Genomic DNA, 71029 nt, shown 5'->3' with positions numbered 1-71029 from the left:
CGGTTGACGTCGTCCACCAATGTTTTTTCAGCATCTACTGCCAGTTTGACATACTCCTGTTTTACATCCGTCATTGCTCGATACAATTCGGATGTTACGTCAGACATATTCAGTCTAGCTTTGTTGATCTCATTGATGATGAATTCCCGGTAATGTCTATGGTACGGTTCAACATCTCGCAGAACATGAACCACTCTTGATGTTTCCGGACGTTGAGCGGAAGATATCTATCAATATGTCAAATGTGTTATTACTAAAAGCAACATAATATTAATAAAACGTCATTACTCACTGTTAGTGTGGCAACCAATGTAAACAGTAGTGTCAGGTTTATCATCTTCGTAGGTCACAATGAATCAAACCTTCCTCGGTAGACTTTCTTGATGAAATGATAATACATTTTACGGGTTCGGATTTATATTTGGCTCGATAGATATAGATAACATGAAAGCAAAACTTGAACGTTCAGTTTTGGAAAAAGCATGTATTACTCACTTGACAAGGGGAACCTACATTTCAGTATTTATGGAATCTTACGCATTGGATAATTATAAATTTGTGCAGTAATGGAATTAAAACACTGCATTTCGTAACAACATTCCAATGTTCTTTCCTAGGAAGTTTGCGTTTCATTTTGTCGGATTTTTAATTTGATTTAATGATTGATTATTCATTTGATAAATTTGAAAAGTTTACTTTATGCTCAATACAACATATGATATCAGAACAATAGGAACAATCGCAGTTCTACGTCAAGTTCCCGTGCGTGCCCAGACGTGCATCTAATTATACATTTTTGTAATGTATGTTAGAAATAATGTTTACATAGAATAAAATGCAATATTCTAGCAATAAGCAAGGTTACAATCCTAGTTAAATGTTTACACTTCACATTCTTCTACAGTGCATAAGTTTAATTAGAATAGTGTGATATTTATTAAGCTTCAGCTATTAAAAATAGTTTAGTTGCATGAAAGTGTATTTGAATATTGATTTATTGAGCCTGAATAAGTCTTCCCCGGCAAACACGAACCAATTGGGTATGGATGTTATCAAAGGATGCTTTTAGAATGTTATCATTTTGAACTAGGCACGCGCGGTAGGCGTTACCGATAATGCCCAGATTTGCGCCAAAATCCTGAATGGTAACGGTAAGTTCAGATGTTATCTCGTTCGGGAGTCTCTTCAAAGCATTCAGCTGGCTCTGTATATTTTCGATAACTTGGTCGGGGTTAGCGATTATGTTTGTCTGGTTCAACGAGCCTAAAGCATTCATCATGGCCACTTCGCTGTCATGTCTCATCTCGCCAAGAACACGAGTCAATTCGGCTTTAATCTGCTCGTCAACATCCAGAATACAATGAGTGAACTGGACACCTGCCACGTTCATATTGTCCTCAACAAGAACGCGGGTAAAGTCAAGGCACGTGTAATCAAGATTGGTGGACGGATATAGCGTTTGGCTCTGGATCTGGTACAGTGTCTCTTCCTCTTTCCAAATAGCGTGCTGAAGATAAAGTTCTTTGAATTGCAGGACAGTTGAGTAGAATCTAACCAAAGTCTCCGTCGAGTTGTGTTTAGCATTCGTTACTTCGAAGTTCACGTATTCACGGAAATCGTTGAATTCATTCTGAGCCTCTTTAAGTTTCTCGAGCGCATCGTAAGTCCGCTGACGATGGGCTGAAATAATCTTATCAGGAGCTGTAAATCGACAGGCTTTTGGGTAGATTAATAATCGTACTTACATGCAGTATTATCACAATAATGAATACTCCGAAAACCGATTGCATCGCTCTGCAGGGAAGCACCGGAGAATCCGAAATTTCAACCTCAAATGATAATCGATGCTTAGCAATGAAACGGGTTTTATAGTCTTTTTCATCGGATTGTTGGAAATTTATGTTCGATTGAGGTCCAATATCGAGTTTCGCCGAATGGAGTTATGAATGATTTTTCATAGACTTTTGTTTGTGCCAGATAAGCAGAAATTTCAACAAGGTGTTATCTGGGGTTTGATTAATTTTTATTAATTCGCAAAATCATTTATCTACATCCTGTTGTGTTAAGTATGAAGGTTCGACTGAGGAATTAATGGATTTGGGATTAGATGAGAACTGGGTCTATGACTGAAACAAGCGTTTCGAGAAGGCGCTTGATTAATTTAGCTTATTAATTTACCTGGTATTTTCGATTATATCTTGTGGGTACAGGCTGGTAAGAAATGATTTAACAAATGAAGATGATATATTTAAATATTTTCGTCGATCAATGGTAAGTTGTTACAAAGCTACATTTTCCTTTATAATTACTTACAAATATAATATTTAGCTGTACGGAGTTTGTGCTGCTTCTGATGATGGCAAAATCGAGACGCTATCCAGATTCACTCACAATATCTAAAACTACCGTTCATGAGAACTGGTAAAGCTTCGTTATGTAAATCGACACGATATGTTGGTTTCATAAATTGTATCGAAAAGTATTTAATTAATCGCATTTCCATCTGCGAGTCGCTTTATTAATGCAGCGAAAACACGCCGTTTTTCGAGAAAATTGAACCATAGAATCATAAGTGAAAAGCCTTTGATGTATCTGATTATTGTATTCCTAAGGAATGCCTGGAGTCTATAGGCGAAAACTAAATTGTTTCACCTGTATCTCAAAAAATGTTATACTTTTCGTTCAGTTTTAAATTCAATAAAAAAACATTGGAAACACTTTTTTTGAAAAATTTGACCGATTAATTCAAACAAAAAAAAACAGTATATTGGACTGCAAGAAACAGCGTTTATGTTATGGGAAACATCAGTTTTCAAAAGTACATTCGAAAGGTTTCTTTCCTACTAACTCTGTCTGTAGTCAACGAAATGTGCCAACGTTCCTATGTGGCACGGCATCGAGTGCTAATATAAAACGTAGGGCCTGATTCTGGAATACACTTCGAATACACTTCACGGTGGAAACGAAAAGAAACGTATCCGCGATGACAACGGTACGGTGTCGACATCTGGATACGAGATTAGTTTCCCACTAAACTTATAATTATAATATCAAATTATCTTCAGATGATATTTTTATATGAGATTATTATATCACACGAAGAAAACATAGTTTTCCACTCACATTGAATACCAGTTTGATACGAAGAAGTTAATTTTCATTAATGATTTTTTGTTTGAAAAGTGCTCATTCTGCCTGAAAACTCATTATTATCTTCGACACTTCACTAGCTCGTAAAACGTAGTTCAATGGCGTGCCGTTTATTTCGTTTCCACCGTGAAGTGTATTCGAGAATCAGGCCCGTAGTCAGCCGTTGTCAGTGATGCGAAACACAGAAGGCTCGACCATCCGTTCCTGGTATGGTACACCTTCTTGCGGCAACACTGTTCCCATTTATTCTAATGGCCAGCTATGTTGGCCTCAAGGAAAGTGAAGTGGAAGGTAAAACGTAATGTCAGAATTGCCGTTCGGACGTATCCCGTAAGTTTGAATTTATTTACATAGATGGTATCCAAACAACACTAAACATTGACTGATTGCCGTTATGAACCAAAACAAAGCTGCAAATTGTGCGCCAGTGGCGGTACCACGATCAAAGCATTCCCTGAATAAATCATATCACATTAGCCGAGCCAGTGGGGGAAGCATATGCATAAAGGTTACTAGGTTACTATTTTCAACGACAACTGTTTATTTATTATACTGCTTCAAATACCTTCGACGAAATCAAATGTAACCATACCAACGTAAGTAATAACATAAACAAATCCAAACCTTTCGTCTTGCCATTCCTCATACGTTTTATTATAAATAGTGTAAATTACGAGCCACCTGTTAACTCCACCATCTTGGTTGGCCTTAACTACTTTGGTCCGATTACCGTGAAATTAGGTCATGTGAACGCTAAGAGATGGATCGCATTTTGCACTTGCCTCACAATGCTGGCCCCACACGTTGAGGTAGCCTTCGACTTATCTACAAGAAGATGTATTTGTTGCATCTGACACTTCATAGGACGGCGAAGTACCTCGATCGAAATCTACTCTGATTATGGGGAAATTCTACCGGAGCTGAGTGCAACTTAGAGGGTCAAGGATCAGTCGTCTTCACCATCGCCGACACGAAGTGGATATCCATACCATCTTTCACTTCCCACATGGGCGACTCCTGGGAGCGTTTAATGCCATCCGTCAAAATCGCATTGAAAAGTCTTCCACAACAGCGCAAGTTGGACGATGAAGCTCTGTACACAGTAGCAGTGAAAGTCGAAGCTATTGTGAACTCGCGCCCATTGACTTATCGAGCAAGCAGACCTCACTTTCTACTCGGGTTTTCAAATTGCGTCCGTGAAGTCGATCGCGGAAATGACTGACTTTGTTACGGCAGTAGGCAGGATATGGTAAATGGTAGAGAACTGTATGCAAGGGAAACTGCGGATTGCTCATAAAAAAACCGAAGTGCTGTTGGTGAGTAACTGCAAAGCCGTACATGGAGCGGAAATCACATTTGGGGAACAGGTGATAACTTTGGACCGTATGTTGGTGTACTTGGGAGTTATGATCGACGACCGGCTGAATTTCAACACCACCTCGACTTCGCCTACGAGAAAGCAGAGAAGTCCATCAGCCTACCGAGTACCTTACCCATGAAGTGCACCCTTCACCAGGCATCTCCAACCAAGCTTACTTCCAATATTTTTGCAATTCCTCTGTCATTTTTGATCTGTTCATGCGACAAAAAATCCATGGAACCCCAGATTATCTACGCTCCAATGTTATTCCGTCGATATTTTCCGAAAAATATGGGAAAGTTAGCGCCTTTTTCAAATTCAAAGATCCTTGTTCCGTGTATGTCGCTGAACTAGGTGCGATATACTACGCACTAGGGATCATTGAAACATTGCCCATCGACCATTATTTTATTTTTTCAGACAGTTTCAGCTCAATAGAGGCAATCCGCTCAATGAAAGTTGATAAACGCTCATCTTATTTCCTAACAAGAATAAGACATCTATTGAGTGTTTTGGTCGAAAAATTATTCAAGATTACCTTAGCACGGGTTCCCTATCATTGCTCGATTCCGGTAAATGAGAAAGCCGACTCGCTAGCTAAGGTGGGCGCTTCAGAAGGTACGCTTTTTGAAAGGCAAGTTGCTTATAACGATTTTTTTTCACATTCCTCGTCAGCACACACTCGTTAGTTGGCAGCGCATGTGGAGTGAAGATGAGTTCGGTCGCTGGTTACACACGATTATTCCTGAGATCTCGACGAGTGCTTGGTTCAAGGGATTGAATGTAGGTCGTGATTTCATTCGCGTGGTATCTCGGCTTTTGTCCAATCACTACAACTGAAACGCGCATCTCTATCGCATTGGGCTCGCAGCAAAGAATCTTTGTGATTGTGGCGATGGCTACCACGATATCGAGCATATTGTCTGGTCGTGTATCCGGTACCATGCCGCTCGCTCTCAGCTCTCTAGAGCACTGAGAGCAAAAGGCAGACAATAGGTTATCCCCGTCCGGGATATCTTAGGTAGCCGTGTTCCTGATCTTCTGCTTCATCTATACCTGTTCCTCAGAAACGCCGATGTCAACGTTCAATGATGTTTCCTTTGTTGTGTCCCTGTTTCATATCCCTCCTATCCGATCTATAAACTTTACTTAGTCGCGGCAATACATACACACACTCTTTACCGATACACGGGCCAAAGGTTGTGCAGTCCACTGATCATTCAAAAAGAGCCAAAGGTTGTACCGCTCATGACAACTCTACACGAGCTGATGTTTGTGCCGGCTAGTAACCATTCTACCCTGGATTCCTCGAGTCAAGAAGACGCACCACGCTAGATATGGGGTGCAGACTAGGGGGCGTTGCTGATTAATGGTCAGCTGCATCCCAATAGGAAGTATCCCGTGTCGGGCACACGTACAGAGCATTGGAGACAGCAACATCACAATTACGAAAACACTTGTAATACAAACCTCGAGCCAACCGCGAGTAATCGGTTACATATTACTGACATAGTTGTAAGACAAACATTGTCGAAATATTGAACTCCCGGCCCCGTCAGGCTGATGCCATATGAGCTTTAATAAAAATATATATTTTGGATAAAAAAAAAAGACGGGTGGGTAATGTCAGGGACATAACCGGAGTGACGTAGGACTATACAAAGGGGACAGCTTTTGTTAAATATATATTTTAAATATATTGTTTTATTTTCTTCTCCTACGTGATTACCTACCTATCTACCTGAAAAATGGATTAGTTTACTGTTTACTCTTTATGAACATGTTGATGGTTCCGAAAAGAACCTTTGGTGTTGTGTTTTTGTTATCACTCGATATTCCTATCTTGTTCGGTTAAACCTTCCTGTTTAGCTATTGCGTTTGCCACTCGCCACAGCTTTCACAGTTGGAAAATTTCTTCCGGAGAAACACTTTGCCACTCACTGAAACTAATTGTTGCCTTGATGAGCGCCGATCCGAAGTTGCTCTGTTCTTGATGCGGGTTTTCTGATTGTCGTGAGCAGCTTTGCAAGCCAACTCGAGCACTCCGACGGCCGAAACTCTATAATCGCTGTTAGGTATACTGGTGCTCCGGCACCAATCCGTTCGGCCTAATTACCCTTGCGGAGCAATCAGTGAATGCGACCAACAGGGAACTGGAGACCTGCACGGTTCGAGTGAGACTTTGCCTTTCCCTTAACTTGTCCTCCTTTGTTACGTCCACGATGCCGATGCCGTACAACCACACGGGTTTACGGTTTGAAAGAAAATAAGATATTTTTTTTTTGGGTCCGCGTGTTTTATACTCTAGTGCACCCGTGGCCGAGTGGTTAGCGTCTCACATTATCATGCCGGGTGTTCGGGTTCGATTCCCGTTCTGGCCGAAGGATTTTTCATCATATAAATTTCCTTCGACTTGTACTGTGGTCACGCGTATTCAAGAGCTTGCCCCTCGGAATACATTCAAGGCGTGTTATTTGGCTTAAGAAATCTCAACTAAGTATTAATAAATGACGCTAGTTAATGCATACGTTGAGACGGCAAAAGTTCCACAGGGAACGTTAACGCCTTTCAAGAAGTGTTTTATACTCTAGCGGTGTACACACTCACAGGATAGAACCAAAACGGCAGACTCAGCCAGAGGGGCGATTCCAACGAGACGAACGAATGAGCGTTAAAAGGGTGCGATGGCAAAAAAATACATTCATTACGATTTGTTCGCTCGTTGGATTCACATGCAGGCTAAAAAGGGTCCTTTTCAGGATCACAAAATTATCTTCAATCTAAAGAGTTTATTGTTTTGTTATCACTCGATATTCCCATTTTGTTCGGCTAAACCTTGCTGTTTAGCGATTGCATTTGCCACTCGCCACAGCTTTCACAGTTGGAAAATTTCTTCCCATCCAGCTTGTGACATATTTTAGAGTAAATTACATTCAATGGCACGTCGCATTACCACCACTCAGTATCGGATTGGAGGTAATTTTAACCTGTAATTGAACATTTGCGATGACAGTGGTACAGTGTCGACTTTCAATGTGGGGTCATAATTTGGACCCCGAACTCTATGTTTACAAAAATGTCCAACTAAATATGTCGCATTACAGGTCCGTCCAATTAGCTAAATGTCGAGATAAATGTAAATTACTGTACTTTCAATCTAGAAGCAATTTAAGAATTGGTGAAAATCAATAAGCTCAGAACAACTGCCAAATTCACATACTCATCATATCCTGGCAAACAAATTATGAAAAAAATCAATTTGTGTTTTATTATTATTTTGGATATTGTTTTAGAAAGCATTGAACTGTATTTCCTAAACTCTTTTTTGGAAGGTTTAATGGCCCTGAAAAGCGCCTTGTTTCATGGAATGGTTCCAATTTAGAAAACTTAGTACTCGTGGTTTTGAAAAAAACCATTTCGAACGCCCTCGATGCCGCCTTGTTCTGGATTTGCCACCAAAGCAGTGTGTATAAAGAACAAACTTTTTTCTTCTGCTACCTGATGCCGTTTTGCGATTGCGTTTGCCACTCGCCACTCGCTGCAACTGCCTGTTGTCTTGATGTCCACCGAACCGAATGTGTTCTGTTCCGAATGCGGGTTTTCTTATCGTCGCGAGCAGCTTTGCCAGCTAACTCGATCACTTCGGCGGCCGAAACTATATAACGCCGGATAGGTGGACTGGTGCACTGGTACTAACGCGCTCGGCCTAGCTACCCTTGCGGGGAACTCCAGATCAACACGGTTCGAGCGGGATTTTGCCTTTCCCTTCACTTTTCCTCCTTTACCATGTCCAGACATGGCTGCTTGGGTTGGTTTGTTGATGTGTTGTGATGCGAACCGATGTGGTGTACGGTTTGGATGAGAATGATCGTTACGGCAGCGGAGCGGGGAATTTTAAGCTGACTGGCTGGCTCGAGAATTACGTATGTGTGAGACTGCGACCAATGTTTCGTTCATTTTTTTTCTTTTTCCTTTCCAATCGTGCTTCATTCTATTTCGCTGCTGCTCTGGTTGCCCGTTTTGGTCGGTACGATTTGAGGAGCACAAAATGGACCAATCAAAAATGAGTACATAGTGCATTTTGACAATGCTTGATATTTCACAATTATTCAATTATTTATCTCAAGAAAAATGAAATGTTATTCGTTATGATAGATGCGTAAATATATTTCCTATCAATTGATGCAAAAACCTTTGCGATCTATTGAGAAATGCTCGAGTTATAAGCGTTCCAAATCTTGCATTTTTTCCTACTTGTTCAGTGCCTAGATTTCCATTTCACCCCCTATATCTTCCGGTTAGACGTAGTCCTACGTCAAAAAAGTCCAACAGTGCGATAAAAAGGATAATGCCGAAAAACGCTGGACCCTGCAGTAGCTCTAGCTACTCTATCCTCGTCAATATTGCGTATATCTTAGAAAACTGGACCATATGTTCATAGCGATGTGACTTGCGAGCGCGTATAGAACGATTTCATTGGAGCCAGTATGCGTTATCGCCGGTATGATCCCGATTGGTATCACCCTGGTGGAAGATGGTGAGTGCTATAGACGGAAGGAAACTAGTGGTATCCGGAAAACAGCGAGAGCAGAATTGAACTGAACAGGAAGCACGGAGAGGTAAATTTTCATTTGACGCATTTCCTGTCTGGACATGGCTGCTTCAGGCAATATTCACATTGGTTCGGGTACGCAAGGTCACCACTCAGTTCGCACACGTCGTATTCGTGTGTCCCAGATTCATCGAAAGACGGGACGAGGGGCTGCCCGGCTGCCCGCATTACGTTGGAGAGATCCAGGTGAGATGGAATGAAATCTGCGTGGAAACCAACCAAAATACTGCCTGGTATCGTCTGATCGTGGAATAACACTGCGAGGGTGGTTTCGACGGAGTGAGCGTCAAGGAGGACGCCAACAAACCGGAGCATACCACACGAAAGTAGCTGTGAGGAGTGTGTGTCATGATGGAAGGCACTACCTAATCGGCGCTTCGATGGGAAGAGAAATTCCGCGAGGGTAGCTTTGACGGATTGCGCGTCAAGAAGAAGGGCAATGCCTAATCGGTACACGTCTTGACGGGTAAACGGATGCTTGTGCAATGGATATAAGCGTTGCTTAGAACATCGGAACGTGAATACAAATTATAGAGAAAAAATGGTATAAACAACATTCAGCAGTCTTCCGAAAAACACTTACACATGTCCACGATATGTAAAAATGTCATGTTTATGTTTGAACACGAACATCCTTTTCGCTAGTGTTCAATATTTACCCCAAACACGAACAATGATACATGCGTTTCTCACATCATAAACAAACACGATATTTATAACTCAAGCACATCATGTCCAAACTACATCGAACAATCTAACAGACAATTGCCCATCAACTGGGAGTACGAAGAAGTACCGGAATACAACAAGACGAACTTTAAAGCAATCAAATGTAGCCTACAAGCCATAGAATGGCATATTTTATTAAACAGCGAACGAGATGTCAACTTACCCGTACATATTCTTCACGAAATTCTGAATAACATAATATCAGAATTTGTGCCGAAGAAAAGAAGACGAAGAAATTCAACCAGCTATTTGCTGGTTTAATTTGGTGTAACGCTCAAATGAGAAATTTAAAGAATTAAAATAGACAAAAGTAATCAAATCAAATTTAAAGAATAGAATACAAAATAGACAGAAGTAATCAAAATTTGCTGGAATATCAGAATAATTCCAAAGAACTAAACTTTGCCATTAAAAGTGCACACGAAGAGTATAATAGGAAGGTCGAAACAGAAGTCAAACTATTCGAAGCAACAGTGAATGAAAAAGTCTTCCAACAAGTAAAGAATAGAATAACGTGTATGCAACATGGCTTCTTCAAAGGCCGCTCAACTGCAACTAATCTGTTGGCATTTGTGACTTTTATTTTGAATGCAATGAAAAATGGCAAACACGTACAAGCTCTTTACACTGACTTCAGTAAAGCATTTGACCGCATCGACATTCCATTACTACTCTTCAAATTGCAGAAAATTGGAGTGGAACAAGGACTCTTAAACTGGCTGAATTCTTATCTAACAAATCGTGAACAAATTGTTCATTTTCAAAATTCTCTATCAAATCCAGTAAAAGTCACTTCGGGAGTCCCACAAGGCTCTCATCTTGGTTCTCTTCTTTTCAATATGTATCATTCGATTTTGATCGAAATCCAAACACTGTGTACGTTAATGACATCTCCTTTGTTTTCAAGCGTATAAATGTACTTGTGTATGCAGACGACATGAAGCTTTTCGCGGAAATTGGTAATGAAAAAGACATCGAAGCATTCCAAAACGAAATACATGTATCCCATACTTGGTGTAATAAAAATCTACTAAAACTGAGTGTAAAAAATGCAACTCCATTACAATTAGCAGAAAAAATCATGTACCAAATATTGTAATACGTCTTGGAAATCAAAGTGTAGAGGAATGTGAAATAGTTAGAGATCTAGGCGTCGTTCTGGACTGTAAACTCACATTCATAGAACACTACAACTCTGTAATCAATAAGGCAAATAGCGTGTTAAGCTTTGTCAAACGCTTCTCACTTAACTTCCAGGACCCATACACAATCAAGCTTTTGTATATCACATACGTAAGGCCCATTCTAGAATACTGTAACATCGTTTGGAACCCGTATATGGTCGTACATGAAGAACGCATTGAGTCAGTGCAGAAACAGTTTCTCTTATTTGCACTCCATAAGTTGAACTGGACCTCATTTCCACTTCCTTCATATGAAGCACGCTGCTTGCTCATAAACATCCAAGCACTAAAGGAACGCCGTAAATTTGCAATGCTTCCTTTTGTTAATGATCTAATTTCGCAACGAGTGCAATCAGCTGAATTACTAGAAAAAATAAATTTCTATGTACCTGGTCGTCAACTAAGAACACGTAATTTGTTTCTAACCAAAACATCCAGAACAAATTATGCAAACAACGTCCCTATCAATCGCGTATATACAATCAGCACTGCGAATTAATTGACACAACAATGAATAAAAAACAGTTAAAAAAAACATGTACCGTAGGAATAATATTTAACTTAAGAAAACATCGTAACATTAATATATAAGTATCTAGTCTACATTTGTTTGACGAAAATGAATAAATAAATAAATAAACATACCACCCGTTGTCGCAGTATTCTTTGCTTTTGTTTCGTTTCTTTTCATGCATGGAAAAAATTATTCCTCCTAAAATATTTATTTGTAGAGTACTTTTACACAGAAACTAACTGGAAATTTAGTTCGTTTTCGAAAAATTACGTTAGCTCAGAGGCTATGAATTCATGCACATTTTACAAGTCGGTTTAAATAATCCATAGCTATTACCCGTGAAAAGAAAACATTCTCTGAATAGAAAGAAGCTTTCTATGCTATTCTATTTTTTCTACATAAATTCAATTCATAAATTGATACGTGGACTAAATAATGATATCAATTGACGCTTATTCTGTACAGAACAGATAAAGAGGAGTATTTCTTTTGCCCAAAATGTTAGACGAAGCACCCATTGTCATGATAGATTATTTCATTCCCTTTTCCATGTCAACACACCAACACACCGTGGTGGAGCCGATCTGACGTGGAGGTAACATCCATACTTCTCACGCTCAAGATCACGAGTTCAATTCTCACTCCCGACATTCTTCCAAAATGGAAGGTAAAAGTGACGAACCAGCCAGAAGCGTTGAAAGTCACTATAATACAGAAAAAAAAAAAAAAAAAAAAAACCAACACACCGTGTGTTGAGTAGTGGTTGTGTGGTGTCTAATTCGCTTCTTTTACTCTACACATTGCCGTTGCTTGGGTGAAAATACAAGAGAAACTGTACATGCTGTTTGAACATCATGGGAAACAAACATGTCACATTTTCCAACATAAGATCCGAAAAAATCATGTTTGTCTACAAACGCAAAACTGCGAGAGCAGCGTGAACATTGCTCGTCTCGTACGCAGTGTTTCATGTGAAACACGGAAGACTGCTATTCAGCGTTGCAGGCAGATAAGTACAAAAATGATTGTACAATAGCAGTGAATTCAGTATTGTACAATCTCAGTTTTTTTAGTATTGCAAAAGCATTTTGCTTAACCCTCCTGTACTTGCTCGCGAAATCGTAACTCGTATACTCACAGACTGTGCAAGCCTCTGTAATATTGCTATTGGGTATTTTCAGGCTTTATTGGTGTTTACTTTGTAGCGCTGCACCGATTTTACTATTGTTGCCCCTCGTTTCTTTGAGTATAAACTTCAGATTCACGCACAACTCTGAGTTTCGTTTCTCTGTATTGGCGATCTAACGCAAAACGTAAACGATCGGTGAGACATCTGGATTTTGATTTTGAACTAAGAAAATGATGATAAGGTAACCCAAAACTCAAAAACAAATCACGTATAGTTTACTTCCGGTATTTCGAAGGTAGTTCTCACATGTAGGAAACAGGCATTTTTCAACTTGTTTTTGATTGTGCTCTCGAATTTTCCATTTTGATTCAACCATTGTCAACATTTATACAATTTTCACTACTGAAAGAGGTAAGAAAATAACATGTTATATATAAAATTGCGCAGAATTAAATTTCTTACAAATTAATCGCAATTAAATAATCTTTCATGACTATAACATTGTGATTCATGGAAAGAACTACAAACCTTCCATAAGCTCACATGGCAATTTTTTTTTCCCAATTCATTTATTTGTAAGGCTCAATCGCATAAGCTTTGCGGAGCCGCTAATTCAAGGTTTGTTTATACAAAGTTTCAACTAATTGCTATGTTTAGTAGGATTCGACCGAATACTCGCGGTTTACTCGAGGTTAAAAGGGCAACATTTTTTGTGGGACGTGTTAGGTTAGGGATATGGATATGAGGTATCGTTGTCTCAACCGAGAGTTGCCGCACGCACTGTAGCATTGTGTATAATGACCAGGGATAGCATCTGCTGTTCGACTATCTGTCGAGGGTGGGCGACGGTGAGATGGGGGGACAAGACAAACAAACTAATAACGAAAAAGAAAAACACAAAAGCATTAAATACTTATACTAGACCGTTTCACAAACATATAGATCAACTGCATATAGCAGATGTCGCGAGTTCCCAACACGTCTCTAACAGGAACATAGGGTTGTCTTTCTTGGACCTCAAGGGCATTCAAAAGGTACTCTCTGGCTGCGTAATTATCCGTACATTGCCAAACTGCGTGATCGATGTCATCGTAACCGTTTCCACACCGACAGACGTTGCTTTGAACAAGATTTATTCTGTGGAGATGCACATCTAGCGAGTAGTGGTTGGACATAAGTCTACTCATTACACGAATGAAGTCACGACTTACGTCCAAACCTTTGAACCACGCTCTCGAAGAAACCTTTGGAATAATTGAATATAACCACCGCCCAAGCCTTCCAGTGTCCCAATCGGTTTGCCAACTCAAGAGGGAACTCTGACGCAGTAATTGGAAAAATTCATCGTATGAAATTTGTCTATCAAACAATTCGCCTTCCTGGGCACCAACCTTTGCGAGAGCGTCCGCCTTCTCATTGCCAGGAATTGAGCAATGAGAGGGGACCCAAACAAAGGTTAACTCATAAGATCTTTCGATCAGTGCATTCGTCTGCTGCCTCACTTTTGTGAGGAAATAAGATGGGTGCCTACTAGTTTTCATCGACTGGAGAGCCTCAAGCGAACTGAGACTATCCGAGAAAATTAAGTAATGGTCTGCAGGCTTGTTGGAGATCATCCCCAATGCGAAGTCGATTGCTGCCAGCTCAGCAACATAAACGGAACAAGGTTCCTGCAGTTTACGGAAGGCGCTCGAATTTTCATTGAAAACACCGAAGCCAGTGGATCCATTGAGGCGAGACCCATCAGTGAAGTGTCTTTTCATGCAATTGACTTTTTGGTACTTTCGGTTAAAAATACGGGGAATGAAAGTTGGTCGAAGCTGATCTGAAATCCCTAGTATTGTTTCATCGACAGATCGTATTCAATTGAGGAACTGTTGATGGTGAAGTGAGCATGGTCTGGAGTAAACGATGGAAGACAAATATCTGATGAAATATAGTGATGATAAATTCTCATAAACCGAGATTGTATATTTAGATGAAGAATTTTCTCAAAGCTTTCAATCACAAGTGTGTTCGTGACACCGCATTTCACAAGTATTCTGAGAGAAAGTTCCCAGAATCGGTTCTGTAGAGGAGTTACTCCTGCCAGAACCTCGAGACTCATGTTATGCGTTGAGTGCATACAGCCGAGAGCTATACGCAGACAATGATATTGAATTCGTTCCAATTTTAGAAGGTGACTTTTAGCTGCTGAGAGAAAGCAGAAAGAGCCATACTCCAGAATAGATAGAATAGTTGTTTTATAAAGCGTTATGAGATCTCCCGGATGAGCTCCCCACCACGTGCCGCAAATCGAGCGGAGAAAGTTGACTCTTTTTTGACATTTTTGCTTCAAATACGTAATGTGGGTATTCCAAGTGCATTTTGAATCAAACCAGACACCAAGGTACTTGAAGGTCAATGATTGGGTAATGTTTCTGCCCAAAAGCATAAGTTGCAATTGGGCTGGGGACCGCTTTCGAGTAAACACTACCAGTTGTGTTTTCTGCGGCGAGAATTCTATCCCTAAGTTCCTTGCCCAAGAAGACAAGTTATCTAGGGAATTTTGCAATGGTCTTTGCAAGTTTTCGGCATGGGGACCTCTGACGGAAACCACACCATCATCTGCAAGTTGTCTTAGCGTGCATTGTTCTGCCAAACAGCTGTCAATATCTTTCACATAAAAATTATAAAGAAGGGGGCTGAGACATGAGCCTTGGGGTAGACCCATATAACTATTTCTGGAAGTTGTCAGCTGTCCGAGGGTGAAGTTCATTTGCTTTTCTGACAACAAATTGTACAAGAAGTTATTCAAAATTCCAGGAAGTCCACATCTGTTCAGATTGTCTGACAGAATTTCTATGGAAACTGAATCAAAAGCTCCCTTAATATCCAAGAATACTGAAGCCAGTTGCTCCTTGTGCGCAAAGGCCAGTTGAATATCTGTAGAAAGCAACGCTAGACAATCGTTTGTTCCTTTGCTCTTGCGAAACCCAAATTGTGTACTTGATAGCAAATTATTTGTCTCGATCCATTGATCGAGTCTTCGAAGGATCATTTTCTCCAGCAATTTTCTAATGCACGAGAGCATAGCAATCGGACGGTATGAGTTATGGTCAGACGCTGGCTTGTCAGGCTTTTGAATTGCTATCACTTTTACCTGTCTCCATTCGGGTGGCACAATATTGTTTTCTAGTAGGGTATTGAATAAGTCTAGCAAGCGTCTTTTCGCGATATCGGGAAGATTTTTTAGAAGAACGAATTTAATCATATCGCTTCCGGGTGAAGAGTTGTTCGATGAAAGAAGAGCCATAGGAAATTCCAGCATTGAGAATGGTCTGTCCAGAGGTCCACCGCTCGGAGACGTTTCTCGAAGAATATGTTGGGCTGGAACTCAAGGAACTCAAAAACGTTGCGTCGGGATTCACTGAAATGAAATAAAAATCTTTCTTTTGCTGGTATTTAATATTTGGTCAAAGCAACTTTGACCGCTTGAAATGAAAAAAATTAAAAAATTAAAAAAAAAACGAATGTTGTTTTTTTCAAATTCATTGGTATATCCTATACACAAGGCAGCGTTATATATTGATGTCAAAACCAGGTGACGAGCCTTATGCGTATCAATAAGAAACGACTGATAAGCGTATAGGATTTGTGATTTTTCATTTTATGTAATCGGCTTCTTTCGCCAAAACAGTATAAAACGATTCGAGAAACAGCCCATCGTATCATTCGAGTGAACGATTATCTTCAGCACATAGGATTTGCCGTCACTCAAAATGAAAATTCTATTTGCTTTCCTTCTCGTGGCCCTTGCAGTAAGTAGATTTAATTTTCATTTAAGTTTCATTCAATATTTAGGATTGTTCTGTATAATTGTTCCGTAGAGCGCCGATTTGACCGAAAAGCGCCAATCCTCTCTGAAGGCACTGGACCAACTTCGTGCCGCTATTCCCGACTTTCAAAATGCTCAAGATTCGGCCATTGTCAGGATATCCGATGCAAAGCAGAATACTTCAATCACATTGAGCAATTTCTATCACAGCGTGTTCGAAATCAAAACGTCTTCGCTGGTGAATATCCTGGAAGAGGAGGTTGAAGCGATGTCCTACGGCGTAGAAGTCGATGACTGGTGCTGGGAAAGTAACATCCCGATGCTCGAGGGTATCATGAGTTGGGTAGGAAATGATTTCAGCGAATGCACTCGTCAGCTGGACGATTCGATTGCCGATGTGGTCGCCAGTATCTACAGCCGTTTCCAGGGCGATGAAGAAGAAATCAAGAAATTCGGCTTACTCGAAGTCTTCCTGAGAAGGAACATCATCAACAACCCACAGGCCATCGTTGAGGCCATCAGTCAGTTGAAGTTCGATGTTGGCGGTTCCGTTCCCGAGTTTGAGGAAATAGTTTTGCAATTCGAGCAAGACTTAGCAGCTAAACTGCCGGGCTACTCTGGATGTCTCACCAGCAGGGTCAATCTACGCAAACGCCAGATCGATCAACTGAAGGATGAAACTAAGAGATGTCTGGAAGAGCAGAAAAAGTATAACTGAAGAGTGCTTACAATTTTTTAAGATGTATTCTGACATGCTTTTCTTCTGTTATCGAGACTACATTTGAGTGAAAATTATTCTAATAAATACAGTTTGTTCACATCGATTAAACAGTGCTATAAAAAATCAATATTTTTTTGCCCTGGGTTCTATTTACGACTTTGAGTTAGAGCCCTTTTCATCTTACGAGAGCCGTTTCAAAAGTTCGTGCAAGAATAAAACTTACTTAATTCTTTTGGGTAAACCTTTTAGGCTTAAACACTTCGTTTAAAGTCTGCTTCATTTAATATTGGAACACAAACAATTGCGTGTAGTTCAGTCATTTATTAACGAATTCATAATTTGTTTTTCATACAAATGTAGCATTTTCTTTACTCTTTCATAAAAAAAATTAAAAAAATTATTCATTGCTGTTTCGAAGAAATTCTCGTACTTTTCCCGTAATACGGCACATTAGGCGGCGCACACCCTTTTCGTCCACCGTTTTGGCGATTTGATTCCACCAGTTCTTCATTTGAGTCATGTTCTTAACAAGTTTTCCCTTTGCCTTAAGCCTCCGCTTCGTGATTGCCCAGTATTTCTCTATCGGCCGGAACTGGGGGCAGTTTGGGGGGTTGAGGTCCTTCGGTATTACGCTGACCCCGTTCGTTGCGTACCATTCCATAACCGTTTTGCTGTAATGGCAGCTTGCGAGGTCCGGCCAAAACATTACTGGACGGTCGTGGGCACGAATAAACGGCAGAATCCGTTTCTGTAGGCACTCTTTTTTGTAGACTTCTGATGTCATTGTCTTGTCAGTGAGAAAGACTTTGGTTTTTTGTCCACAACTGCATATCCCCTGCCAAATCATGTACTTGCGGGCGAATTTATCCGCAAACACGAACTTAAATTTTGCAGGTACATCCCCCCGAGCCGTCGCCAAATAAAATTTTTGACCTGGGATTTGCCCAAAGTCCGCCTTCACGTAGGTCTCATCGTCCATCAGAATACATCCGTCGAACTTGGTCAGCACTTGGTCGTACAGCTTTCGAGCACGGATTCTGGCCACATTGTTCTGCTTCAGCGTCCGATTTGGCTGTTTGCTGGCTCGGCTTATTCCTTCCCGGAGACGAATTCGTCGCACCGTACTGTGAGCGGCCTGGAACTTATTGGCCAAATCGCGGTCTGAAAGATTGGGATTCCTCTTGACGGCCTTGATGACTTTCCCACGCAGTTTCCGGTCGACAGTTCCACTCCGACGCTTCGAATGCGGTTTCCGAGCCGTCGTCAATGTTTCCTTGTACTGCTTGATAACACGCCATACGGTATTTCTGGGCATTTTAAGCTGTTTAGCTAGCTTAGATGCCGACAACAATGGATTTTCAAGAAAACTGTGCACAATTTTATCTCTCCGTTCGGCTTCCATGGTGGTTGTTTACAAAATGCTATCGTTTGGTGTTATGACATAAATACATGGTGAAAGGTAATGAATTTCCCGACACGTGGGTGAAAAAAGTTTCCAAATCCGTCCACTAGGAGCGCCATAATGAGCAAAAGAATTTGTTCCAATATTAAATGAAGCAGACTTTAGCAGCAGTTTTTTTTATCCGTTCCAAATAATAGAATTTGTCTAAGTCTGAAAATAGTCAATCGTTTTAGCAATCATCTTCTCGTTTGAATAAAATCTTTTCGCCGACAGCCATTTCCTCAAACTAGGGAACAAATAACAGTCCGAAGGAGCCAAGACAGGAGAATAGGCGGATGTGGAATGAGTTGGAATCCTATGTCCATTAATTGTGCGACCACAACTACTGAGTTGGTCCGTTGCCGTGATGGAAACAAAATCAATCGACTTCTCCGATTCAAAAGAATGCCAAACACAATAAGACCTATCAGGCTGAAACTTGATGTGTGTGTTCTGCCAAGAAATGTTACTCAGGGTGCTTATTTTTACATTTTTTAATTTTTTGGTGCTCCTTTTTACAGATAAAATTTGATCAACGTGTACTGATCATATATATTCGACACAAAACACGACAAGCAAATATTCAGTTATTGGATGCCCAAAATATTTTTTCGGTCTGTTTGTCAAACCTGTCGGTGCATGGTTAGGTTACCGTAAATATTCCATTCAATTTTTTCCATGTTCGATGTTTGACATTGTTTGCTATTGTCAATAATTGAAGAGTGGCAAACAAAATAGTGTTTGTAAAAATATCAAACCAAATTTTATCTGTCAAAAAGTGTCAAATATTTAATCTCTGGACAAACAGTGTACGGCCACTTTAACTAAACATAACCTCGATATGCGCCAGTAATGCCATCTTTCTGACTTTGCTAGGACTTTTCAAATTACCCTCGTAATCAGGGCCCGAAATCTTCGAAGGTGGAAAATGAAGACCGACTCTACACTCAGTAGCTTCGCTTCGACTAGGACTACTTCGGTAGTCGCCGTCAAGGTGAAGGTGGAAGGAAGCCATTGTAGTAGTATAGGTAAAACCACGTGTAAAAATGGGATAATAATGTTTGTGAGAGAAGAGCAAAACACACGCAAATAGATCAATTCACTTATCAGACTGTTTGGCGCTTCATTGACATGAGTCTTTGAATACATTTGAAAAAAAAAATAACAATTCAACACTAAAGTAAAATGTATGAACGATATGTTCCGATGAACAATTGCAAATATAAATATATATAGAAGGTGCATTTGCATAAGAAGTAAAATTCTGATTATACGCGAGAGTAACATGAGCAAATTTATAACACATGCGAATTGGGGCTCTTTTGGTACTAACAAGTTTTTCCGCATAGTAACTCGATGTTGATAATTCATTGATATTTTCCTTCGTTGATCGTATTGTTTTCACATATTCACGTTGGAGAGCCCTAACCCTTCCCTTCGTTGGCTGAGGCATTTTGATCGAATGTAATACTTTTCCTGTTTTTACTGTTTTTGAAAGCATAGGCAGCCGTGCCAGTGTTCCGAGCTCTGCAATACAATTTGTTTCACCAATGTAAAAGTTGCTAAAACTTACATTATAGACCCATTAAAAATAATAATTGTATTGATATCAACACAATTTTATTCTTTTGATTTTCATGACATGAAACGCTATGACTCAGGAATAACATTTTAGTGAGTGGTTTTTATAGCTGTTTCTATAATGTTGTCTGACATCAGTATCGAAAAAATAACGATGCTTTCACCAATACAAACAAAACCATTGCCGAAAATTGAAAAATGATAATTTAACTTTCAGAGCACTAGCTTGAGTTTTCCGACATTTTTCCCTATACATTGCGACAGCAGATGAAAATTTAATATCTTGTGAGTAATCGATTAGAGTTTGGTTGATATTACTTGATGGGAAGTGTGCGAGGACGATCATTTTCTCCACACTGTTTCGCAAAATTATTGATTTTCGGGCGAGGGGTGAGGGAGGGAGACGAAAGAAATGAGCGCCATTGTGGCAGCCATTTATGTCTAGGTTCCACCTTCACCTTAACAGAAAGTGAATTGACTAGAAAATGAATTGACTGGCGTTGAGAGCGAGGGTGACTGATGAATTATTCTAGTCAATAGTTATTCTCACTGACGCGTCTAATGAATAGTGATCCCCAAGGGGTCGATATCTTTGGAAATCCCTGGTTTATGGTCTATCCACCGTGAACTCAAACCAACGAACTTAGGCAGTTATTCGGTATGCTATGAAGGTCCTCGCGTTAGTATTAGTAAATAGCGTGTAGTTTGAGCCAGGCCCCGACCAAGAGGATATGATCCGCGAGTCAAGATGTGTTGCAAATTTAGCTGTCATTGCCAAACTATCAAACTACTCGGTGAGCTCAAGGCAGATCTATGGAACAAGGTGCGCCTATTAGCTAATCATATTTAACTCGAAACAATCGTCAAATTCGCGAAAATTTGCAGAAGGCAGTTGTGCAATCTTAAAATTTGAATGGAGATTCTTAAGTTATTCGATTACTTGAAACACGACACTTACTTAACCATTTGGCTATAAATTTCACAACACACAACATTTACAAAAACTCGTCATTATAAAAAAATATCGTCATCAGACACACTTTCATTTCACTATTATTTGCGAGAAATGCGAGAAAACGTAATAATGTAGTAAATATAATACATATTCGATACAGAAAGGAAGTAGGTCTTTTGTCTCAGTGTCATTCATTCGATTTTTTATCAGTGTCACTAGTTTACTTTTGTTCTTAGTAATCAATGGATTTGTTTCGGGGTCATTCACCTGTTTTTTTTCAAACTTTTCGGAACAGAAAATCCACAAGCATGTAGAATAAATTCAACGACAAAGTGATTCCTTCTTCAAATTCTGGCGATCTGAATACACATCGAGAATTGGAATGATTGTGACATTGTATTTTTATTATTTTGTACCTATACTATACAATAGATTATCCTTGATCTTTCAAACGACCACTTCACAAATTGAGGGTTTTTCGGTTACATACCGTTTCAATAATTAGTTTTATGGATATGGTTTGAGTCACAACCAAGTATGAAAAAGTTCATTCACTCATTTCTCCACACCTAATTATACATCACTCTTGTACCTGCTTGGAATAATCATGGCGAAAAGAATGCAGCAATCAATCGTGAGATTGCACGATGAATCATTTTACACTCCCCGACCATCTTCATTCGGGACTGATAGTGAACATAACAAAACAAAGAGTGGAAAACAACATTCAATGAATGAATGCTCCTTTGGAAAGATCGCACGAAACAAAACAATAAGTGAGTCACAATACATTGAATCTGCGTGTATGTATGATTTTATTTTCCCTTGTACTCTTTTCCTTGTCAGCATTCAAGTGCACATGAATCCACTTTCCCGCCCACCAATAACTTGCGTTAATATGGTCTTATGCGTTGGCTTAGATCGTTTCATACTAGAAACAAGAAAATGTCATTGAAATAGTGCACAGGAAACAACTCGATTTCAACTATCTACCTATATTTTACAGCCGCAATCGGAGCTCAATGATTGCTATTTGAGTGAAAAACGAATGATTTTACAGAGACACTCGCTGGATCAAGCAAAAGTTTCCAATTTGATTCTATAATCGAGAATGTTGAGTTTTGAGCTGAAATTGGTTGAAAAATCAAATCATAATCAACAATAACAACGCTGGGATTGAAGCTGTTGCTTGTCATGCAAACATCAGAGGAAAAGACCTCTGTATTGTCAGCTTGTATTGGCCTCCGAGAGCTGCGGTTAGCCGCAAGCAACTTGTTGACATGTGCTCACTCCTTCCTGAGCCACGATTGATCTTGGGAGACTTCAACTCTCACGGAACTGCCTGGGGGGAACAGTACGACGACAATCGTTCACTGTTGATATATGATCTTTGTAACAGCTTCTGTTGGTACTGGCAGCTCTGCTGGTAACGATTCTGTAACGATTGAGGCGGGCTGTCATGGAAGTTGTCAAAGTGACAGTCCAAACGGTACGAAATAACGGAACAGCACATCATACAAGTTTCATTCGCATTCTAAAAGCCACAAGCACATGTAGTGAATTAAAAGAGTGAACTATATTAAAACTTATATTTCTAAAGTAAAACTATTGAGACTTACAGCTAGTAAAACTTAAGTCTATACTAAAGTTATATAGGCATAAAAGTTGTAAGTAGCACATTGATACGATGAAACTTAACCTAACGTAAAAATATACATACAGATTCCGCGTGTGAATGCCTATATTAAGGTTAGGATAGGGCGCTGTTCCATCCATGCAACCGATTTTTGTGAGTATAGCTCAAGAATTTATATGAATCAAAACTAATTTAATAAAATTATAGCAAAAGCTACATTACAACTAAACGGAATTTCGTAATTTGCTCGACGAAATCGAACAAAGGATCGCGCCTAACCTAACTACCGCAACATTCTTTTGAAAAATCGACCGCAGTTGACCTCGTCGATATGAATCAAACTCCAAAGAAAGTGATTCCAGAGAAGCCCTGCGACTATACATTGCAAGACGCACAAACGCTCGACGAGAATCGGACAGATTGCGTACAGTGCGACCGCCGGAACGGCGATGAAAGTATGGTGCAGTGTGATGGTTGTCAGTTATGGTGGCATTTCTCGTGTGCTGGCGTTTCCGGTTCGATCAAGGATCGATCATGGTCATGCACTAAATGCCATGTGGACTGCCGAGAGAGTATCGCATCTACGTCCCGAAGATCGCGAATGTCTAATAAATCAGCAAAAGTAAATTTACAGCTTGAGAAGCTGGAGAAGCTCCAAGCCATCGAAACCAAGTTCGTCGAAGAAAAATATAAATTGCTCGAGTCTCATCTGGAGCCTGAAGACGAACACGGTAGTGTCCTGAGCAAGCGTAGCCGGACTAGCAAGCAGAGTAGGCTTTCTCGTATCGCAACTTGGGTGAGTAAATGTGCAGAGCAGGAGGAGGAAGCAGAGGTTCCTACATCGAAGGACGCCACTCCAATGCCGCCAGTGCCTCCCACATACGTGAACGCCGTTGCAGTAAGCAGTCATATTCCGCACCAGCAGCAGCTACCGGTTAACGATATACATCAGAGTCCCTTGGAACGTCCATCGCTGCCTAAGCAACGTTCTGCGCCTCCCTCAATGATCTTCGTGCCGGAATTTGGAAAATCGGAAACAGATCCGAAACAGTATGAACAACCAACAAGACATGCTGTTTTCAACAGAATAGCAGAAACAGTTCCTCTGGCACAATCTACCCCAGGACCTGTGCAACTCATCGAGCAGCATCCCACCTTGGAAGCGACCAACGTTCCTGCGCTACTGATTAATTCACCTGATCCTGAACGTGTATCAACCGATTCGCCAGCAATAATGCCAGTATTCGTGAGAGCTCGTGAACCGGAGTCAGCATTGCCGCCCCCAACCACATTCGCATCAGCTCCTGCAGCCCTTGGACCCGAGTTGGCTCCTCCACCACCGGTTCCAGCGGTGAACCCGTTTATCACAACTGTACCACAAACTCACCTCGCATCTTTACCAAGAGAAGTATCTTTCCCTGTGCCACCAGGTAGGTCAGATAATAATCCGATGCAAACGAATATACCACCAAACATCAACGATGTGAACATTGAACATCTAATGAAACAATTCGGTAGTATTGCTTTGTCACCCTCGCAATCGCCATTGTTTAACATGAATTTAGCCACCTTTGCCCCTACCCCCTCGCAGTTAGCCGCCAGGCAAGTCATGCCGCGGGATTTACCCCTATTTTCTGGAAATCCAGCTGATTGGCCAGTTTTTATGAGTAGCTTTATAAACACAACATTAACTTGTGGGTTCTCAAGCGCTGAAAACATTTGCCGCCTTCAACGTAGCCTGAAGGGCGCCGCATACGAAGCTGTTCAAAGCCGTTTGCTCCTTCCTGAATCCGTCCCCCATATCATGGAGACGCTTCAGTTGCTTTACGGTCGGCCTGAACTACTAATATCAGCCCTCCTGGAAAAGGTGCGAGCAACGCCTCCGCCTAAAATGGAAAGATTCCAAACCATCATTGACTTTGGAATGTCTATTCAAACTCTATGCGATCATTTAGAAGTCGCCGGTCAAAGCACACATCTGTCAAACCCCTCTCTTCTCGCGGAACTCGTCGCCAAACTTCCCCCTCATCTTCAAATGGAGTGGGGTTCGTATCTTCAGGGATTCCCTGAAGTTAATCTTAAAACCTTTGGATATTTTATGTCGAGTGTAGTGAAAGCTGTGAGCAAAGTGACCGTATATGCCAACAGCAGTGTGAAATCAGGTGCAATCGTGAAGAATACTATGCACACAAAAGGAAATATGAACACGCATCAAGGTGATATGGAAGACAGTGCTAGTATCCCGTCGTTTACCAACCGAGAGGAGGCCAGGCCATGTCCAGCTTGTAAAGATACCGGTCATCGGATCCAGAACTGTTCAACCTTCACATCCCTTTCTGTCGCGGACCGTTGGAAGTATGTGCAATCCGGTGGACTGTGTCGAAACTGTTTGAACGCTCACGGCAGAAGAAGTTGTAGAAAACCGTCCAACTGCGGAATAAACGGATGTGAGTTCCGCCATCATCCACTTCTACATTCATCGCGTAGTAGTTCAGATGTAAAGGCCTTAGTAAATACTGCAGAAAATCATTCACATCGATTAGTGAAACAGACACTACTTTTCAGGATAATACCTGTCACATTACATGGACCCAAAGGAGCTGTGGACACCTTCGCGTTCTTAGACGATGGTTCATCCTTGACACTAATCGAAGATAGTTTAGCTAGGGAGCTTGGCGTAGATGGTGTAACGATGCCTCTATGCCTATTGTGGACTGCCAACGTAACCAGAGTGGAGAAAGAATCGCAGTTGATATCACTGGCCGTTTCTTCAACTGGAGGAAGGAAATTTACTTTGGAGGAGGTTCAAACGGTTAAAGAATTGTCGCTACCCACGCAGTCACTATCGTATGAATATCTCTCGAAGCAGTATACTCATCTTAAAGGAATACCTGTCATAAGCTATTCAAAAGCTGTTCCAAAACTTCTAATTGGAGTCAACAACTTGAACTTGATGGTTCCACTGAAAATTCGCGAAGGATCCAGACAAGAGCCAATCGCCACAAAAACGAGACTTGGTTGGTGTATCTACGGAGGCAGAGCAAGCAACGGTCAAAAATTATCTGTCAATTGCCATGCTTGCGGATGTGAGTCAGATCAAGCTCTTCATGACATCGTCAAGGAATTCGTTACCATGGATGAAGTCGGAGTTTTACCTGGGACTCCACTATTGTCGAAATCCGATGAACGTGCTCAACAATTGTTGCAGGATACTACAGTTCGAGTAGGCAGTCATTTTGAAACCGGCCTACTTTGGAAGTTCGACCATATAGAATTGCCGGATAGCTATAATATGGCTCTACGTCGACTTGAATGCTTGGAGAGAAGAATGCATCGTAATCCAGATCTGAAGCAGGTTTTACAACGACAATTGGAAGACTACCAATCCAAAGGCTACGCCCATCGAGCAACCGAAAAAGAACTGAACAGCGCAGACTTGCGACGGGTATGGTATTTGCCACTAGGAGCTGTAGTGAACCCTCGGAAGCCCACAAAGGTACGCATGATTTGGGATGCTAGAGTGGCCGTAAACGGAATTTCTCTCAATTCCGTTCTATTAAAGGGCCCAGATCAGCTGATATCACTTCCCGGTGTACTCGTACGCTTCCGCCAGTTCAACGTAGCCGTTTCGGCTGACATAAGAGAAATGTTCCATCAAATTCTCATACGGAAGGAAGATCGCAACTCTCAAAGATTTCTTTGGCGCAATAATCCCTCCGAGACTCCCGATGTGTTCCTCATGGATGTAGCGACCTTTGGCTCCACGTGCTCACCGGCATCAGCGCAATTCATCAAAAACAAGAACGCCGCAGAATTCAAAGAACTGTATCCGCGAGCTGTTGAAGGTATAGTGAAGAACCACTACGTGGACGACTCTCTGGAGAGCTACGAGTCCGTGGAAGACGCTATTAAAGTATCACGGGAAATGCGCCTCGTCCATGAGCAAGGTGGCTTCGAGCTGAGGAACTGGCTGTCCAATAACAACGCGGTTTTGGAAGGTTTGGGTGAAACAAACCTCGGGGAAGATAAATCGTTTGCGGCGGATAAACACAATGACCCCGAACGAGTTCTTGGTCTCCTGTGGTCAACACAAGAAGATACCTTCAGTTTCGCAACCGAGATGAAGCAGGAAATTGTTGACTTGCTCAACAGCAATGAAAGTCCTACGAAAAGACAGCTGCTAAGATGTTTGATGTCGCTTTTCGATCCGCTAGGTCTGCTAAGTCTGTTTGTAGTACACGGGAAGATCTTACTGCAAGAGGTGTGGAGATCTGGAACACATTGGGATGAAAAAGTGAAGAATGAGCTACACCAAAGGTGGAAAAAATGGATCAACCTGTTAGTCGACGTTCGTGACCTGAAAATACCTCGCTGCTACTTCCCAGGCGCAACTCATCAGCGCTACAGGGATCTACAACTCCACATATTCGTGGACGCCAGTGAATCTGCGTATTGTGCGGCGGCGTATTTCCGAACTCTGAACCCTGACGGATTACCGGAATGCATACTGGTTGCGGCGAAGACAAAGGTTACCCCCTTGAAGACCCAATCAGTACCACGGTTAGAGCTTTTGGCCGCAGTTCTTGGGGGTCGATTAGCACAGTTCATCAACGAAAACCACACACTATCCATCACCAGGAAAGTCCTGTGGAGTGACTCAGCTACCGTATTAGCCTGGCTACGGTCTGATCATCGTCGCTACAAACAATTTGTCGCCTGCAGAATCGGAGAATTGCTGACCATCTCCGATGTAACGAACTGGCGTTGGGTTCCCTCTAAGCAAAATCCGGCGGACCTTGCGACAAAGTGGGGAAATGGACCAGATCTGTCTGCAAACAGTGTTTGGTTCAAGGGCCCCTCGTTTCTACGGCTGGCAGAAACAGAATGGCCGAAAGAAAACCTGTCCAGCAAACAAACTGACGAAGAGTTACGTCCCTGTTATGCTCATAAAGCAAATCCGATTCCCGAACGCTTGGTCGAAATGGAACGTTTCTCTAAACTAACCAGAGCCATTCGTGCTGTAGCCTATGTATACCGATTCATAGGAAATTTGAAACAAAATATTGTTGGAAAAGAACGTTTAGCAGGTCCATTGACATCCGAAGAGCTCCAAAAAGCGGAAAACCTTTTAATCCGTGAGGCACAGTGGCAAAGATATCCGGATGAGATGATGGTGCTGATACGCAATAGGACAAAGCCGATCTACGAAAAAACAGGCGTAGGAAAAAACAGTTCTCTGTATCAACTTTGCCCCACTTTAGATGAGCAAGGTATTCTTCGAGTGGATGGCAGAATCGGAGCGGCACCAAATGTAGAGAAGGATACCAAATACCCCATAATTCTACCGAGCAATCATCCGCTGACATATTTGGTTTTAGATAACTATCATCGTAGATATCATCACGGTAACTCAGAAACAGTAGTGAACGAGGTTCGGCAGCATTATCATGTATCAGCACTCCGGTCGGCAGTCAGAAAAGTAGCGAAAGCATGCCAGTGGTGTCGAGTTCACAAGAGCCAACCGAATATTCCACGTATGGCACCGTTGCCTCTCGCAAGGATTGCGTCGTTTGTACGACCGTTTACGTATATTGGTTTGGATTTTTTTGGACCCCTGACGGTGAAGATTGGAAGGAGCAATGCAAAACGCTGGATAGCTCTGTTCACGTGTTTGACAATACGTGCAGTTCATGTTGAAGTGGCTCATAGCTTATCAACGGATTCCTGCATGAAATGTATTCGTCGGTTCATCTGTCGCCGAGGATCACCAGCCGAGATTTATTCGGATAACGGGACAAATTTTCAAGGCGCTGATAGACTACTTAAGGAACAAGTTGAGAAAATGGCTGTAACGTTCACAGGTACCGCTACCAAGTGGATATTCAATCCTCCTAGCACTCCCCACATGGGTGGTGCTTGGGAGAGGATGGTTCGTTCGATCAAAACGGCCGTGGAAACGGCGTACAACAATAATCGGAAGCTGGATGATGAGGCGTTGGAGACTTTCATGGTTGAGGCAGAAGCTATTGTGAACAGCCGTCCTCTAACATATCTACCACTTACATCAGAAGAGAATGAGGCGCTCACGCCGAACCATTTTCTTCTAGGCAACTCAAGCGGTGCACGGCAGCCGCCCATCGAAGCTACAAATTCGGCGGAAGCTATACGTTCATCATGGAACCAAATACAACACCAGCTCGACATATTCTGGAGAAGGTGGATTAAAGAGTACCTTCCGACGCTGACTAAGCGGCCGAAGTGGTGCGGCGAAGCAAAGGAAATAGCTGAAGGACAGTTGGTGTTGGTTGTAGGCGAAGGAAATCGTAATGAGTGGACGAAAGGTCGGGTCGTTCAAGTTATTAAAGGGGTAGACGGAAGAGCTCGGCAAGCTATCATACAAACTGCGAGGGGGCTCGTGCGTAGGTCGGTGGCTAGGTTGGCTGTACTGGAGGTTGATGTGGTTGGTAAAACTGGACCTGGTGGCCAGTGTTACGGGGGAGAGAGTGTTGGTACTGGCAGCTCTGCTGGTAACGATTCTGTAACGATTGAGGCGGGCTGTCATGGAAGTTGTCAAAGTGACAGTCCAAACGGTACGAAATAACGGAACAGCACATCATACAAGTTTCATTCGCATTCTAAAAGCCACAAGCACATGTAGTGAATTAAAAGAGTGAACTATATTAAAACTTATATTTCTAAAGTAAAACTATTGAGACTTACAGCTAGTAAAACTTAAGTCTATACTAAAGTTATATAGGCATAAAAGTTGTAAGTAGCACATTGATACGATGAAACTTAACCTAACGTAAAAATATACATACAGATTCCGCGTGTGAATGCCTATATTAAGGTTAGGATAGGGCGCTGTTCCATCCATGCAACCGATTTTTGTGAGTATAGCTCAAGAATTTATATGAATCAAAACTAATTTAATAAAATTATAGCAAAAGCTACATTACAACTAAACGGAATTTCGTAATTTGCTCGACGAAATCGAACAAAGGATCGCGCCTAACCTAACTACCGCAACAGCTTCAATATGACACTTTTGAACACTGGGGAAACAACACGTGTACCTAAACCTCCTGCTAACCCAAGTGCTCTTGACCTCTCGCTTTGCTCGAATTCACTATCGTTAGATTGCAAGTGGAATGTAATACAGGACCCCAACGGTAGTGATCACTTGCCAATCAAAATTTCCATCACCATTGGGTCGAATTCTTCTGAATCTATAAACATGGCATATGACCTCACAAGACACATTGACTGGAAAAAATATGCGGACGCGATTGCTCTAGCCATCAATTCCAGAGATGGTTTACCTCCATTGGAGGAGTATAACTTCCTTTCTCGTTTGATCTATGACAGCGCGGTTCGCGCTCAAACGAAACCCATCCCAGGCTCCACTATTTGTCGAAGGCCTCCCAATCCATGGTGGGATAGCCAATGTTCCAAGCTTTATCAGGATAAATCGAACGCATTCAAAGCTTTTCGGAAACGTGGAACCATTGAAAATTTTCAATCGTATTTGGACCTTGAAAATCAATTTAAAAACTTGATCAAAGGGAAAAAAACGTGCTCATTGGCGAAATTTCGTGGGAGGTTTGTCACGAGAAACGTCAATGAAAAAATTATGGAAAGTGGCTCGAAACATGAGAAATCGCTCTTCAACAAATGAAAGCGAAGAATATTCACATCGATGGATTTTTAATTTTGCACGGAAAGTTTGTCCTGATTCCGCTCCTGTGCAAAAAATTGTTCGAGATATACCACAAGATAGGTGTGATCTTGATTCCGAGTTTTCGATGGTAGAATTCTCTCTTGCTCTCCTTTCATGTAACAATTCTGCTCCGGGATCGGATAGAATTAAGTTCAACTTGCTGAAAAACCTCCCTGATGTGGCGAAACATCGCTTGTTGAATTTATTCAATCGGTTTCTGGAGCATAATATTGTTCCAGATGATTGGAGACAAGTACGAGTTATAGCTATTCAAAAACCCGGAAAACCCGCGTCCGACTTCAATTCGTACCGCCCAATAGCAATGCTGTCTTGTATACGGAAATTGTTGGAGAAAATGATCTTGTTTCGCCTCGATCGATGGGTTGAAACGAATGGCCTACTCTCAGATACACAATATGGGTTCCGCAGGGGCAAGGGGACGAATGATTGTCTTGCGTTGCTTTCTTCAGAAATTCAAATGGCTTACGCCGAAAAAAAAACAAATGGCTTCAGTATTCTTGGACATAAAGGGGGCCTTTGATTCTGTTTCAATAGAGGTTTTGTCAGACAAATTACACTCTCGGGGTCTGCCGCCTCTATTGAATAATATGTTATATAACTTGCTTTGTGAGAAGCATTTGAACTTTTCTCACGGAGATTCGGCAGTAAGTCGGGTCTCTTACATGGGCCTCCCCCAGGGCTCATGTTTAAGCCCCTATTTGTACAACTTCTATGTAAGCGACATCGACAATTGCCTTACACAAAATTGCAGCCTAAGACAACTTGCAGATGATGGAGTGGTCTCTGTCGTAGGATCAAACGAATCCGACCTACAAGAACCCTTACAAGATACTTTGAACAATTTTTCAACCTGGGCCATTGGGCTAGGGATCGAATTCTCCACGGAGAAAACAGAGATGGTGGTTTTTTCTAGGAAGCATAGACCAGAAAAACCAAAGCTTCAACTTTTGGGTAAACCGATCACTCATGCTATGTCATTCAAGTATCTTGGGGTTTGGTTCGACTCCAAATGTACTTGGGGGGCCCATATTAGGTATCTGAGTAAAAAATGCCAACAAAGAATAAACTTTCTCCGTACAATTACCGGCACCTGGTGGGGAGCCCATCCCGAAGATCTTATAATGTTGTATCGAACAACTATTCTCTCAGTGATGGAGTATGGCAGTTTTTGTTTTCAATCAGCCGCCAAAACACACTTAATTAAACTCGAGCGAATTCAGTATCTTTGTCTCCGTATTGCGTTGGGATGTATGCCCTCAACGCATACCATGAGCCTCGAGGTTTTGGCAGGCGTACTCCCACTAAAAGATCGCTTCAATTTATTATCTCTTCGGTTCCTCATCCGGTGTAAGGTTATGAACCCATTGGTGATCGGAAATTTTGAGCAGCTGATCGAGCTAAATTCTCACTCTGGATTCATGAGCCCATATCATGAATTCATCTCCATGCAGGTTGATCCTTCTTCGTATATTCCCAACAGTGTTTGTTTTCCTGACTACATCAATTCCTCTGTACATTTTGATCTGTCCATGAAGCAAGATATCCATGAATATTCAGATTATCAACGATCGAGGATCGCTCCAACGATCTTCGATGCAAAGTATGGGAGTATCAATTGTGATGATATGTACTTTACTGATGGGTCCACTATAAACGAGTTCACAGGATTTGGAGTGTTCAACAAAATTTTCAGCACCTCCCATAGTCTTCAGTTTCCTTGCTCAGTGTATATTGCTGAATTGGCAGTGATACACTGGGCGCTGGACAGCGTCGCCTCACGACCTGTTGAACACTATTACATTGTAACGGATAGTCTTAGCTTCGTCGAAGCTATCCGTTCAGTGAGGCCGGAAAAGCACTCGCCGTACTTCCTTGAGAGAATACGAGAAAATTTTTAGTGCTTTATCCAGACGCTGTTATGTCATTACCTTTGTGTGGGTCCCTTCTCATTGCTCAATTCCGGGTAATGAGAGGGCTGACTCATTAGCAAAGGTAGGTGCGATTGAAGGCGATATTTATCAGCGTCAAATCGCCTTCAATGAATTTTACTCTTTAGTCCGTAAAAAATACCATCGCTAACTGGCAACGCAAATGGAACGAAGGTGAATTGGGCCGGTGGCTCCACTCGATTATCCCTAAGGTTAGCCTCAAACCATGGTTCAAAAGTCTGGACTTGAGTCGGGACTTTATTCGCACCTTCTCCCGACTCATGTCCAATCACTGTTCGTTATACGCGCTACTCTTTCGTTTCAATCTGGCCGGCAGCAATATCTGCGTTTGTGGCCGAGGTTACCACGACATCGAACACGTTGTTTGGTCGTGTGAGGTGTATCTTGTTGCCAGATCGAATTTAGAGATCTCCCTTCGGGCTAGAGGAAGGCAGCCCAATGTGCCGGTGAGAGATGTGTTGGCTCGGTTAGACCTTGATTACATGTCCCAAATATATGTTTTCCTTAAATCTATCGATGTTCGTGTGTGATTATCCTTATATCCTTATACCCTCCATTTCTTCCTTTATGAGTAATTGGTCCGCTTGCTATAAACAGGAGAATGAAATGTAAATTCACAATAGATGTACGAATAGATTTAAGAATTGAGTGTGTGTGATTATCAACATTGTAAGAATTTCCTTATACCCCATCCTTTTCCTGAGAAAAATATGTCACCCTTCTAATCTCGAGTTCACCGCGAGTAATCGGTTTCCCACATTACTAACCATAGATTTAAGAAAATTGTTCATATATATAGTTTTAAAAATATATTTAAGATTTCGGCTCCTTTAAACTTATGCAACTGAGCCTGTAAAAATAAACGAATTTATAAAAAAAAAAAAAATAACGCAAACGCAAAAAACCCTAATTTTCACAAGGGACCATAATTCAACACTGGATGTGAGAAAACAAATTCAAATGAGGAAATAAATACTATCAGCGTCCATAAAATGAGTAGAATAAAAATCTAAGCGAAATTGAGGCAAGTTTAATGACTGAGATATAATCATTCATGAATGCAGTGTTAAAGAATTGTCGAAACGCATAGGATGGAATGTGATCACACAGTCATGCCACATGAAACTGATTGTAGATGGAAATTATTACGATATTTAGGTACAATAGTTTATTTAAGAATTTATCAATTAGTATCTACTAAAACAGTGCTTAACTGATTATATATTTTTGAATAGCTAGCATTTTTCAATTATACTTTTTCTGCTCCTTCAAGCATCTCTCAGTTTCCTCTTTCAATTGCCCTATCTGACGTTTGCGCTGATTGACTCTGTCCGTAAGACAGCCAGAGTAGCCTGGTAATCTAGCCACCAAATCATGCTCGAATTGCACAATAACTTTCGCTAACTCGGGAATGGAGCTGCCCACATCGAACTTCAACTGATTGATGGCCTCAACGATGGCCTGTGGATTGTTGATGATGTTTCTTCTCAGGAAGACTTCCAGCAGGCCGAACTTTTTAATTTGCTCTTCATCGCCCTGGAAACGGTTGTAGATACTGGCGATCACATCAGCTATTGAATCATCCAGCTGTCGGGTGCATTCGCTGAAGTCATTCCCTACCCAACTCATGATACCCTCGAGCATTGGGATGTTACTTTCCCAGCACCAGTCATCGACTCCCACTCCGTAAGAAATTGTTTCAACTTCCTCTTCCAGAATATTCACGAGCGATGCCGTTTTGATTTCGAACACGCTGTGATAGAAGTTGCTCAATGTGATTGAAGTGTTCTGCTTCGCATCGGATATCCTCACAATGGCTGAATCTTGAGCATTTTGGAAGTCGGGGATTGCGGCACGAAGTTGATCCAGAACTTTCAAAGAAGCCTGGCGATTTTCGGTCAGATCGGCGCTCTGTGGGCAATAAAAGGGCAATGTTAAATATTGAATGTATCTGATATGAAAATTAAATCTACTTACTGCAAAGGCCACGAGAATGAAAGCTATCCAAATCTTCATGTTGAATGCGGGTGCAATATGGTCAATGTATTGTCTATGTGTCTAAAAAATTGTTCACCTGAATGATACGTTGGATCGGCTCTCATATCGTTTTATACCGTTTTGATGAAGGTAGGGGAAAATAAGAAAATCCTGTGCGCTTATCAGTTACTCGTTGTTGATATGCAGACAGCTCGTCATCTGCTTTTCGCATTAAAATTGTACACTGTCTTGTGTATTGAATCTATCATGGGGATTCCGAAGAATCACATTCGTTTATTTTCATTTGTTCTTATTCCTTAGGCTCAATCTCACTTCGAAAGAGATTATCTGCAAGGATTAATCAATTCGGTTGAGTACTAAGAAAAGATAATATTGGCGTTGACTTCATTTCAGTGAATCCCCTCTGTTGCCACCTCGCTGAAACAATATGAGTCAAACAATTTTATTAGTTTTCGTAATTTTGATACGCTGAGTGTGCACTACATTCATTTTTAAACTCCAAATAGAAATAGGACATGCTTATAATCTAACCCAATCAAAAGATCAAATCAAAAATTGTTCAAACAATAATTCGTGAATTGATTCCTTCAATCCTGGCCGGGTAAGGGAGTAAAAAATGCCCCCAAGCCAAATCACCAGCTGTATGGTAAATATTGTATAGGATATTAAATGAGAAATGTTGGCGGTTTATTGAACCGCTATGTGGTTTAACATAGGATTTATAGTGAAAAAGGTACTTTTTCGTTTATTTCACGCAATCCTCAAAAGCTTCGAGATAAAAACTGAATGTGCATCTTTCTACGATGTGTCAAGAAAAATTAAAGTACTAAAAAAATATTGAATTTTTGAAAAAAAATTCTTTTCAGGTTTAGAGATTCAGTACTACTTTAATTCATATTTATATGTGTTCCTACGGCTACATATCTAAATGTGTGATTTTTTCAGTGTTGCGTGGTACAATTTTTTTTATATTGCCGAAGGGTCTGACTGGGTAAGGGAGTAAAAAGTGTCCTAAACCAGATCACCAGCTGTATGGAAAATATTGTATAGTGTACTAAATAAAACATTTTGGCAGTAGTACCATATATTTGAGTTCTTATATGTACCATAGAATATATGGTGAAAAATATACCTTTTCGTTTTTTTCACGCCATTCTCAATAGCTTTGAGACAAAAATATGGGAAAAAACTAAAAGTACATCTTACTAAGGTGTATCGATCAATATTTCAATTTCTTCATCAAAAAATCAAATAATAATAAAAAAATTAAATTAATTTTTATTTTAATTTTAAATTAATTTTTTTTATTTCGATTCTGAGATTCAGTACTACTGTAGTTTATATTCAAATTTTTTCCTACGTCTATTTTAGGTATATGTTATTTTTTCGAAATTTTTAGAGTTTTTTTCGCGGTACAAAAAAAGTTATATATATTTTCAGGCATTTCGAAATTTTGAAAAAAAATATTACTTTGAGACCCATTTTTGCTCTAATTTTTATTTAAATGCATTCGTATGTGTTGTTTTTTCCACATGTAGCGTAATTTTTTCATGAAGTTTTAAGAGGATTGCGCGAAAAAAAAATATTTTTTTGGCCTTTGGGCATTTTTAATTTATTTTGAATTTAGAGACCCAGCACTGCTGCGCTTCGAATACTGCAGATCCTTCACGTATCGGCCGAACAGAATTCCCTACATAATCAATGATATCAACCAACTTAATGTGATATCGAATTCATTGCTATTATCTACAGCATGAGCTTCTGAAAATGTCCGGAAGTTAGTATTCATAACCTGTATGCATTATCAAGTGCTCCCGTGGCCGAGTGGTTAGTGTCATAACTAACATGCCGGGTGTTCGGGTTCGATTCCCGTTCTGGTCGGGGGAATTTTTCGTTAAAGAAATTTCCTCCGACTTGCACTGTGATCACGCGTATTCTAGAGCTTGCCACTCAGAATGCATTCAAGGCGTGTTATTTGGCATAGAAATCTCAACTAAGTACTAATAAAAAAATGACGCAAGTAATACTACGTTGAGACGGCGAAGTTCCTCTAGGAACGTTAGTGCCATTGAAGAAGAAGAAGAAGATGCATTATCAAACTTTTGAAGATTATCTATGACTTTAGTCTACACGATGAAATCATTGTAAATATACAAAAATTTAACTTTCTCACTTTTTTTCTTACTGACGACATTTAATGACTGAAATGAATGTAAATAGAAATAAACGAAGAAATCACAACCGAATCTCGCTTTTAATCCTCCTGTACTCGCGCCAAAAATTGTGACTCGTATACCCACAGACTGTGCGTGTCTCTGTAATATAGTGACTTTTAGGCGTTATTGGTATTTATTTAAAGAAAAATATATAATTGAACGAAAAAACTCCAGAAAATATTTTTTTGTTAGCTTAATTCAGTTTTAATAGTCATTTAATTCAGCCACCAAATTGATTCTCGGTCTGTCAGACCGTATGTGCGAGTGTAGGAGAGTTAAGCGCGTAGAAATGCTATATATTATTTGATTAGAGCCCTGACGCATTTTTTCGGCTTCGACTCTTCAGAGATCATAAAAAGGACCCTAACGATTTTTTCTGTGAGAAAAAAGGAAATCTCTGGAAAATTAGGACAGTGTTCATATCAATGTTACAAATTCAGACTAGCGTAAGGCTTATCGTAGTCAAAAAGGCACTTATTTTATATCTACGAGGTATTGCTATTAAATAACGAGACTGGTTACGAAAAAGGGTTATAGGGTAAATGATCTTGGTTTGTCCAGTCGAAAATATGATCATGGTTTGCCCACTTTTTTGAATGCTCTAATTCAGCGCTCCTGTGTCAAATAAGGCCTTCGAATGTTTCGAAACATATAAATGAAATTGCCTTTTACATGATTTATAGTAGTTTGAAAGTATATTTTTACGAAATCACATGTTTTAAAGGATTATAAAATACACCTTCTATTTGTGTCAATGCACTCCTCATTCGAGCTAACTTTTAATCGATCACCAGATGATTATTTGGCACGTATTCAGACCTTTTCTGGATTACAACACTTATAAATATTGTAAGCATCATGCTTGCTCACCATTTGTATCGGATTTACATAGCTAAACCATTAAATTAACGCATTTTGATGCACTCAATTCTGATCATGAGTTGTCTAATTCAATAATGTTGTTTTGTCCACATGATTTCTATGGCAACCGCTTGGCGCGCTGCAGTTTGTTTATGTTTGTTTATGGTGTGCTTCGCGCATAGCAGAAGTATGGTTTTTCTGTGTTGGTTGTGTTGAGGTGAATACGTCTAAAATGCCCAAGAAAAGGCAATATTCTGAAGAAAGCCTAAATTATGAATGAATCAATATGATGACAGTAAACTCAATCAATGATAAATGCAACATCTAATTGTGAATTCGAATGTTTTCATTCAAAAATGGAGATTTCTAAAACCGGACAAACCATGATCATTTTTTTGGGCAAACCATGATCAGAGGTGGTCAAACCATGATCATAATTCTTCTTTAAGGAAAATCGTTAAAAAACATAAAAATTTGAATAATTTCAACACCTTATGGTAGTATTAGCAACCAGAGACTTGGGGCTTTTCAACAAACCCAAACTCGTATCGATTATGTGTGATTTTCATGAAGAAAAATCGATTTGCATTTACTAGTTGCGTAAAAACACCCCAAATTGGACAAACCAAGATCATTTACCCTATTTTAAAAATTACGGTACAACGATATGCTCCCCTTCAATATACTCCCCTTGGTTCCTCACACACCTGTCCATGCGTTTTTTCCATTGTTCGAAGCAATGCTGAAACTCTTCTTTTGTGATGGCATTCAAAAGCCGCGTCGCTTTTTCCTTCGCCTCTTCTACGGACTGAGATCGGGTACCTTTCAACACGGAAAACAAACACAGTTTGATTTTTTTTATATTTCTAATATGACTTATTTCAAGAAAAAATTTAACCTTTCAATGTTGAGGTGAAATTTGAATGGCTATTATATGTACAGTGATTTTTAAAGATTTTGCTTGAATTATCACCAAAAATCGTTCATATCGATTTTGCAGCGAAATTAAGAAAGATAGAAGTCGGGTATCAGAGAATAAATTGTAGAACGATTAGAGAGCTCTCTATTTAATTGATATCAAATAATCAAGTTTAATATGAATTTTAAGGATAAAATTAATAATAATACATTAAAAATTACTAACTTTTAAGTTTATCACTTCCAAAATGTTATTTAAATCTAATAATTTAGATGTTCCACTAATATATCCTGTACTAAATTTCTCATACTTCAAATGAAAGCAACAGAATCGTCTCCCGCAGCGAAGTTTTAATGTAGAGTATTGTAGTAGAGTTAGAGTTCTACAACTCTGTCATTGTTGAAATTTGAACATATGCGTAGAAGGTTTGTTACATCAAATATGATCGTCCATCACCTTCAGAGAGATTCTGGATAAATTTATTTTTTTCATGTGAGAAAGGTATTTTCTGACTTCAAGGGGATTAATCAAAAATTAAATTCTTTTCTTATATTCAAGAAACTACCAATATATGCATGAAAAACGAATAAAAACATTTTTTTATTCCATTGTGTACAGGATTCGATTATATCCAGTGAAAAGAAATCCGAGACTGTATATAATTGAGTCTATCTTGTATTAGCATGGCTTCTTCGTATTTCAAAAGTATTTTGCTTAGTAATGAACCAGGTATATGATTGAAGCTAAATACGACTTGTTCAAACATCTTAAAACAGTTTCGAACTGAATATTCTACAGAATGTAGAATAATAATAAGCAATAAATGCTTGTCTCGACTAACTTCTAAAAGCAGGGCAACGACGAAGGGAATTCACTGAAATAAAATCAACACCGATATTACCTTTTCTCAGTATCCAATCATACTGATAAGTCCTTGCCGATTATTTTTATCGAAGTGATTTTGGCCTAAGGGATAAGAACAAAGGAAAATAAATGAATGCGGTTCTCCCGAATCCTCTTCGTGTGTCCAATACGCAAGACAGCGTGAATTTTTAACGTGAAAAGCTGGTGACGAACCTGCTGGCCATCAACTACGAGCAACTGATAAGAGGACAAAATTTTCTTATTTCACTTTACATCTAATCTTTTTCAATCACTAAACCAGTATAAAACGATATGAGAATCGATCCAAAGTATCATTTAAGCAAACAACTTTCTTGAACGGATATCTCCTGCATTCAACATGATGATCTGGATAGCTTTCATTCTCGTGGCCGTTGCAGTAAGTACATTTGATATTTATATAAGCTACATTTAACATTTAATATGGCTCTGTTATTGTCCCGTAGAGCGCCGATCTGACCGAAAACCGCCAAGCTTCTTTGAAAGTACTGGATCAGCTTCGTGCCGCCATCCCCGACTATCAGAATGCTCAAGATTCGGCCATTGTGCGGATATCCGATGCGAAACAGAACACTTCAACCACATTGAGCAATTTCTATCACAGCGTGTTTGAAATAAAAACGACATCGCTGGTGAACATCCTGGAAGAGGAGGTTGAAACAATATCTTACGGAGCGAGAGTCGACGACTGGTGCTGGGAAAGCAACATCCCGATGCTCGAAGGTATCATGAGTTGGGTTGGAAATGACTTCAGCGAATGCACTCGACAACTGGATGATTCGATAGCTGATGTGATCGCCAGTATCTACAAACGTTTTCAGGGCGATGAACAAGAAATCAAAAAATTTGGATTACTTGAAGTTTTTCTGAGAAGAAACATCATCAACAATCCACAGGCCATCGTTGAGGCCATCAATCAGCTGAAGTTCGATTTGGGTAGCTTCATTCCCGAGTTAGAGAAGGTGATTGTGCAATTCGAGCATGATTTAGTGGCTAAATTACCAGGCTACTCTGGCTGTCTTACCAGCCGAGTCAATCAACGCAAACGTCAGATTGACCAATTGAAGGATGAAACTGAAAGATGTCTGAAAGAGCAAAAGATGCATAACTAAAGCATGTTTACAGTTTAAGAAAATTTATTCTGTCAAACCACTGTTTTGAAATCTAGTCAACATATTTATATTACTTATTATTTCTGAATAAACTATTGGACACAACTGGTATGTTTGCATTTATAAATAGATATAACATAAACGTACGATGAAATTCTTCCATAGTTAGGGGAGGTGTGGATAAAACGGACATGTTAAGAAGAACTTCAATTATCTGCGGAAACTCATGTTTCCCAAAACTTTGATGCAGTTTCTTGCAATTCTAATACTGTTTTTCCACCTAATTGGCCAAATATTTAAAAAAAAAGTTTTTCAATGTTTTTTACTGAAATTAAAACAGGCCGAAAAGTACAACATATTTTTCGATGCGGATAATAAGGTTATATAGTGGGGGTGATATGGACAGGTTTGTAATATATGAAGCGTAGAGGTTTATCGATCGCGAGAGTAATAATTTCATTCAACCAAGGTCGGAACTCATCACGAATGTCCGTTAGATGATGAAAAAATCGAATCAATCCACCTAGAAGTGATATCGTGCTTTTCAGCAGTATAAACGGACAGACCCTCAACTATTTTGCTTTTGGTTCCAGTCAGCTTCTAAACAATCCACATTTAGCGATTTGATTTCCATTTATAGACGCAGGGCATTCCTTAGGAATAGATTAAACAGACTTTTCACAGTCCACCTCACTCCCATTGGCAGCTGTCCGTTTTACCCCACCAGTACAATTATTTCAATAATTTGAATATTCCACTCAAAAATGAATTTACTTTTCCGTACATACCTAATACCTAATACCTCTGTTAACTCACAAACCGAAATATAACCATTAGCGAATTAAATTTGGTATTAAGCCACTCAAAATGCTTAATATCGAAGCAGCAGAAATCTGAAATTCAAAATGTTACTATACAAATCAACCACCTGTCCATATTACCCCCACTATCCGTATTGCCCGCGGTTCTCCTACTAACGTATGCATTAAAAACATGGAGTAATTATAGATCGCGATGAAAAAAAAAATCTACAACAGATAATTTTATTATAGTTTAAGCCTTCAAAAAATGTTCCAAAGCTCTGCCGGGTGAAACGATGGATGTCGGCATGTTTTTCAGTTCTTTCGAGGCTTTGGCGATCTGCGATTAAAACAGCGGCATGGACATTCTCTTCTCGCTGATCATCAGCCCTAGGAGGGCCTTCTTCTGGATCTTGGCGTGGGAAATATATTTGACGTTAACGCGTTATTTAGTTAACAGAGATATATTTAGGTATTAGGTATGTACGGAAAAGGTATTAGGTATGTACGGAAAAGTAAATTCATTTTTGAGTGGAATATTCAAATTATTGAAATAATTGTACTGGTGGGGTAAAACGGACAGCTGCCAATGGGAGTGAGGTGGACTGTGAAAAGTCTGTTTAATCTATTCCTAAGGAATGCCCTGCGTCTATAAATGGAAATCAAATCGCCAAATGTGGACTGTTTAGAAGCCTACTGGAACCAAAAGCAAAATAGTTGAGGGTCTGTCCGTTTATACTGCTGAAAAGCACGATATCACTTCTAGGTGGATTGATTCGATTTTTTCATCATTTAACGGACATTCGTGATGAGTTCGGACCTTGGTTGAATGAAATTATTACTCTCGCGATCGATAAACCTCTACGCTTCATATGTTACAAACCTGTCCATATCACCCCCACTATATGTCCTTATTATCCGCATCGAAAAAAATGGAAGGCTGACCGAATAGTTCGGGAATGAAAACGGGACATGTAAGCTCATAAAAAAATAATCAAAAAGTCATATTTTTTGAAGAATTTTATTGAGCGAATAAATTCGACAATATAACCAATAAATCAAACATTCTTGGATGTACCTGCTTTGTTTTCCACAACGAAAGAATGTTTAGATGCTGAAAAAACTTTGCGAAAAAGGTTATGATCTTTGGAAATTTTATCGTAAAATTTGTCACATTCCAGATCAAAGTTCTGTTTGGCATTTATAATAGCGTTTATAGTTTATACATTGAGTCGCGACAATATTCTGCCCAAATATTGATCATTAAGAAAAAAATTTTCCAACAGTTGCGTTACTACCAGGAAAACACAAAGTATAATCAGTATGCTTCGCGAATTTCTTAAATTCAGGAAATTTAATTTCCATTGTGAAAATATTTGCACACAACAATTCGCAACTGGTAAGGGTAATTTATTTTACTTTTTCATCTCAATAATTATAGTTCCTGTGATCTATATGAACAGGATTTTTTTAACTAATGCTATTTTGAATCTTTGGCCATTCAGGAATGAACTTAAACTTTTTAACCTGTAATGTCGAACCAATCTGGACTGCACCAAAACCTACAACATCGAACTTGATGCTAGTTCAGCATAGTCGAACGATTTGATGTGCTCGTGTATGGTCCGTAGGTCTAATTGATTCCAGATGCCGCTGAATTACAAAAAGAGGATGGGCGGACAACGTTGGAAGAAGAAGGAGCTTGAAAGAACAACGCAGGCCATCAAGAACGACTTTTCTTTGACCAAACATCGAAAGTGTTCGAAAATGCCCGAACAACAGTGAAATGATCCATGCAGAATTCGAGATGGAATCCAATTTTTCTGGTTTGGAATCTGGCCAAGACACCTGGGGTGGCATTGCGCATTTCGAAACGAGTAACTCGTTTCGAGAAAATTCGAACACAAATCGAAGTGGTTTCAGTATTATGTATCTTTTTCAAGTTAATATTTTAAGTGTACTAGATTTAGAGCAAAATTTGTCTCGTAGAGAAATGTAAAATTTTTGGGTTCGTAAACAAAGCTAAGTCAAAGTGGTCGAAACGAACAAAAATCACTCGTTTCGAAATGCGCAATGTCAACCCTGGTATCGATCCCAGACCACTGCTACTGATTGTAACATTATCCCAAAATAATTTACATAAACATAAGTATGTTTTTTTCGATGAAACACACACTGGACCAAATCACCCCACAGACGGTCCAAATCACCCCGCATCAAATCATAATTTCCAAAAATCATCTCTTTTATTTTATGATATATTTGGTAATTTGAAGCTTGTTATAATGATTACACATTATTGATTGAGAGAATACAAGTGTAGCTCAATATACAATGTGACATTTTTTATTTAGACCCTATTGGTTTGGGATAATTAGGCGATTTGCTTAGGTGGTCCAAATTCCCCCCATTTCCCCTACTTTTGGAAAAGAAATCGTAGAGCAAGTGGTTCATACTGTTATGTTTCTCGTAAACCATCCTGCCATCTGTCAATGTACTCCAACGCAATATCTTAAAAAATTTCCACAGTTTTAAAAACCTCATGTATTTCCCTAAATCAACTAGTTTTGACGTAGGATTACATTCTTCAGTAACCAAATCAGTAAACATGTAACGTTTTCATGGATCAGTTTTATAGTTAACTAGCTGACTCGGCAAACTTCGTCCCGCCCAAAATTTGTTTTGTGTTATCAATACCTTAAAACATTCACGATTTCTTACTATGAGCAAGTTCATGGGTCCAATCGCAGAACTGTTCATTGATTGATCTTCTATTCGTCCCCGTTGAATTTACTTTTTACATTAAAACTCCTATTACTTCTAACAAAAGTCATTATAATATCAGATTATTTTTAGACACAATTCTCGTTCAAGATTTTTCAACCACATGTAAATAACATGTTTCTCCGTTACATAGAATAAATGTTTTATACAGAAAATATAATAGAATGAAGACAGCCCTAAATCGGACAATTCCTTCCCCGAGTTCTGCTCTTATCAACACATCTGGCGATCCTTTTTTTTGCTATAGATAGAAGAAGATATAGGAGTGCGTTTCATCACATTAAAATCTATTTCGAGTTTCGAACAAAGATCAATTTCGCTAGCGCAAACATCAAATGGACTAACAGCACTTGTCACTATGTAATTGTAGAACATATGGGAATTTAAATTTCAGAATTTTCCCTTTTTCCTTCAGAGTTTTCCAAAAATTTTCAATTGTCATGTTTGGTTGGAATATTTTTGGTTGAATTATGTGTAATATTTTTATGGAACCCCCTCTCCATTCCAGAGGAGGGAGGGGTGTCATACCATTATAGAAACTTTTATTATACCCAAAAACCCTCACATCCCAAATTGTGCTTGATTAGCTTTCGAGTTATGCAGAAATTTGTGTTTCATTTGTATGACAGCCCACCCTTAGAGAGCGGGAGAAGTATCTGACCACCATAGAAATATTTATTGCATCCTAAAACCTCCACATCCCAAATTTGGTTTCGTTTGCTTGATTAATTCTTGAGTAATTCAGAAATTTGTGTTTCATTTGTATGGCAGCCCCCCCCTTACAAAGGGGGGTGGAGAGTCTAACCAACAGAGAAACATTTATTGCACCCGAAAACCTCAATATGCCCAATTTGGTTACATTTACTTGATTAATTCTCGAGTAATAAAGAAATTTGTGTTTCATTTGTATGACAGCCCCCCCCTTTAGAGAAGAGGGAGGAGTATCTAACTACCGTAAAAACATTTATTGCATCCTAAAATCTCGACATGCCAAATTTGGTTTAATTTGCTTAATTAACCCTCTACAGCCCAAGCCCGCCTTTAGACGGGCTTCGCGGATATTCTTTCAAAATTATTCAGACATTATTTTCAATGTTCACCTCCACTAGAACGTCTTTAGAATATTTTCATCCATCACACATACACATTGTTTTTATGCTAGGAGTATTTTATGATGGAAGACGGAAATTCGAGATAAAAGTGGAGTAGGTTTTTTACATAAATAAAAAAAAACATGGGCAGTAGAGGGTTAATTCTCGAGTAATGCAGAAATTTGTGTTTCATTTGTTTGGCAGTGGAGAGTCTAACCATCATAGAAATATTTATTGCACCCTAAAACGTCCACATGCCAAATTTGGTTTCATTTGCTTGATTATGTCGCGAGTAATGCAGAAATTTGTGTTTCATTCGTATAGCAGCCCCCCCCCCCCTTAGAGAGGGGGGCGGAGAGTCTAACCATCATAGAAACATTTATTGTAACCTTCACATGCAAAATTTGGTTTCATTTGCCTAATTAATTCTCGAGTAATGCAGAAATTTGTGTTTCATTTGTATGGCAGCCACCCCTTAGAGAGGGGGGGGGTGGAGAGTCTAACTACCATAGACATATTTATTGCACCCTAAAACCTCAATATGCCTAATTTGGTTTCATTTGCTTGATTCAGTTGCGAGTAATGCAGAAATTTGTGTTTCATTTTTATGGTAGACACTTCACCCCCCCCCCCCCCCTAAGAGTCTAACTACAATAGAAACATCCCTAAAACCTCAATATGCCTAATTTGAATCCATTTGCTTGAATAATTTTCGAGTAATGCAGAAATTTGTGTTTCATTTGTATGGCAGCCCCCCTTAGAGAGGGGGGGTGGAGAGTCTAACTACCATAGAAATATTTATTGCACCCTAAAACCTCAATATGCCTAATGTTGTTCCATTTGCTTGAATAATTCTCGAGTAATGCAAAATTTTGTGTTTCATTTGTATGACAGCCCCCCCTTAGAGAGGGGGAGGTGTCTCAAACTATCACGAATACCTTCCCCGGACCCAAAAACCCCTACATACCAATTTTCATGTTGATCGGTTCAGTAGTTTCCGGGTCCATAAGAATCAGACAGACAGACAGACAGACAGACAGACAGACAGACAGACGGACAGACAGAAATCCATTTTTATATATAGTTAATTGATAGCTATTTTTGCTGCGAACCCATCGAATTGTAAATTCTCTAAGAACAATTTTTTAATCACCCCTATGCTGTATTTCGATTGATTCGAAATATTTCAAAAGACTTAATAAAATTGCATTTTGTATTCCGTTCGAGTTGATTTGCATTTCGTTCGATCTGTTTCTCTTCGAACAATAAACGGACTAGAGGTTTGAAATAGGGAATGCGCAACTATAACTCGAACGAAATAACGGTTTCGAACGAAATGGAAATCCGTCGGAATGAAGAATGGGGATGAATATTTGAAAGCACATAATATTTATATATCACTGCGAATGAGTCGTGCGTAAATCGCTCTCTAGGAATGTAAATGCAGTGATCCTTCGTACGGACACTGTGGAGAGAGAAGATGTTGTAAATTAACCCTGTCCGTTCATAACTTATTGGGCATGAATAAGCCATTCGCGATTTCTAATACTCAATCTCGCTCCAACTAGCGAGAAATCAGCAGTCTCATCTAATGCTAATGCCACACACAACGGTTTTGCTCGACACCAACTTCCAAAGCGAAATCGTTTCACGCGAAGAATCGATCTCGGATGCTTAAATGGCTCAAAATCTGTATACTGTAATATTTGCAGAGTGTAAATATAGTGTATTGGGTTCCTCTGGATTGGCACCCACCCAATACAGAAAGTTCTGTTTGTTTAAAACCTCTCTCAAGTGGAAGTGATTACCACTATTACTTATGAAAACGTGTGTAACGGGGCTGTTCTTCACAAAGCTCTCTGCGACTGGCATGATCACGTCCATTCAATCCTTAAGTTAATTTGTTGAGTTCATATGATTTTTTAGAGATGGAACTCAAAACGTTGCAATTACATATTTGCGTACAGAATGTCTCAACGACTGCTCAATTGAAACTCTTACTCGTTCCACATTTTCAAATGTTCTCCAACTCACACAGTTTGCAATCACACAGTTTGCACCCGTTCGAATTGCTTTGAGAATCGGAAACCAGTTCTGAACACCTCACTAGTAAATTTTTTTGACGTAGGACTACGTCTTTCATTTCTATACCGGGGTGTAAAATCAAAGTTTCGAAACCGAAAGCGTTACGCCGGAGACCGAGATTTTGAGCGTTAATAGCTCCTGAACAACTGAACGAAATGGTATGATGAACACTTCATTCGAAAGATAAAATGTCTACGCGTTATATAATTGTTACTTTTTGATCCAAAAACTTGTTTCAATAGCCTTAAAATTGTTCTCGAAACAGGCTATTGAAATCACCAATCGGTATATAAGCGAGCGCCGCTCGGAAATCCACTCAGTTCTAATTGAATAGCGATTGGAGCAAGTTGTCGCTGTTGTGGTGAAGCTCTTCGTTTATCATGAATGCGCAGATGAACGGTGTCACCAAGAGCCTGTTTGTGCACCTTAGGCCAGAAGGGAATCCATCAGGAGGAGAGTGATGCCACAAACGGTTCCCCGGGAAGACATCGCTACACACACACATACACGCGCGGAATTCTTTCCGTTTGGATGCCATTCAGCATCGAGAAAATTCCGGAAAGATTTAATCATTTCTGGAAAATAATCTGCCAGTTCCTTTGGGAATTTAAAAATACATTCATGTGAAAGAGTTTATTTTAATGTTTTCTAACCATATAACACAGCGAATTTTTCAACCAAGTGTAATTAGTAGGAAAGCTTCTGAAGATTATTCTTCCCCATCAGTAGGATATTTCCGTATCCAATATTGTATGCGCACGCAATCGATTATTGCTCAGTCGCCGAAAGTTTCGAGCTCAGAGAGTTCATTCCCCTCTAGTTTGCCTTCCAAATTGCCATCGTAAACCACACCTTCTCTCGATTCAATCTCGCACAAAAAGCATACTTAAGCGATGTTCTGGTGGTGAGACGCATTCATTTTTCGTGAGGACATCGACAAGACAACATCGTTGCCTAACGTGCTGGAGGAGGTGGACGGCGAAGTATCGACACATACACGCGCAGAATTCTTTCCGTTTGGATGCCATTCAGCATCAAGAAAGTTCCGGAAAGATCAAATCATTTCTGGAAAATAATCTGCCAGTTCCTCTGGGAATTTGAAAATACATTCATGTGAAAGAGTTTATTTGAATGTTTTCTATCCATGTAACACTGTGACCAAATATTTTTCAATCAAGTGATATTAACAGGTGGTTATCGAGTTAGTATTAACCACTGGTGGGCTTCCAGTATCGAGGAAAATGTGGAAATATCTAATCGTTGCTGGAAAATAATCTGCCAGTTCCCCTTGGAATTGAACATTACATTCAAGCGAAAGAGTTTATTTTAATGTTTTCTATCCATAAAATATCCATATAATACATTTGGTTTTGTGATTTGTCAATCAAGTGCAGTTAGCAGGAAAGCTTCTGAAGATTATTCTTCAGAACAAGGTTTTTCGTATCCTATATTGGATGCATAAAACCTTGTACCTCCAATGTAAAGCTCTCGTTTTCGAAGTCCCTCTAATACTCATTTATTCATTCATTCAGAATGGATTAAGATTCAACTTCAAACAAATGATCTCTAAATCAACGATAGTCCTACGTCACCCTTGCGGTTATACCATAGATATAACCCACTTCCTGTTTTCTTCCTTTTCATTAGGTTGTGAATAGCGTTTATTGTTCGCGCCCGATTAGACCGCTCCGGAATGACGTCATCGATGCACACATTGAGCGCATGCGCGGGGCAGATTTATTTCATCGCCGACAGCACTGCACACCAAATTACATCGCTAGCGCCACACGTTCACTTTAACATAAAAAGAGGTGGCGGTCAAGAAATGATTTGATTCAGTTTTTACGCGTTATACAATAAACATCATTCGAATAAACAACCAGTAGGAGAAAAAGTACCACGTGTTTGACTTCCAATCGCACTCTTTCCATCGGAAAAAACTATTCGCACCGTCGATATCGGGCTGAGTAGACTGCTGTGGAAACCATTGCTTGCCCTTTTCAAGGCGGAAGAAAGAGCATTATTTCCTAACAGTTGAAACGTCTTTCCGTGTTTACAGTCCACTGCCTTGGCGCTGAGGAACGCGCCAGCATTTATTGTGCCGATACTGCAACAGTAAAATACAAGCAATTAATTTTATTTATATTTTTTTAGTTCAGTACACTAAATTAAGATTTCCTCTATCAACAAATGGACCGTTTGATGATACCGATTGACCAGAAACGCCCAGAATTGGTCAACGGAAGAGGTACTGCGATCCATCAAAACAACGCAAGGCCATATAATTCCGATAGCTTGATTGGGATTGATAATGCATCCACCATATAGTCCGGACCTGGCTTCAAGCGATTACCACCTTTTAATAGCATTGCAAAATTTCCAGAGTGATAAGAAATAGGGATCAAGAGAAAATTGTAAAAATCTATTGCTAGAGTTTTCCGCCAATAAGGACTAAACCTCTATGATAGAGACATTATGAATCTACGACATTATGAATGGCAACAAATTTTACAACAAATCGACACATCTTTGACCCAAAATCGGAAGCATATCAAAATAGTTTCGAATATCACAATAATGGATTACTCTTCCCCCAACCTAATATGTTGAGAAATTCCAATAAAACCATAAAAATTAACAGAAATTTCAATGACAGAAACATCATCTCTTCCAACAAGGTAAATATTTGTTCCATAGGTCATAAACTAACCTTTGGTGAGAAGCAATTTAAGGCATGCGATTCCTAATAAATCGTAGTACAACAGGGCATTATTACAAATATTTTTTCTTCATATTCAAAATACGGTACAAATTTATAAAAAGGCGGGAAAAAACGATACTATTCCGTTCAAAACGGTATGTTTGGTCAGCCTAATTTAAATATACTTGAAGAGTTCCAATAAAACTAACAGCTTTTGTGGCGGATACATCGTCTTTTTCAACCAATAAATGTTTGAAAGATCACTGACCGGGTTGCCACATTTAATGCTGTAAAATTTTCTGAAAAAATTTGTATATCTGTATTTAAAAAAAAAAAATGAAGGCAAAAAATTGAAATACAGGTTTATTTTCAATTTGAATTTATGTTTCTTATTTATGGGTTGTTGAAGTCGTATCAATACAAAAAATATTATATAAAGGTTTTCCCATAATCCTCTGAATTGTATGATGTTTATACATGGTTTTGATGAAATTTGCCTTCAAATTTTCCGTCAATTTCCTACATAGATCTTCTCGATGTTTAGACCTCGTCAAACCCTGGAAAATAGATATCGACCCCAAGGGGTCGATGTTGACCATTTTCAGAATCCCAGGTTTAAGTGAGTCAATATGCGATTGGTGGATTGATCATGGTTATACTTAACTTGAAACGAAAAGAATAGTTTAAGCTCTTAAAATCGCTCAAGATTTCGCTCAACAACTGCCTCTAACGAAAGCCATCTCGTTGAGTTTTGTTCAACATTTTTTATAAATCAACTATGTATGCACTGTGATAAATTTCATATTTTAAATTGAATTGAAAAAAATCTGTAAATTCTGTATCTTTGTTGAAAATCTGTAATTCTGTATACACAGATTCTGTATCTGAAATTTGGCGAAAAATCTGTAAAATACAGAATATTCTGTATATGTGGCAACTCTGATCACTGACTAATCTATAAATAAAAATGGAAGGCCAAATGTGTTGGCAAGCGCAAAACCCGAGGACGGAATGGTTCAATTTGAGTCATCTATATTTCGTTGTATTCGTCTCTTCCCGTAGATCAATATAGCGGAGAGAAAAATCGGAAAATTCGGAAAATTGAATTCCCATATGTTCTACAATTAGCTAAGCGATGTTAGTCCATTTGATGTTTGCGCTAACGAAATTGATTTTTGTTCGAAAGTGGAAAAGGATTTTCAGACGGAATAACGCATTCCTAAAGCTTCTATCTATATAAACAAAAATGGAAGGCTAAATGTGTTGGTGTGCCCTAAACCCGAGGAAGGAATGGTGCGATTTGAGCTGTCTTTATTTTGTAATATTCTCTGTATCAAACATGTATTCCATGTAACGGAGAAACATGTTATTTCCAAATGAATCTTGAACGAGAATTGTGTCTGAAAATAATTTTATATTATAAGGACGAATTTTTGTAGAAATACTAGACAATTTATAGTAAAAGTAAATTGTAAAGGGTCAAAGGGTCAAATCAATGAAGAGTTCAGTGATTGGACTCACTAACGTTCACTTAGTAAGAAAACGTGGATGTTTGAAAGTATTCAAATCAAAAACAGAAAGTGGGTTATATCTGTGGTATAACCGCAAGGGTGATGTAGGACTATCGTTGATTCAGTGATCATTTGTTTTTAGTTGCATCTGAATCAATTCTGAATGAATGAATAAATGAATATTTGGGGGACTTCGAAAACGAGAGCGTTACGTTGAAGGCACAATATTCAGCAAAAAAAGCAATCACACGAAAGTTGTATAATGCATAATACATTGCTTGTATTTGTAGAGTCCTGGAAATAACACTGGTTATTTGATTCAGTGTTTGATTACAGAATCCATCTATAACGAACTACATTTACATACAAAACACACGTGAACCGAATAATGTCAACAACAATGATTATGTGTGTGTAACACAATCGCGTATAGGGTATCAAAGCAAGCGAATATACAAGTCGCGCTCTTGGATCTCAACCAGCGTGATGAACGATTGATAGTAGCAAGCTCCCGCTATGAGTAAACGCTACAATTTGGCGCGGTCGGTAGGATCATGGTGAGTGTAAGAAAAATTAAAATTGAATCTTTTTTTCGTGCATGAAGAGTGTAATGAGGCCGATGTTGTGAAATGAATGCACATTAGTCCTGAAAACAGAAGTGTTCTAAGAAAGGGAAATGTACATGTTTGAGAAACCGTTGGGAATAGAAATGGCTAATGCAACTGTGTTTGTGAAAAGTTCTGTAAAAGCTGAAACGAGTTCGAAAATGTTGTGGTGGAAAAAGGCGAGTCCGATGTAAATCGTAGCGCCAAAAAGAGGAAAAGCGAGTCCGATGATAATCGTAGCGCTAAGAAGAAAAGCGAGTCCGATGAAAATCGTAGCGCTAAGAAAAAAAAAGAAAAGCGAGTTCGATGAAAATCGTAGCGCTAAGAAAAAAAAAGAAAAGCGATTCTGATAAAAATCGTAGCGCTAAAAAGAAAAAAAAAAGCGAGTCCGATGAAAATCGTAGTGCTAAGAAAAAAAAGAAAAAGCGAGTCCGATGAAAATCGTAGCGCTAAGAAAAAAAAGAAAAGCGAGTCCGATGAAAATCGTAGCGCTAAAAAGAAAAAAAGCGAATCCGATGAAAATCGTAGCGCTAAGAGGAAAAAGCGAGTTCGATGCAAATCGTTGCGCTGAGATGAAAAAGGCAATCCGTTGAAAGTCGTAGCACTAAAAAAGAAAACGCGAGTCCAATGGAAACCGCAATGCTATACAAAATGGGCGAGTTAGAAGCTAGACGTACGCCTGCAGAAAATGGAGTCGGTAAAAAGTTTTCAAGGCTAAAAGAAATAACGAAGGATTCAATGAGAAAGTTGATTCCCTGAATCTTGCGTCGAGAATGGAAAGAGTAGCATCGAATATTTGAGTGTATTGTAAATGTGAAACATCGAGTCACAGCATGAAAATTTGGAGATTAGTGCTAGTAGTTCGAGGAGGGGGAAGAACGTATACTATATTACGGTGTATTTTGTGAAATTCTTCTAAGAAAAAGGAAGAAACTCGCATCATTTCAAGATGAAAAGCAGCTATACAGTATTCATACAAGACAATCTCAAACCAGATATGCGATCTCAATATTGAATGCAAAACTATCGCTTTTGGAGACAATCTAGTAAGACGTGTTGAATTAGGAGACAATCGTTTCAAAATTTAATGTGATGTAAGGAGTCTCGTGAATACTTGCTTAAGGTGCAACATGAAATCACTGTGGACACAGGGGACTTTATTGGAAAAGTACGGTCAAAGGTTCTGGATTACAATGACCGCATTTATTTCCAGACGTACAAATAAACGTTATTCGGATGAAGCGAATTCAATGGCGAGCTTGGGAAGAATGTGAGTGAAAAAATATCTCATCGCTCGATATGTAATGATGTAGGTAGATGTACAAGTCAAAGTCTTTAATAATGGATTGATGTTATGCCAGATCGACCGTGTATCCTCAAAAGAAATGTAGACGATTGACGGTTGTGTGAGCAGTATGTAAAAATAACCTCTTCGTTCTAGGATTACAGTTTACTATCACTACTGATCACAACAAAAAAATTCTGGAATATAAACAGAAGAGAACACCAAATGGATGGTGTGCATTCCCAAGAGCTGAGGGTTAGGTATCTCGCTCACAGCCGTATACCTTCGAAATAAGATATATTTCTGAATTGACGAAGAACTTCTATATAGTCTCTCGTCACGAATTTGAGAAACCGTTTTATGAACATGCATAATATTTTCAATTGGTCATAGAGGATAAATCTTTTGCTATTGCTTTGAAGGAGGGCTATTGATAACTGTTGATGAGATATTGCTATCAGGAGTAAATGTTTGAAGTGATTGACTCGTTATTGGTTATCTGAATTATGTCGTTACTAAACTTTCGATAAAGAACCTGGAGAAGTTGGCGGTATTGTGATAAAGTACGACAGGATTCTTCTCCCGATTAAGTTAAACCGAGAGTGTTAAGTATTGGTCATAGAGGTCATCCAGGTGTTGTGGCAATGAAGAGAAATTTGAAAAATGTGCTGATTCCATATGGACGTGGTCGATACAGTGCAAAAATGTGCTGGTGTGCCACTATTAGCAGTGTTTGGATTTCGATCAATATCGAATGATACACAATGTGTTATGCAAGTAACCTCTCACGAATATATAACCAAACATGAGTGGATCATTCCGATACTTGTATGAATGACAGTAATCATTGTGTTACGCTAAATGATTAAACAAAGAAAGGAACGAAGACTGTTGATTGCATATTCGAGATGTACCAAAAATCGCACACCATTTTCGAAGCCTGCATACAAGTTTGAACTGCACAAATCGTCCCGTTCTACTATAGCGAAAACCACTGTACAGACAAGTGCAGAGCGAGAAATGATGCATGAAAAATTACGTCATCAATCGGTCACCATTTGCGGAGAGCAGCGAATGGAAAAGAGCTAAAACGAGAAAGCTTTTGTTTCTCACTGGAGCGGTGTTGCTAGTTAAACTATGCGGACTATATTATAGCAGCGTTGAAAATGAAAAATATAATCTGACTACCCTTCCCTTAGTCTCTTTCTAGCTAAATAATCATATAGTTTACACTTTCTGAATCAGAATCTGCTACATCAGTTGAATATGAATCATTCGCTTTGCGTAGTCCGTATAATCATGCTGTTTCATGATGCATGGAGAGGTTCGATATGTACATGTTAGAGGCAGGAGAAAATAAACTTTTTGCACCGAAATGAGTAAACGCTACAGTATTGTGATATGATTTGTATTCCATTTCCAATAGACAAAATATCTGTTGCATCAAATCAGTCTACATAATTTTTGCGTTCGCTCATCCTTTCTCAGAACACCCATTTCTCTTTTGAGAAATTGTTGAGTAAACATCCTGAAAGACGTGGTCTTACGTTGATCGCACTTGATTGAAAAATCACAAAACTAAATGTATTTGGTCGCAGTGTTTAATGGATAGATAAAATTAAAATAAACTCTTTCGCTTGAATGTTTTTTTTTTTCAATTCCCAGGGGAACTGGCAGTTTATTTTTAACAACGATAACGTCTTTTCAGATTATCCTCGATACTCGAAGCCCACCAGTGGTTAATGCTAACTCGATAACCACCTGTTCATTGCACTTGATTGAAAAATCACAAAACCAAATGTATTTGGTCGCAGTGTTATATGGATAGAAAACATAAAAATAAACTCTTTCGCTTGAATGTTTTTTTTTCAATTCCCAGCGGAACTGGCAGATTATTTTTCAGCAACGATGACATCTTTCCGGAATCTTCTCGACGCTGGATGGCAACCAAACAAAAATAGTTCCGCGCGTGTATGTGTGTGTGTGGTGGTTGCTCCGATGTCTCCGTTGTTCAGGTCAGTTCAGGTCAGGTCAGGTCAGGTCAGCATGCTCCAATCGCTGTTCAATTATAACTGAGTGGATTTCCGAGCGGCGCTCGCTTATATACCGATTGGTGATTTCAATAGCATGTTTTGAAAGCAATTTTAAGGCAATTGAAACAAGTTTTTGGATGAAAAAGTAACAAGTATATAACGCGTAGACATTTTATCTTTCGAATGAAGTGTTTATCATACCATTTCGGTCATTTGTTTAAGAGCTATTAACTCAAAATCTCGGTCTCCGGCGTAACGCTTTCGTTTTCGAAACTTTGATTTTACACCCCGGTATAGAAATGAAAGACGTAGTCCTACGTCAAAAATCTATTTTGGGCGGGACGAAGTTCGTCGGGTCAGCTAGTATCTGATAAAAATCAATCGAAGTTTAAGGCTCGAGTTTTCAATTATCGCGTTCGTGGATGAGAATGGTGTCTTTCTTGAGGAACAATGTGGTTTCCGCGAGGGAAGGGCGACCCTTCCTCAACTTACTAAAGTTTCAAATATTATACATCGAAATAAATCGATGCCTAAGACAACAGAATTGGCGCTCTTGTATATTGAAAAGACCTTCGACAATGTGTGCTACGATCCCCTGGTGTACAAGCTGTACCAATTAAATTTCGCACTGTATCCTACAAGATCATTAGCAATTACCTCTCTCATAGGGAATTCCTGGAATGCTTGCATAGTGAGGTCAGACATTTTAATATCGATGCAGGTGTGCCTCAAGGAAGTATTATAGGACCCATTCTGTATAATATTTATACTGCGGACATTCAACCGCTTCCGTATCATCGGTATATTGTCCCAATTTTCCGATGATACTGTGATTTAGTTTAAGGTTCGCGTCGTCGGTGCTCTTAAACGGAAACTGCCGGGTGGCCTGGATGCTCTAACAGAGTATTAAAACAGAAAATTGTTATCGATGTGGTGAAGACTCAGGCTATTCTATTTCCGCTTTCGAGATTTTTTGACGTAGGACTACGTCTAACCGGAAGATATAGGGGGTGAAATGGAAATCTAGGCACTGAACAAGTAGGAAAAAATGCAAGATTTGGAACGCTTATAACTCGAGCATATCTCAATAGATCGCAAAGGTTTTTGCATCAATTGATAGGAAATATATCTACGCATCTATCATAATGAATAACATTTCATTTTTCATGAGATAAATAATTGAATAATTTTGAAATATCAAGCATTGTCAAAATGCCCTATGTGCCCATTTTTGATTGGTCCATTTTGTGCTCCTCAAATCGTACCGACCAAAACGGGCAACCAGAGCAGCAGCGGAATACAACGCAGCACGATTGGAAAGGAAAAAGAAAAAAAATGAACGAAACATTGGTCGCAGTCTCACACATGCGTAATTCTCGAGCCAGCCAGTAAGCTTAAAAATCCCCGCTCCGCTGCCGTAACGATCATTCTTTGTGTGGATACCGACTGGACAACATCGTTGCTGGACGAGCTGGACGGCGAGGGATCGAGTGCCTTTCTCAAGGCAAGAGGGCGGAGGTGGTAGCGCTGGAGTAGAATAGAGTAGAGTTTTCAAAGGGCCTTTCTCAAGGCTAGAGACGAATGAACTGCAAAAGTTTAAAGTCTCTATAATACAATACCTTCCTTCCTCCCGTGACGATCATTCTCATTCAAACCGTACACCACATCGGTTCGCATCACAACACATCAACAAACCAACCCAAGCAGCCATGTCTGGACATGGTAAAGGAGGAAAAGTGAAGGGAAAGGCAAAATCCCGCTCGAACCGTGTTGATCTGGAGTTCCCCGCAAGGGTAGCTAGGCCGAGCGCGTTAGTACCAGTGCACCAGTCCACCTAGCCGGCGTTATATAGTTTCGGCCGCCGAAGTGATCGAGTTAGCTGGCAAAGCTGCTCGCGACGATAAGAAAACCCGCATTCGGAACAGAACACATTTGGTTCGGTGGACATCAAGACAACAGGCAGTTGCAGCGAGTGGCGAGTGGCAAACGCAATCGCAAAACGGCATCAGGTAGCAGAAGAAAAAAGTTTGTTCTTTATACAAACTGCTTTGATGGCAAATCCAGAACAAGGCGGCATCGAGGGCGTTCGAAATGTTTTTTTTTAAACCACGAGTACTAAGTTTTCTAAATTGGAACCATTCCATAAAACAAGGCGATTCTCAGGGCCATTAAACCTTCCAAAAAAGAATTTTGGAAATACAGTTCAATGCTTTCTAAAACATTATCCAAAATAATAATAAAACACAAATTGATTTTTTCATAATTTGTTTGCCAGGATCTGATGAGTATGTGAATTTGGCAGTTGTTCTGAGCTTATTGATAGTTGGGGACTTTCCTGATTATTCAATTTTCACCAATTCTTAAATTGTTTCCAGATTGAAAGTACAGTAATTTACAATTAGTTCGACATTAAGCTAATTGGACGGACATGTAACGCGACTTATTTAGTTGGAAATTTTTGTGAACATGGAGATCCAAATTATGACCCCACATTGAAAGTCGACACTGTACCACTGTCATCGCAAATGTTCAATTACAGGTTAAAATTACCTCCAATCCGACACTGAGTGGTGTTAATGCGACGTGCCATTGAATGTAATTTACTGTACAATATGTCACAAGCTGGATGGGAAGAAATTTTCCAACTGTGAAAGCTGTGGCGAGTGGCAACAAATCGCTAAACAGGAAGGTTTAGCCGAACAAGATGGGGATATCGAGTGATAACAAAACAATAAACTCTTTAGATTGAAGATAATTTTGTGATCCTGAAAAGGACCCTTTTTAGCCTGCATGTGAATCCAACGAGCGAACAAATCGTAATGAATGTATTTTTCTTGCCATCGCTCCATTTTAACGCTCATTCGTTCGTCCCGTTGGACTCGCCCCTTTGGCTGAGTCGGCCGATTTGTCTCTATCCTGTGAGTGTGTACCGCTAGAGTATAAAACACGCGGATCCCAAAAAAATATGTTATTTTCTTTCAAACCGTATACCCGTGTGGTTGTATGGCATCGGCATCGTGGACGTAACAAAGGAGGACAAGTTAAGGGAAAGGCAAAGTCTCACTCGAACCGTGCAGGTCTCCAGTTCCCTGTTGGTCGCATTCACTGATTGCTCCGCAAGGATAACTAGGCCGAACGGATTGGTGCCGGAGCACCAGTATACCTAACAGCGATTATAGAGTTTCGGCCGTCGGAGTGCTCGAGTTGGCTTGCAAAGCTGCTCACGACAATCAGAAAACCCGCATCAAGAACAGAGCAGCTTCGGTTCGGCGCTCATCACGGCAACAATTAGTTTCAGTGAGTGGCAAAGTGTTTCTCCGGCACGTCGCATTAAATGTAATTTACTGAACAACATGCCACAAGCTGGATGGGAAGAAATTTACCAACTGTGAAAGCTGTGGCGAGTGGCAAACGCAATAGCTAAAAAGGAAGGTTTAACCGAACAAGATGGGAATATCGAGTGATAACAAAAACACAACACCAAAGGATCTTTTCAGAACCATCAATATATTCATAAAGAGTAAACAGTAAACTAATCCATTTTTCAGGTAGATAGGTAGGTATTCACGTAGGAGAAGAAAATAAAACAATATATTTAACAAAAGCTGTCCCCTTTGTATAGGCCTACGTCACTCCGGTTATGTCCCCGACATTACCCACCCATCTTTTTTTAGACTTGTCCCGACTGATAATGCTAGAATTCCGTTCGGTGATTCACTTGTCGAATGGTCCGAGGAAGTGGTCTATTTAAGACTCACTCTGGGCAGTCATCTGATTTTTAGGTCTCACGTTGAGAACATCACCACAACATATAATATTCTGTTCCAGTCTTGATAGAGTACGATGAGGACAGCAATTCTAAAGAATCACATAGCCATCGTTAATCCTGCAATTGAAAACAAATCGCTTTTCCTGCAATTGATTATGCGATTCCTGTCTGGAAGGGATGTGCCCGGATACACACAGACTTAAACTCGAACGTATTCAAAATAAATTTCTCAAACTGATTCGGAACATGCCCCTCTGGACGAGGACAACGAAGATTCACTAAAAAGCCTGCCTGGAGACCCTTGATGAGAAATTTCAGGAATGCATTCAGGTAGAGGTGTTGTCGCCGCACGGATCATGCCTTTAGAGCGTGATTCATGGCGAGAACGATAGAGCGGATGCTTAGATCGCGCTCTATCCTAAATACACAGAATAGCTTGCGCAGTGGCTTTATCGTAACTAATGAGGTTTTTCCGAAGTGCGATTATTGCTAGCTGAAAACCTAAATATCATAAAACTCCTCCGGCCAGCGATAACCCGCCGGGAAGGAGAACAAAACAAAAATAAGCAAAACGACGTAATGTGTTTACGATCAGAGCCTATCTCCGATCGTAAATACCGAAGGACGGGAGAAATCCCAAAAAGAGAGCACTATGGGTGCTATAAACGGAGCCTATCTCCGAGCTAGGACAATAAGTAATAAAACGGAGAGGAAAAGATAACACGCCTGCGAGCGTGTTAATAATCATCCCTCGTTCGCCCGTCTGGCTTAGAATAAATAATTGTAATTTTCTCTCTCTTATGCTACGCCCTTCTGGGGTAGATAAGAAGGCAATGTCTGTATATAAGAGAAAACTTGAACAGAATAAAGGCACTCTCAACTGGACACTCTCAACCATACCACGGACGTAGGAGCGTCGTGGCGAAGTACCGAACCCCTCTTTTTTGTCATAAACGTATCACAACCCTGGACATCGCCCGAGCATCCTGGACACCATCGGGAGCACCCTGGACATCATCGCCGGCAGATCCCAGCGCAACAAGCGCTGGTAAGTATTGAACACCCCTCCTCCAAAGATCCGAAATTCCAACCACCCTTCCTCTCCCTTTTCCTTCCCTTGGCTCCGCCCGGCCAAACTCCCAAGTGACGCGGTACTACCGGATCGCACCAGTAGGCGCATACTCGTTATGCGCTCTACGTGATCTGGCCTACCACATAGCGTCCAGTAAAGGGCTTTCCCTTCGTGTCATCAGCACGATCTCGAACTGCAGCCACATTTGGTGGCTCCAGAGAGGATCTTTCCTCCAGCGTAATCAGCACGATACCCTGCAGCCACATTTGGTGGCTCCAGAGAGGAGTCTTTTCCTAAAGACACTGTACGAACTCACAACACGCTCGGTTGAGTTGAGAATCCTGTTAAATTGATTTGCGCCCGTCGTTGAACGGAGAGGTTCGGTCTTGTAAAGACGAACAAGGTGAGGTTGTCTGTGGACATCACCATTTAGCCAAGAGGCAAATTGCGCATTTCAAGAAACAGAAATTAGGTCCTGAAAGACGGACAAATTAGGCCGTAGAAATCGGCATCTTGTTGAAACAAGTCCAGCTTTATAAACAGACCGATCGCCAGTCAGGCATAGTTGGACGAAGGCAACCAGGCGCCTCGTCAACATCAACTGTAATCCGGTCACGAGGGCCGGAAGACGAATATTGTGCAACGTTTGAAATCAGCGTAGGCAACTAGGCGCCACGCTTGGTTAAGACAAGGCGAAGGCAACCAGGCGCCTCGCCACTTGCGCATTATAACACAGTTTAAACATCGAGTGACGGCAACCAGGCTCCTCACTCAGGAATAATGATATCAAGCTTTACGAGATCATCACGCCCGTGCTGTGATGCATGTGGCAAGAAAATTGAACTAGACAATCTGGTCCAATGCAGACAGTGCAAAAGGAATTATCATCATTCCTGTGTAGGACATACACCCACTGAAGAGGAAACCTATTTAGTATGCTCGCTTTGTTCCCCTACCAAAACAAACGAAAGTGAGGGAAAGGCACAGGCACCTGCAGCGTCTCATCCCTCAACTAATTCGAGGGAACAAAAACAGATAGAGGAGCTGACGAATCTAGTTACACAACTAGCTGAGATGCATGTTAGCGAACGCAACAACATAACCACATTAAAAAAGGAAATAGTAACAATGCAGGCATCACTCAACGCTTTAGTCGTGGGCGCAACGACAATAGCAACACAGCGACAAACAGAATTACCATGCTCTCCGGCGCAAGCGCAGTCAACTGAACCCCTAATCAATATCTCCGGGCAACAACGTGACCGAGCAACGATTCAAACACCACTACCAATGAGATCCGGTCCATCAATTGGCTGGGAGCAGAGTGCAATGATGCCAGCTCCACAGCATGGAGATTTTACGATTCTAATGAAGAGGCAAGCTTTGACTCCCTTGCCAAAATTCAGCGGGTCGCCCAAAGATTGGGCTAAATTCAAAAGGATCTACGAAGTCAGCACGAGAGAATGTGCGTTTTCCAATCATGAAAATCTCTCCAGACTTGAAGCTGCCCTTGAAGGACGCGCAGCTAGAAGCGTGCAGCAACTATTTATAAACTCGGAAAATGTTCCGAGTATAATAGAGAGACTAGAGGAAAATTTCGGAAACCCTAAATTCATATATGAGGAACTACTGCACGATCTACAGAAGCTTAAAAGAGAAAGTAGATCAATAATAATCGAAATGTCAGATGCTTTAGAAAATATGGTGGCAAACATGACGATCATAAATCAAAGAGGTTACCTACTAGATGCGAGGTTAATAGAAGACCTAGTTAAGAGACTACCTTATAACCTGCAAATAGAATGGACACGCCATAGAACGACGACTGGTGATGCCCCATCTTTAGAAGAAATGAGTAACTGGCTGAAACCTCACGCCAAAATAATGAGGAATATGGCTTCTCCTCTACCTTCTACAGTTAGAAGCCAGATACATGTCCATCAAGAGATGCCACGCATGAAATGTCCGGTTTGCTCGAATAACCATAAAATCTTCGATTGCACGGAATTTAAGAACTCCAACATCCAAAAAAGATGTCGATTGGCAGTACAATGTAAAATATGTTTCGGATGTCTAGGCACCGGACATATGGTTAAAGATTGCAGACGATCTAGGAGGTGCGGCTTGAGTGGATGTAACAAGCACCACCACAGAATGTTACACTCGAATCCAGACATGGAACCAACACCTCGTAATACGTCCGCTACAGTTCCGCTTGAAGCCAACTGCAATATTCACAAGTCCTCAGCAAACGAGATATACTACCAGGTGATTCCAGTAACACTTCAACACGGAAGGCATTCAGTCGATACATATGCCTTCCTAGACACAGGGTCTTCCCTGACATTGCTAGATGAGGAAATGGCAAACTCCTTGGACCTATACGGCAGAGAAGAACCACTACAATTAAAATGGACACAGGACGTGTCTCGAAACGAGCTGAACAGTAGAAAAGTACAAGTTCGCATTCAGGGGTCGTCCAGAAGGTCGTACCGACTTGACGGTGTAAGAACCATTAAAAACTTACAACTTCCGACTCAGACAATGAACTACAAAGCAATGGCTACAAAATATCCGCATTTGGAAAACCTTCCGATCGAAAGCTACGAGCTTGCAAGGCCAACAATTCTCATAGGGCTGAATCAAAGCCATTTGCTTACCGCCATGGAAACAAGAAGGGGAAGTGACAATGACCCAATAGCAGTCCGAAGTAAGCTTGGATGGTTTATTTTCGGTAATGTCAGATCAATTTATCAAAACGATCATGAACTATTGCAACACGATAAAGAACTACGAGATATGATGGCTGCGCACTTCTCAATCGATGAATTTAGCATCAGACAACCAATAAGAGTCAACGACAACCCCTTGCCCTTAGAACCGGTCAACAAGTATACCACCGCGAGTTCTAACAACGTAATGCTGATAACCTCGACCGAAGATAAATCAAAAAAATCAACGCGAAAAAAAAGACGTAGAAATAAGACTACAACAAAAGGCATTTCTAAATCTTGGTTCAACATCTCACGTATATTGAAAATAATGATGTTGTTCGTAATGTCGTTCACGTTGATCAACGCTATATCCATAAAACCCGTTGACAAAGACGGTCTAATGTTCGACCACGAAGGAACGTGCTTATTACATAGAGGCATATGGCAAACGAATATACAAACCAACGTAGTGCCCGATGAAGACATTGAAGTAATTAACTCGATACGGAATAATGTGACAGTAGCGATGAAAGACATGGAGTTTGTCATCGAAGACTCTCTCCTAGAGCAAATTGCAACATCTGTTGAACGTTTATGCGATGATGCGATTGATGAGATCAAGCAGACAACGAGAACTAAACGAAGCAAAGGGTTCTTCGGTTTTTTGGCGGACTTAATATTTGGTAGCGACGATATGGAAAACGAGCTACAGGCAATGAGGGTTCATGAAGACGAAAAAATTCACCAAATATCGGAGTCAATGGTAAAAATGAATACCAAGGCGTCCAAAATGGGAGAACAGCTTAACGAGAGATACTATAAATTGTACAAAGACATGACTCAATTAAAACAATTATATTCTGCGGATAAGGTTCAAAGGTTACGAACAACGATGTTAGAAACCACGATATTGGCACGAGAAGTTATCGATGGAACGTTGAATAGATATAGGAAAGTTCGAACGTTTCCTTTGTCCGTCGACGAACTAGCCCAAACCAGAAAAAACATTTCACAAGCGTTGCCAACTGGTTACATTGTCCTGGATCACCCATCAGCCGTAAAATACAACACGCGTGTAGTCAACGGCTCCCTCATAATTACCATGACGAGTGTTGTCATCAACAAAGTTGAGTTCGAGGTATTTAAGATAATACCGATCCCACGGGCTGAGAATGGCTCAATTATTGTAACAGAACATGATCGCATCGCGGTAGGCCACAACCAAGACTTCTTCTACCCATCGATCGAACTAACAAAACTGAATGATACGCATTTAATTACGGTTCAACCAGAACTGAGTAAGGAAGTGGATTGCGTAGCGGCTGTCATACTGCATATCGCAAGTACCCGCAAATGTGCAACAAAACTGTTAACCACGCCTTACGCTATGATGGAGACACTGTCCACTCCTAATACCGTTTTATACTATGCATCCGATACAAAGGCAATAGTTATACATTGCGACAACGTGGTAATGTCACCACCTTATGAGGCAGCAGTAGTAACTCTCCAGCCAGATTGCCGTATACAATCCAACAACAAAACGATACATGCAAGTTTAAATGGCATGAACAAGAAGATTGCAACATACTTCAAATCTAAATACCAGGTGGCCGATCACCTATTGGACGAATTCAATGACACCGTAAAAGATGTGGTGGAGCCGAAGCCCGATAATCCCTACGATAACAACGCTATGATAACCGTGTACAACAGTTTGGATCCCTTCCATCCGAAATCGAAGTATCTTTGGAGGAACGCCGCCCTTTTCGTAAGCATACTAATGATTATAATCGGGATCATTTATCTACGTTGCTGCAGACGAAGATGCTGCACCAGATCCAGAGCCACAGCAGGACCCGATGTCCATATCCGAATGGACAACCTATTGAACCGGCAACAATTAGAAGACACAGCGCTTTAAAACCAAGCATTGGAGGGACGTTCAATGAAGCAAGGCGGCATGCCGAAGAATTGAAGAGAAAAAGTGATTTAAAACTCTGTTAGACCATAAGTACACAAAATGTAAAATAGAAGAAAATAATTGAATATGAAATAATTGTAGTCAAAATGAGGAATCTGACAATGAATAAGAAATATAAGCAACAAAGGGTTGCATAAACTGACGAGAAGATATGTCGTCTAATGTAATAGTAAAAAAAAATATAATTTGTTCAGTGAAAGAAGCAATTAGGCGCCGTTGTATGGCTATTAAAGTACATAAAGTTGAAGACTCTTCTATGGATAGAAGAAGTATTGAATTTGAAAATTGAATACTCCTGCGAGAGTAAAATGAAGTGTAACACAAAGCTAAAATGAATAGGATTTGCATTGTAAATGAATCTGAAGGCAAAGTGGCTAATAAATTGTAACGAAGCAAAGAATGAATTTATAACACACCATGTATGAAGAATAAACGGAAGTCATCCGCTCATAGCAAACGAATTGCATTGTATAACTTTAGGTTAGGAAATTGAATGTAAGAAAAACATAATATTGAAAAGAGAATATAAGATGAAACAATTGCGAATTCAGAAGCATAGAAGAAAAAATTATTAGAAACAGATGCGGCGTAGCTCAATTGGTAAATCTGCCTTACGCGATTTACGAGGGCCGGTATGTCGCCGCACGGATCATGCCTTTAGAGCGTGATTCATGGCGAGAACGATAGAGCGGATGCTTAGATCGCGCTCTATCCTAAATACACAGAATAGCTTGCGCAGTGGCTTTATCGTAACTAATGAGGTTTTTCCGAAGTGCGATTATTGCTAGCTGAAAACCTAAATATCATAAAACTCCTCCGGCCAGCGATAACCCGCCGGGAAGGAGAACAAAACAAAAATAAGCAAAACGACGTAATGTGTTTACGATCAGAGCCTATCTCCGATCGTAAATACCGAAGGACGGGAGAAATCCCAAAAAGAGAGCACTATGGGTGCTATAAACGGAGCCTATCTCCGAGCTAGGACAATAAGTAATAAAACGGAGAGGAAAAGATAACACGCCTGCGAGCGTGTTAATAATCATCCCTCGTTCGCCCGTCTGGCTTAGAATAAATAATTGTAATTTTCTCTCTCTTATGCTACGCCCTTCTGGGGTAGATAAGAAGGCAATGTCTGTATATAAGAGAAAACTTGAACAGAATAAAGGCACTCTCAACTGGACACTCTCAACCATACCACGGACGTAGGAGCGTCGTGGCGAAGTACCGAACCCCTCTTTTTTGTCATAAACGTATCACAACCCTGGACATCGCCCGAGCATCCTGGACACCATCGGGAGCACCCTGGACATCATCGCCGGCAGATCCCAGCGCAACAAGCGCTGGTAAGTATTGAACACCCCTCCTCCAAAGATCCGAAATTCCAACCACCCTTCCTCTCCCTTTTCCTTCCCTTGGCTCCGCCCGGCCAAACTCCCAAGTGACGCGGTACTACCGGATCGCACCAGTAGGCGCATACTCGTTATGCGCTCTACGTGATCTGGCCTACCACATAGCGTCCAGTAAAGGGCTTTCCCTTCGTGTCATCAGCACGATCTCGAACTGCAGCCACATTTGGTGGCTCCAGAGAGGATCTTTCCTCCAGCGTAATCAGCACGATACCCTGCAGCCACAGGTGTTCCTATCACGAGCATCAAATTGTCCGGAATCTGTACATTAAAATAATAAGTTTAGATTAAGGTTAAATCAGGTAGGTAGTTTATTTGAATAATTTAAAAAAAAGCAATATGTTTAACATTCAACATCATAAAAAATTCAATCATGCAAAACAAGCATATTTTTCATGCAATTTTTTTCTAGATTTAGGAAGCATAGCAATTTAAGATCACTTAATATGTTGAGAGCTTCGCAGCAAACAAAAATAATATGACAAAAAGTTTTTTATGCAAAAAAATTAGTTTATGACAAGTATTTTTATACTCAAAATACGGTATAAATTTATAAAAAGACGGGACACCCAAAAATAGTCGAAAAAACAGTATTGTCCCGTTCAAAACGGTATGTTTGGTCAGCCTAGCAATGAAGTGAAAAATATTTGCTTCTGCATTTTCAATTGATATTTATATTTTTATTTTTTATTATGAACCGATCAATGCAAAGACTTCTGTTTCTTCTGTTCAGCCAGACATTTGATGGTTTCTCCCTTCAGAAACTCAATTTGTCGCGTGCGTTGCTGAACACTATTTTTCAAGCAGCCCGAGTAACCGGGAATTTTGTCGTTAAGCTCTGTTTCAAAGTTGGAAAGTAAATCCCCCAGCTCCGGAACTGTACGTTCGATATCTATTTCCAGATTTTCGATGGCATCAATGATGGACTTGGGGTTGCTGATAATATTCCTTCTCTGTAAAACATCCAACAAGCTGATTTTCTTAATTTCGGCTTCGTCAGCATGGAATTGGTTGTAGGTACTGGCCACCACTTCGGCAATCAAACCATCCAGCTGTCGTGCACACTCGCTGAAATCGTTTCCAACCCAGCCCATGGTGCCCTCGAGCAACGGAACGTTACTCTCCCAGCACCATTCGTCCACGGATTTCGCATAGTTCATCGTTGAAGCCTCCTCTTCCAGAATATTCACGAGCGCGGTGATTTTAGTCTCAAACACAATGTGATAAAAGTTGCTCAATATGACGGAAGCATTTCTTTTTGCTTCGGACATACTCTTAACAGCATAATCTTGAGCGGTTTGATAATGCGGTATTGTGGCGCGTAGTTTCTCTACCGCCTCCAGCGAAATCTGACGTCGGTCAGATATTTCAGTGCACTGAAAAAAATATAATCATCATTAAAACTGTTTAATAAATGATATGGGGATCGATATGTAATCAATACTCACTGCGCATCCTGCAAGTAGTAAACCAACTATCAAAAATTTCATCTTCTCTGAAGTGTTGTTTGTGGGCGGTGGCAGATTAAGTTCGCATCAAATGGTAATTCATAACACACTTAACACCGTTATATAGGATTTCGATAGCTTCGCACGATAGGATCAGAAAGAAGTACAACGAGCTTATCAGTTAACTTTCACCGATACTTCGGTTGGTTTCATGTAATAATTGCTGTTATCTTGAGGATAAGATTTAATCCGCGTTCACGGAAACGGCACATTTGGGGCAACATGTTTTGATGAATGCTGTCAGTAAAATTCCGTTGATTTGATACTACACATGGGGAATTATCTGGGTTCTCATAGATGTGAATATCAATAGAAATTGTTCTCTTGTGTGTTATTTCGGTCGTCCTTCAGTACTGGACACGAAGATGGTATAGTGAACGATTCACAGGATGTTTTTTGAGGCATATAACGTTGAATTAAATTAATAACATATTTTAAGGGCCCCTAATGATGTAACCCCAGGGTGTATTCTATTGTTGAGGCACGAATTTCGGACGTTCTTTCAAGCCCCGAACAAATAAAACAAAGCATATTTCTACTAACCATTATTTCCTTGTTTGTTTCTTTATCTTTTAGCAATACACTAAGAACTGAACGGAAAAAAATCAAAATTAGAAAAGTTACAAAGTTACAAGTTACAAGACCTTCAGATTTCTGGACGCTTTATTGGCCATTAACGAGATGCCTGACTCCTCTGACACGTTCAATTTCCGTGTCGAACAAGACATATTTGTACAAACGAGATAACAGAAAATTTAGTGGGGTTTACATCCATTCGGTTAAGAATACACCATTTGGAGAATGGCGGACCCAGATGGCTACCTTTTGGTACCTCTGGTGCCATAAGATGATTGGCAATCACTAATAACGACGGTTAGGTTTGAAGACGTCTTCATTTTGAAGACATTTTGCTTAATGTGAGGACATTTGATGTAAGTGGATTTTTGGGAGATATTATTTGCATAAAATTCGTACTATTGGTCGAAAATATCGTCACAAGAAGTAAGACTTTTGTCTCAGTGTCATCCATTCGCTTTTTTCACGACCACTTCACAAATCGAAGATTTCCAGGTTACATACTGTTGTTTCACCAAGCAGTGGACTGTATTTTGCTATCCTGTTTGTGCGTGTTCGATCCAAACTTTTCCACAGCCACCCTGACACGTAAGGTCAACGAATGTGGCAATCTCAACCAAAGTAGCAGTTATGCTACTTAGGAGAGAGTGCAATTCCACAGAAAGATTCCGAGCGGCCCAGTGCCGCGTGCGATGCGAAGCAAATGGAAAATTCCATACGCTTCTTTGGTCCTGTTAAGGACCAATCCAAAACCAAACCACACCACAGACCGAATGAGGGATTAATCGGTTGATAGCAAATAAGTCACTTAATCCTTTGTACACATTTTATTAACACCAAATTTACAAGATAAAATATTATCACTTTCTTTTTAGATTCTAAACGTTTAGCAGATTAAAATTCCTTCTTACCAAAGCGGCGGTTGAAATTGGACTCCTCTCTCTGCTCTCAGAGCAGGTTGCTTGCGCTCGCAATGCACTCTCCTTTCGTCTGTGTGCCGCTCCCACGCGCCGGGTGGGGCTCATGTTGGTGGTTGAATCCTTTGGTTGTATTCTTGCGCTCGTTGTCCTCTCGTAGCTTTACTTCCTCCGCCATCCTGTCGATCGTACATTCAGTGCGCTGCGCTGAGCGGTGGACTGAACACATACCGTTTCCATAATTAGTTTTATGGACATGGTTTGAGCTACAACCAAAACTTCAAAGCTGAAATGAAAAAAATTAGCTATTTATAAAAACTGTTTCACAAATGAGCCCTTACTAATAGAACGCTTTTCACAGTTTCGTTTGTATGGTTCATATTTATTGAAATAAACTTCAAGATAAGATTAATGAAACGTGCTATGTAACAATATCATGTACATAGAATAATCTATAAAACATTGTTTGAAATTAAATTTTGAAATTAGGTTTCCATCAATATGATAGTGAAGACATTTGAATATTTTTTTCTACATAGAATGAACGCATAAAGATGAGATGTACATAATTTTAAAGCTTAAGCTCTCAAGTTTTGGAAAATTTCACGAACAAATTTTTATTTCATGTGCGTGAAAAAATAAAAAATCGATCCGATGCGATCATTATTTATTGAACATAAAGATAAATATTTTTGTTTTTATTCTTTTATTTTTTAATATTTTACTTGCAAAAAAAAGATTCTAGTCGCATAGGAACATTGAGCGAAGACTAGAAACATGTTAACTTCGAGAAATTGTAACTCAAAAACGAAAAAAAAACACCTCTTTGATTTTTGGATATGTTATTTGAAAACAACTCAGCTTTCTTGAAAAAATATAAAATATATAGCGCCGTTGGTGCCGAAACCATGTAAACTATAAAAACCAAATAGAATCAATAATCACGAAAACCAAAATCTAATTTCTTGGCAGGCGCAATATTCATATAGAAGATTAGCTCATTGGTTTCAGTTTGATATGATATCTGAATCGGTCCAGTAGTTCAAAAGTCATGAATTTTTGAAAAAAAGCATATTTGGAAAAAAAAGGGAAGAGAAAGATTTTTCGGATAACCATAAAATGGAAATGAGCAGCCTAATGAAAAAATCAAAATAAATAATCGAATATTTTGCAATCTATATATATAAAAATGGATTTCTATCTGCCTGTCTGTTTGATTCTTATGGACTCGGAAACTACTGAACCGATCAACATGAAAATTGGTATGTAGAGGTTCTTGTAGCCGGGGAAGGTTTTCGTGATAGCTTGAGACCCCTCCCCTGTCTCTAAGGGGGGAGGGGGTTGGGAGCCGCCATACAAATTAAACTCAAATTTCTGTATTACTTGAGAATTATTCAAGCAAAAGAAACCAAATTAGGCATATTGAGGTTTTAGGGTGCAATAAATGTTTCTATGGTGTGGTTAGACTGTCCACCCCCCTCTCTAAGGTGGGGGCTGCCATACAAATGAAACACATCTTTCTGCATTACTCGATAATTATTCAAGCAAATGAAACCAAATTTGGTATGTGGAGGTTTTAGGGTGCAATAAATTTCATGGTGGTTTGATACTCCTCCCTCTCCTCTAAGGGGGTCTGCCATACAAATGAAACAGAAATTTC

The 71029-nt window shown here is 39.9% G+C and overlaps 8 protein-coding genes and 2 pseudogenes across 8 annotated transcripts in view; 6 read left to right on the top strand and 4 right to left on the bottom strand.

Moving 5' to 3' along the window:
- The window catches only part of LOC129780228 (uncharacterized), a 1076-nt gene extending 694 nt beyond the window's left edge, over positions 1 to 382 (bottom strand). The window contains exons 1-2 of the mRNA XM_055788265.1: positions 293 to 382; positions 1 to 227 (exon numbers count right to left, since the gene is read on the bottom strand). The exon at positions 1 to 227 is cut by the window's left edge and continues 694 nt beyond it. Coding sequence (XP_055644240.1) covers positions 1 to 227; positions 293 to 337 — 272 coding nt within the window. The 5' untranslated portion in view covers positions 338 to 382. The remainder of the gene's footprint in view (positions 228 to 292) is intronic.
- A 604-nt stretch (positions 383 to 986) lies between these two features.
- Positions 987 to 1900, bottom strand: LOC129780366 (uncharacterized). Its single transcript, XM_055788555.1, has 2 exons — positions 1746 to 1900; positions 987 to 1690 (listed from the first exon to the last, which is right to left on the bottom strand). The coding sequence occupies exons 1-2, from the start codon at positions 1788 to 1790 to the stop codon at positions 995 to 997; spliced, it is 741 nt and encodes a 246-aa protein (XP_055644530.1). The 5' UTR covers positions 1791 to 1900; the 3' UTR covers positions 987 to 994.
- A 14465-nt stretch (positions 1901 to 16365) lies between these two features.
- On the top strand, positions 16366 to 17324 carry LOC129780133 (uncharacterized). Its single transcript, XM_055788102.1, has 2 exons — positions 16366 to 16478; positions 16548 to 17324. Exons 1-2 carry the CDS (start codon positions 16440 to 16442, stop codon positions 17211 to 17213), a joined length of 705 nt encoding a protein of 234 aa, XP_055644077.1. The 5' UTR covers positions 16366 to 16439; the 3' UTR covers positions 17214 to 17324.
- A 5336-nt stretch (positions 17325 to 22660) lies between these two features.
- Positions 22661 to 28144, top strand: LOC129773524 (uncharacterized). The gene is made up of 4 exons (XM_055777138.1): positions 22661 to 22860; positions 22916 to 22982; positions 23037 to 28047; positions 28091 to 28144. The coding sequence occupies exons 3-4, from the start codon at positions 23161 to 23163 to the stop codon at positions 28142 to 28144; spliced, it is 4941 nt and encodes a 1646-aa protein (XP_055633113.1). The 5' UTR covers positions 22661 to 22860; positions 22916 to 22982; positions 23037 to 23160.
- A 357-nt stretch (positions 28145 to 28501) lies between these two features.
- Positions 28502 to 29858, top strand: LOC129779984 (uncharacterized). Its single transcript, XM_055787806.1, has 3 exons — positions 28502 to 29597; positions 29653 to 29719; positions 29774 to 29858. The coding sequence occupies exon 1, from the start codon at positions 28558 to 28560 to the stop codon at positions 29428 to 29430; it is 873 nt and encodes a 290-aa protein (XP_055643781.1). The 5' UTR covers positions 28502 to 28557; the 3' UTR covers positions 29431 to 29597; positions 29653 to 29719; positions 29774 to 29858.
- A 3854-nt stretch (positions 29859 to 33712) lies between these two features.
- LOC129779985 (uncharacterized) lies at positions 33713 to 34637 on the bottom strand. Its single transcript, XM_055787807.1, has 2 exons — positions 34497 to 34637; positions 33713 to 34430 (listed from the first exon to the last, which is right to left on the bottom strand). Exons 1-2 carry the CDS (start codon positions 34533 to 34535, stop codon positions 33765 to 33767), a joined length of 705 nt encoding a protein of 234 aa, XP_055643782.1. The 5' UTR covers positions 34536 to 34637; the 3' UTR covers positions 33713 to 33764.
- A 5061-nt stretch (positions 34638 to 39698) lies between these two features.
- Positions 39699 to 40623, top strand: LOC129779986 (uncharacterized). Its single transcript, XM_055787808.1, has 2 exons — positions 39699 to 39795; positions 39863 to 40623. Exons 1-2 carry the CDS (start codon positions 39757 to 39759, stop codon positions 40526 to 40528), a joined length of 705 nt encoding a protein of 234 aa, XP_055643783.1. The 5' UTR covers positions 39699 to 39756; the 3' UTR covers positions 40529 to 40623.
- Positions 40624 to 59624: 19001 nt separating this feature from the next.
- On the top strand, positions 59625 to 59753 carry LOC129780790 (U4 spliceosomal RNA; annotated as a pseudogene).
- A 5936-nt stretch (positions 59754 to 65689) lies between these two features.
- On the top strand, positions 65690 to 65818 carry LOC129780789 (U4 spliceosomal RNA; annotated as a pseudogene).
- Positions 65819 to 66745: 927 nt separating this feature from the next.
- LOC129777727 (uncharacterized) lies at positions 66746 to 67921 on the bottom strand. Its single transcript, XM_055784170.1, has 2 exons — positions 67817 to 67921; positions 66746 to 67744 (listed from the first exon to the last, which is right to left on the bottom strand). The coding sequence occupies exons 1-2, from the start codon at positions 67856 to 67858 to the stop codon at positions 67070 to 67072; spliced, it is 717 nt and encodes a 238-aa protein (XP_055640145.1). The 5' UTR covers positions 67859 to 67921; the 3' UTR covers positions 66746 to 67069.
- Positions 67922 to 71029: the final 3108 nt, after the last annotated feature.

The sequence above is a fragment of the Toxorhynchites rutilus genome, chromosome 3 (assembly GCF_029784135.1).
Source record: "Toxorhynchites rutilus septentrionalis strain SRP chromosome 3, ASM2978413v1, whole genome shotgun sequence".
Classification (NCBI taxonomy): domain Eukaryota; kingdom Metazoa; phylum Arthropoda; class Insecta; order Diptera; family Culicidae; genus Toxorhynchites; species Toxorhynchites rutilus.
Note: the sequence above shows the minus strand (reverse complement) of the source record. Positions and strands in the feature narration are given on the sequence as shown.

Coding starts and splice junctions, on each gene's coding strand:
- LOC129773524 (XM_055777138.1), top strand. CDS start 23,161: ATGAATCAAACTCCAAAGAAAGTGATTCCAGAGAAGCCCTGCGACTAT. Junction 28,048..28,090: donor CGATCTACGAAAAAACAGGC/GTAGGAAAAAAC, acceptor GCCCCACTTTAG/ATGAGCAAGGTATTCTTCGA.
- LOC129780366 (XM_055788555.1), bottom strand. CDS start 1,790: ATGCAATCGGTTTTCGGAGTATTCATTATTGTGATAATACTGCAT. Junction 1,691..1,745: donor TTATTGTGATAATACTGCAT/GTAAGTACGATT, acceptor GCTCCTGATAAG/ATTATTTCAGCCCATCGTCA.
- LOC129777727 (XM_055784170.1), bottom strand. CDS start 67,858: ATGAAATTTTTGATAGTTGGTTTACTACTTGCAGGATGCGCA. Junction 67,745..67,816: donor TACTACTTGCAGGATGCGCA/GTGAGTATTGAT, acceptor TATTTTTTTCAG/TGCACTGAAATATCTGACCG.
- LOC129779986 (XM_055787808.1), top strand. CDS start 39,757: ATGATGATCTGGATAGCTTTCATTCTCGTGGCCGTTGCA. Junction 39,796..39,862: donor TCATTCTCGTGGCCGTTGCA/GTAAGTACATTT, acceptor ATTGTCCCGTAG/AGCGCCGATCTGACCGAAAA.
- LOC129780133 (XM_055788102.1), top strand. CDS start 16,440: ATGAAAATTCTATTTGCTTTCCTTCTCGTGGCCCTTGCA. Junction 16,479..16,547: donor TCCTTCTCGTGGCCCTTGCA/GTAAGTAGATTT, acceptor ATTGTTCCGTAG/AGCGCCGATTTGACCGAAAA.
- LOC129779984 (XM_055787806.1), top strand. CDS start 28,558: ATGAAATGTATTCGTCGGTTCATCTGTCGCCGAGGATCACCAGCCGAG.
- LOC129779985 (XM_055787807.1), bottom strand. CDS start 34,535: ATGAAGATTTGGATAGCTTTCATTCTCGTGGCCTTTGCA. Junction 34,431..34,496: donor TCATTCTCGTGGCCTTTGCA/GTAAGTAGATTT, acceptor TATTGCCCACAG/AGCGCCGATCTGACCGAAAA.